The 72,089-nt window shown below is 35.3% G+C and overlaps 1 protein-coding gene and 1 long non-coding RNA gene across 5 annotated transcripts; one reads left to right on the top strand and one right to left on the bottom strand.

The window, feature by feature from the left end:
• Positions 1-21,884: 21,884 nt before the first annotated feature.
• Positions 21,885-67,205, top strand: LOC129938566 (serine/threonine-protein kinase Pak). 4 transcript variants are annotated; one of them, XM_056046202.1, is made up of 8 exons: positions 21,885-22,202; positions 36,743-36,977; positions 46,265-46,437; positions 51,951-52,116; positions 56,119-56,649; positions 57,049-57,773; positions 65,940-66,158; positions 66,240-67,205. In XM_056046202.1, the coding sequence occupies exons 2-8, from the start codon at positions 36,863-36,865 to the stop codon at positions 66,321-66,323; spliced, it is 2,013 nt and encodes a 670-aa protein (XP_055902177.1). In that variant the 5' UTR covers positions 21,885-22,202; positions 36,743-36,862; the 3' UTR covers positions 66,324-67,205. The 4 variants fall into 4 exon arrangements, with proteins under 4 accessions (XP_055902177.1, XP_055902180.1, XP_055902178.1 ...); XM_056046205.1 differs by having other exon boundaries at positions 21,886-22,202; positions 46,283-46,437; XM_056046203.1 differs by lacking the exon at positions 21,885-22,202 and adding an exon at positions 22,361-22,577.
• Positions 21,935-23,148, bottom strand: LOC129938567 (uncharacterized). Its single transcript, XR_008780475.1, has 2 exons — positions 22,726-23,148; positions 21,935-22,659 (listed from the first exon to the last, which is right to left on the bottom strand). It is a non-coding gene; the product is annotated as an uncharacterized LOC129938567 (long non-coding RNA).
• Positions 67,206-72,089: the final 4,884 nt, after the last annotated feature.

Here is a 72,089-nt window from a genome sequence, read left to right as displayed (position 1 = left end):
GTTGTGAGATCTGAAACGACTCCCAAGTGAATAGCCTTAGTTGCTAAGAAGATAAAAATTGCAAAGTAAAATTTAAGGATTTTTGCATAGCGTGCCTTCCAGGGCTTGATATCGATTGGAATTGTATAGTCAACGCCGGTATGACTAAACAATCGTACTCTCGCTGCAGGCAAATTTCCCATTAACTGCTGCATTTCGGATGCCTTTTTGCGATAGTATGAAGGGCAGTTGGTATTTAAAACTTCTTCGTATTTGTCCAATCCAATTGTATTCTTATGAGCATCTCGGACAACCAAACTCGTAAATTGATGGTTGTTTTGAAGCAATATTGGATGTTGAGATTCGTAGGGAAGCAGAGAGTTCTCCAAACGTCCCCCCACTCGTAAGATCCCTTTAACACTGATTAACACGTTTACAGCAAGTAAGGCCTTTGGTGTTTTGTTTTGTGCTGCTTTGACGATGAATAGGAGGGCAATTTCCAACAATTTTGGCTTAAGTCATAAAAAAGCATCGCAAAATCTATGTAGTTGGATCGATTTATTAGTTTTGTTCAATTGGATCCAATTTAGAATCTGAAGCATAGATCTTTTTGTAGTTGATTCTGTTTATATCGAAAAAGGTTTAGACGAAGCGGTGCACTGTCATGCGACTTCTTCAACATCGTTCTGGAAAGAATTGTGCAAAACTTTACCGTCAACACAATTTCCATGCAATTACTCGGATTATATTGATATAATTGGAAGATCACAGCGTGATGTCAGTGGCCAATTACGTACATGCTGTCATCAAAAAAAGACATTGAACGAAGGCGTCTTGGACAAAACGTCACCATGAACAGCTTAAACTTTGAGGTAGTTAAGGACTATGTCTACCTAGACAACGACACCAGCCTTGAAATCACAGGAAGAATAAGTAGTAAAGCCCTTTATCGAGCATCTAGAATCACCATCTATAAAACACTCAATATCCTGGTTCCCATATAGGTCGCTAAGGCCTGAACCCTGGCAAAGAAAGATGAAAGCGTCTTAGGATGCTTCGAGAGAAAAATTCTTCGGGTTATTTTTGGTCCCGCATGCACGATACAATTTCAAACTGTACGGGTGTACATCGTCATTGACCTCGTTAGGCTTAACATCATTTTTAAGAACTTGTTTTGAGAAGTTTGCAACCTTTGGATATGACTTTTTGCTTGAAAAATAACTTTGAATATAATTAGTTTATTTTCATGACTTAACTTTGATTTAGGATTAATAAAAGGATAGAGAATTTTAATGGTTTACTTTACGTTTACTTTTTTTATGATTCCAAAAGTTAGTTTACTGTCCAAGTGGACACCAAGATGTTTAACATTTGATTTCCAGTTTGCTTCTACGCCTTTAATCAAGAGGAAGTTATTTGGCAAAAAACAGGCTATTCTTTTTCGAGTAAAAAAGCCTGAGTTTTCAATGCATTTATCTTAATCTTCCAATCATTAAAATATTGTTGAAGTGCGTTCAAAGAAGATTCAATAACGGAACCAAGTAAATCAGAAGAAAATGCACAGGTATCATTTGCAAATATGGCTTTATTGCAATTTTGCAAAACAGGGAAATCAGCAGTAAGAACTGAATAGAGTATTGGACCAAGAACGGATCCTTGAAGCACGCCTGCAGTACATTTAAAGTTGAGCATTACAAGCTTGCTTAAGAGCACGTCTGCCTAACAGAATCAAATGCTTTCTCAACGTCGAATTAAACCATACCGGTACTTTTACTACAATTAAAATTGGATTCTTGTTAGTCGTGGATTGTACTATGGTACGGTTGAAATCCAAATTTTTCGGGAGGCAGAATATTATTATTGTTAATGCGTGCCACTAGTTTGTTTTTAATTATTTTTTCAAAACATTTATTTACAGAACTTAGTTAACTTATAGGACGATACCTTACAGGATTGCTTGAGTTTTTTTCAGGTTTCAAAACTGGAATAATTTTAGCGTTTTTCCAATCTACTGGAAAGTAGCTTGTCTTAATACAAAAATTAAACAAATTTAAAAAAAATTTTATACCCGACATTGGATGGTTCTTTAAAAAAAAGATCTTTTTATGTTGTCAAAGCCAGATGACTTTCGCGTTTTCAATCCAAGGATTACATCAATAAATTCTTTAATTGTAATATACTCTTCCTGAGGCGTTTGCCTTTTCAAAACCAGACAATGCTACTAGCAAATTATCAGTCTTAATGCAGGTATATTTAAGTTAGACTTCATATTAACCTTAACAACATTCCAATTTTTGTTTCCATTTCAATAACTTCTTTGATCAAATTTGTAAGAATTTTCGTTTCAGTACAGCAACAATAATCTCTCGCCCGTATTCATCTTCTTCTAAAACTGTTTCTCATTTTAATAAGTTCAACTAAGTTAATTATATTCTTGAAATTTGTGTTTAAATCTCAGTTCTAGAGCATCCAATGCAAATTCACTTCAAAAAGTAGATTTCTTTAGTTTTTTAAGAACTTACAAGTTTTTGTATTTAATAGAAAATCAATTTTGAAAGACAAAAAAAAAACACATTAAGAAACCTTTACACTAATTATTTGCGTCAAAAAATAAAATGGAATTCAAGACATGTTTCAGGAATTTTAAGGCAACTTAATATCAAATTGGTGATCTCTTATTCAAGATTACTGCTTTAGAACTTGAATATTTGCTCTTTCTCTCAGTAAAAGTCTTATAAAAATAATTTTAAGCATTACTTAAGTTTATCCAAATTCTAAAGTGTGTGAAAACAAAGCTTTTAGTTGGTTTTGACAGCAATCGGCTTTTTGGTAAATATCGTTAAATTACTATCAAATCTTTAGATGAAATCTTCACTTATACAACTTATCGCGATATTCTATGGTTTAATTTTGTTAAAGCTTCCACAATCTAGGCTTCAATTTTTTGAGATTAAAAATGACAAATTTCAAGTGGTTTTCCAAAAGTCTAATGTGTCAATATGCAATGCATTTGAAGTAGTTTCTCTTCCTATTTCAATTTTCGGAAAATATGTACTTTTTATGCTGATTTTTTGGTCTATTATGAAGGATCATAAAATGTTGTTTTCCAAGAACTAGTTAAGTGAACGAATCTAAAATTTAATTTTTGTTGTATACTATTTACATAGTAGTTTCATTATAGCAACTAAGCCATCAGTTTTGAAATTTAATTAAGTCCTATATAAAAACCCTCAAAGTTTGTTTTGTTTATTCACTTTTTTAAAAATTTATATTTTGTATTCATATTGTTGTAAATATTTTAAATTCGATTCATTTTATGATTGACACTTTTTTTAGAATTTTAGAATTAAAAACTCAAACACAACAACAACAACCTGCGAGGTTTGGTGCATTATTGTTTAAAAACATAATAATACATTAGAATCTAAGCCGTTTAATTCTTCAAACTATTTAAACTATGATTGGCAGCTTATGTGATACTTGAAAACAATTGTATTCCAATCTTTTTAACAGTTACTTGAAGAGCTTTACCTATGTCTGTACATTTTGAACATCAGCTTTGAAATAAAAGTCTTTTTTGTTCACAGAAATCTTGAACCTTTTCGTCAATTTTGCCGTCAATCAAATAAAAGAAGAGAATAAAAAGAGATACCGTTTGGCTTTAACAATAAATGAAAATGAATTGCCCATATGCAACAAATTTCATTCTTGATTCAGAATTTTGAATCTTTATCTTATTTATGAGCACCCGTAACTTTTCGAGTCGACAGTCCCATCAAAATCAATCTGGCTAAACCGATTGCTATCCCATAAATCTCTTGAATTCGGCCAACATCAATTGAACCATTAAATTTCAAAATTACTATGGTTTAAGATTCTTTTTTTTTTTTAAATTAACACCGCTCGCTACACACCCAAGGCAGTTTATTTTATTTTTGTTTTCTACAACAACAAAATCTTACGAGCACAATAAACAATTTTATTGCTGAGTCAAGCCCATAATTGGCAAAGCCGACTTAAGTTTGCCAGCTTTTTCCTATTCCAATCTTTATGGGATGTACACAAGGTACAAATAATAGGTACGGAGCAGACGCTCATATGGTCGAAGTTACTCTTTTCCATTTGATTCCACCTATTCTATGGAGCTTGTAGTTTGGTCTTGGTATCAATAAGCTGGCAAAAAAAGTACATATATACCACACTTACTGCAAAATATATTATATACATATGTACGTTTGGATCAAAAGAAAGCAAAAACAACAAATGGAGAGCTACTTTCACCCAAGGTCATTGTGTTTCTTACCGGACTCTCGGCTGTCGGTCGGTCGGCTGTATACGATTAAGCGCTGCGCTGATGCACCACCACAAACCATGGTAAATGTTTTCAAGCCGAAGATACATATATACTGGTAAGTTTAATGTTTGTATTTTTCTCCAACTTAAATTGATCAATAGCTCATTCAATAGAGTGCGCTGTCCGCAGTGTTAGTTGTAAGCAAATATTTTGCAATTATAGTTGCACCAAACAAATATTTGCTGAATAGCTGATTGTACTTCGGGGCTGAATTGGTGAAAATAGTTGCAAAAGCAAAATGACTCTTGGCGCACATAACAAATATCATGATTTGAATATAAATACCGTCTTTGTGTCTTGTGACGGTTTACTGCAAATAACTTTTTTATAGTATGATGATGATGCACATGATGAATAATATCAGGTACGTAACGTATACCTACCTAACATACATAACATAGCGGTTCAAGAAAAATATTTTAACGAATATTTTCGGTTCGACAATCTGACCTTGTTAATGAACATGAAGCAAGGTTTTCCAACGGTCACGATAACGCTTCCATCTCTCTCCCTCCATTTCTGGTGTGCCCAAGCATTTGGCTTGGCTTGGCTTGTCTTGGCTTAAATGAACTCGAACTTCGTCTTCGTAGAGTCATTGTCATGGCCCTTTTTGTACCTCTTGTTGGTGTCTATTCTATACAGCAACTGGCTTTGGTAAACATATAAAGTCGTCGCGCGCACACCAGTATAATGTTTTGCATTGTAATGTATACCTTGTTGCTTAGGGGAATTTCACAAGCCTAGTCCCGTCTGTCGTTGTTAAAAATTAATTTTCGACAAATATATCATTTTAAAACTTAAAGATATTGGCTTTAAACTAATTTCATCAATTTGTTTTATATATATTATGCGCGCACTAAAGGGGTTATGAATACCCTTATAATGGTTAAACACGAGTTAGAAAAGGAGAATAGGATTATGCACATTGTAATGAGTGGAAAATATTGAGCCTGGTAAAGCATTCCATATTGGTGTAGTGTGGCTAAAGAAAGAATCTCTGTACTTAACAGTACGTCCGAAATTGGGCTCAAGGGTAAACTGATGGACATTCCTAGCAGTACGTGTATTACTGTTGAATTGTTTAAGGGGAGGAATGCAACTGGCTATAAAAAAATAATGACAGGCATGAGACCTTGCGGCGGTGTTCAAGAGAAGCAAATGTCTCAGTAAGAGAAAGATCTACAATTATTTTTAGATCTCTTTTTTCAATTATTCTATCCAGAAGACTCAAGTACGTTATTGGAACACAAGCCCAAATATGAGAGTTATACTCAAGTTTTAGACGAATGAAAGCTTTGTAAATTATAGCCAAATCAGAAGGGGTAAAAAACTTCTAGCAACGTCGGAGAAAACTTAAACAATTATCAGCATTTTTGGAGATGTCAAATATGTGATCACTCCACAACAAGTGGATTGTGATGCACATACCTAGGACTGTTAGTTGTTCAATCTGCATTTGTGACAGTAGATGGCATTGAGTTTTCTAGTTTCTACGCGGTTTTTGATTCCACATTGAATAATTCTGTCAAGATCAGAATTTAATGAGCTTACCATACGCTGTCGTTGGTAGTCCACATCCGCGTTTCCATGGCCTTGGAAAGAAGGGACGTAAGTGCAATTGGATGATAGTTAGAGGGGGAGAAGGATTCGCCTTTTTTAGGGACAGGCTGGACAAATGCAGTTTTCCAACCATTCGAAAGAGACCAGCAGAATAGGACAGAAGCTTACGCAGTGGTTTTGCCAGTGTTGAAGAACACCTCTTCAGAACAATAGCGGGGATACTATCGGGGCCAGCGGATCAGTGAATGTCAAGATCTTTTAGTACTCAAGCAACTGTACGAGTGCGAAAGAAGATTCGTCCCATGGAATAGTTAACGCTTTCAAGTACAGGAGCAAGCAAATTGGCTTTATCAATCGAGCTTACAAAAGCAGTGTTATTGGAAACGAGCGTAGGAACTGACGATGACGTAGTGTTGCTCACATTTTTGACATTCAGTCAAATTTCGTCAACATTAACATTTTTGGTTGCCAAAACAGCCAGATGACTGAGCCAGTTATGATCTAAAGCAATTACTCTCTATATCCGGAAAAATACACCAAATCAATTAATTTTTCCGCAGAATAGTGCAGAAATTGTCTGGCCATTTAATACATTCCATTTTGGTTGTATAATATAATATTTTTAAATTTATACTTCAGTCTAAGTAACTGGTGCGCGACAATCATAAGACCAAAAATTGACAAAGTAAGTAAGAAATGTACTGTAATTCGTTTACTACTAAATAAATTTAACCTATACTTTAGCATCGGCAAAATATGCTGGTTACGTTATTAAATTGTAGCTTATACGAAACGTGTGGAAGTTTGACATAGTGCCATCTATTCAATGGCGGATCCAAGGGGGGGGTCGTAGGGGTCATGACCCCCCCCTGGGAGATAATTTGTTTGCTTCTTCGTAAGAATTCCCTTCAATTCAAAACTAATCGTATTGCATTTATGGATATGACCCCCATTATATTTTGAATTATTTATTTTTTTGTATATGAAAACAACATTTGTATTTTACTTCCTTAAACTTTGTTGCTAAAAGTACTACTTTTGACTGGAGATTGGACCAGGAACATAATATAATATGAATCAGATATTCAGCACTATTCCAAAAACACAGCCATATGGCCAAAAAGCTTATACAGTTAAGTTTTATAAGTAAAGATTTCATTTAAAGATTTATTAGTAATTTAACGACATTTACCAACTCAAATTTGGATTTTCGCTTAATTTAGAACTTGAAAAAACTTTAGTCATGCTTTAAATTATTTTCATAAAAATTGTTTCTGAGAAAAAGAGCAAATATTCAAGTTCTTAAGAAGAAACCTTGAATAAGAGTAAGAGCTCATCAATTTTATATTAAGTTTCCGTTAAATTCCTTAAACTAGCCTTCAATTTTATTATTACATTTTTTTGACACACATAAATAGTGATTATTGAAGTGATTTTTACTGCGACATATAGGAAATATATGAAATTTAAATGTAAAATGTTCATTTATTTAGTGCTTGTACCAAAAATATTTTTAAGGCAAAATTTAAAATGATTTTCGAAAAAAATATGAAAATCTAGATTTTTCGACAAATAAAATGGCATTTAAATTATTGAGAAGAACTTATTTTGGAGATATGTACATTTTTATATCTTAAAATATAGGCAATTTTAAACAGACTTTTTGGAAGAAATTATCAAGTTCTTGCCACCCAGTCGTACATTTCATTTATTTCAAAATTGTTTTTCTGTTGAATACAAAAGGTTTTAAAAAATTAAATATATCTGCTTTTGAAGTGAAACTGCTTTGGAAGCTCTAGAACTTAGATTCAAACATGAATTTCAATAATACAAATGTCCAAAAAATCAAGTGACACTTTTGTTAAACTAATGGCTAAGTAAAAAAAAATAATAAACGTTTCATATCCATTGATATAAAAGCTTTGAAACGTGTAATTTGTGAGTGCTACACAACTTTTCTTCCCAACTTATTTCTTTTTAAGTAAGGTAAGTAAACCTTACTTTGTTTTATTTATTTTTTTTAGATAAATTATGTTCTTAAATACAACTATTTCCTTGAATTCAAGAACCAAACCTTTTTGTCTCTACAATTTTTAAGTTTTGTTGACGCCTTGATAAGATTCAAATACGAGCAAGCAGATTGAAACCGATAGTAATAAGAGATTCCCGGAAATTGAGTTCGAAAAAACTACGTCAAAAAAGCCCGACATTTTTACATTCAGATCCTCTCTCATTTTCTGGATTTTTAAATTTTTACAGCGTTCTTCGCATTAATAGAAATGAAAACAAGAAAAGTGTGTTTTGTTTTTGGAATAAAGCAACGTTTCAAAACAATTTCCTACATTTCGGCGTGAAATGCACCAAAAACCCTCTATGCTATTGTATTTTAGCTTTTAAATATGGCATATTTAGACAACTGTTCGAATCTTGGAATGCTTTCACATGAGTGATCCAAATTAAATAGTAAGACCATACCTTGCTGGACAGCAGTGTTCTAAATAATTTGATAACTAAACTTGGCATTTTAGCAAATAATAAAATTTTGTTAGCATCCTTTACAAAACAGTAGAGAACATTTTTAAGCGGTGAGTTAAAACTCATCTAAGTGTGTGACCCCCCCCCCCCCCGATGAAAAGTCTGGATCCGCCCTTGCATCTATTGAATATTTACTCAGTTCAGTCAGCAGATGTCACCATCTGTTAGAATCGTTTGGAGCTAACAGATAATTGTGACTGTCAAATAATAGACAAATAATTTGCAATACAATAATAATTATAAAATGCGATCATAAATTGAGATGTAAGCTATCCTATATTTCAAGTTGGATCAAACTAAACACGGTGCTGGTGTACAAATTTGATTAAAATCGGTTAAGTAGTTTAGGAGTCCATCCTGGAAAAAAAGAATACTGGAGGATTTTTACATTCCAAAGCAAAAGACAAGCACTAGTGAAATTCTTCTTCAACAAATTCATGTAAAGAATCACGTTTTTGGATTCGAGCTCGATTTCTGTTTAATCCGGCAAATGAAGTAAACGGCTACGGCATCTTTCTTTGCTTCTACTGCTGGAGCTGAAGCTTGAGTTGGAGTGCTTGTGCTGGCTGCTAAAATGATGCTAGAAATAATAATGTAGCTAAGTGCATATGTATATGTATTTGGCTTGATCTGGCCAATACATGTCATGAGCCATACTAATACACAGCTGAGTGCGGAGTTAGCTCTGGGAAACTAGGTCAACGAACAAGGTTGGTTACAAAAGCGCGCGCGGTGGAGCACCCATGCCAGAGAAACTCACTTTTCCAGTTGGGATTTGTTTTTTTCTTTTTCATTCCCTCTCTTCTTTATTGGCATTTTCTTAGCACTTTTTAGCTTTTTTTTGTATCTTTTGGACGTATCTATAATATCAAGCTTTATTTATGAAGTACCTATGGTTTAAACTCTTGTATTATTTTTTATCAGTGACTTTGTAGGCAAACTATATATTAATTAAATATTTGTTTGATGTTTGATCAGAGATCTCAACTTATCAGGCTTACCTATATTTATGTCATATAGTGGTGATTTTTATGAATTTATCACAGCTTATTCTAATAAACCAATTTGTTAAGCGAAAAAGCATTCGGGATGAAAAAAGTTCTTACTAATTTACAGATAAACATTCAACCTACAGTTTATGAAATAAATTTTGTATTACATTCCTTAAAAGCACAACCTTATTGTATTACTATCAAAAATAATCATGTATGATTATTTGTGTTACTACCCTCCTTACATGCGTGGTTAAAAACCAGAACTTTTTACAACCACCGATGCACAGTGGTGTATTTGTCGAATCTTTGCGGGAAAAATCTTTTAATAAAAATTAAGTAGAAAAGGAAACAATGGTCTACAAAATTACGTTGTTTTTCTGTAGCATAAACAAAACAATACTTATTTAAAGGATTAAGATGTCCAAAATTCGAATCTTGCCATACAATTTTTCTATCACATCAAGTTTTTAAATAAACACCTTTAAAAATGAAAAAACAACCAAAAACGGGGGTTTTCAGCCTTAAATTGTTTGATAATTTTAAAAAATCAAATTTTCCTCTATTTGATACAGGCTATTTGATAGCGCCACGAGGAGAAATAACTCGTCCGGAAAATATTTCTTGCAATAAAACCATATTCGTTCGAGTTGTGTGGTATGTGGCAGCGTCTTTTTGAAACCAGATTCTTGAATAGCAGGTAACAAAAAGCCGGCCATATGACCATAACGCTCCGAATTGAAGGTGACAGTCGTTCCATCCCGGCACGGATTAATAGGGAACTAGGGGGGGGCAGCAGCCCCGGGCCCAGCGGAAACGAAAGTCACATCCCATTTAGAATGTAAACCGTAAAACCGCTATATTCAAACTGTACAATCGAATAAACCCCAAAAATAAAAACCAGAATAAATTGACCCTACAATATCCAAACTCGAAAGCTATATACCCCAATTAATTAATCCCATAAACTTTAAACCCACATAGCTCAACTCGCTAGTGTCTCCAGAAGTCAAACCCACATAGCCTAAGTCGCTATTAACCCAAAACTTTAAACTCAAAAAATAATAAATCCATGCAGCCTCAGCAAAGGGATTCCTGATTGTATGTATTTCTATACCTCGTATTTTTTTGCGAAGTGTGGAAATATGCTGGACTAATTAGTAATTGTCTCGAGTACTTTATTTATTTTTGATTAAGAGAGATGTGCGAATTAAGCGTTAAATTTCGATACTAGTGTGGTTAAATTTAGAATTGTTAATTTCCACGAGTCCTTTTTGAGTTTAATAAATAAAATAAATTGGGTTTCGCAACAGTCCGTTTGTGAACTAGGGCTTAGTGACTGACAACTTTCAACCATTACTGTGTACGAGTACTGTTGTCAGGGATGGAAGGGACCCACAGTTTTAAGCCGAATCCGAACGGCAAATACAACTAACTTAATGGTCCCATACGGACACTCTAAGGTTAACTATAACACTTAAAACTAATGCCTTTCGGCCTTAAGATCTATTTTACTTCAATTTAAATTTTATTTATTTTGTATTTATTAGAAAATTATGAGAAAAAACTAATATCAAGGCCCTTTTTTATTTTTACTTAAAAACTACTTACAATTTGGTCCTTAAATAAAACTTAAAAACTAACTTAAACTACATATTCTACCTATAAACTACTTAAAACTAGAACAACCACAGCAGCAAATCTAACTATTTAACATTTTTATTTTTCATATTTTGTTGTCCTTTTTTTTAACTTCCCAGAGTAAGTTATTGTAATAGGTCCGATTTGTCAAATTGAAAATGTTGACATTTCTCGACGTTTCAAGGTCCCTAGAGTCGAAATAAAAGATTTTTAGAAATACGTTCGCGACGTTTTTTTCGTTGTCCATAGCTAATAAATTTTGTTGTACAGATAATAAGGCAGAAAGATGCAGAAAGGGCTGTCAACAAAATTGCGTAGGTGGCTGTTTTACCATACCACCTTTTTAAAAAAAAGGTGAAAATTTTGGTTAACCCTAAATATCTTACGAACCAAAAAGGCTAGAGACTTGAATTAAATTTTATATTGTAACGTGATACCAAACAGGTATATTTTTTGAAAAAAATTTATATAACGATTTTTTTATAAATCAATAAAACTGAAAAAAAAATTTGTCACCTCTAAAATTTTACGACAGAAATATGATTTCATCTCTAAAACAATTTAGTGCAACGACGAATAATGCTTTTGACATCTGATAAAATTTTGAGAAAAATCTAATTGACAGTTTTTTTTTATAAAAAATAAAAATCTAAAAAAAACATTACTTAAAGTTCGTAAAAATTGAATATCGATTCAAATATCTTTTCAAAAACTTGAAATTTGGGCTTCAATCTTATTTTTTATTATAAGAAATATTGTTTTCAACATTTGGTAAAATTTTTAAAAAATTCGAATTGACAGTTTTTTTACAAAATATAAAACTCTAAAAAAAAAACAATACTAAAACTTGGTACAAATTTACTTACGACTCAAATAGCTTTTCAAAAATTAAAAATATTGACTTCAAACTTACTTTATTTTTACAGAAAATATTGTTTTCGATGTTTCGTAATTTTTATGTAAATCCAACAGTCCGTTTTTTCATGAAAAATACAATCTACAAAAAATAGTACGCAAATTTGGTAAGAATTGATACGAGTACATATAGACAAACTTTTAAGCAAGACAAATCTATTTTTTTGTTTTTTTTTGTTCGTATTTTTTTTTGTGCCACCGTGCCTATTCTCCTTAAAACTAAACCCTAAAACTATAAAACAAGTATGTAAGCCGGCCAAGGCTTAGACCCCATCCCGACTACCCACTATCAAGTGCCGATTAAAGCCACCAAAACTGGTTCTCCTGCTCAAGCGTGCACTCTCAAAACACTCGTCGTTCGGATAGAACGCCCCGAAAATTAAATTGTTGGTCGAAGACATAGATAGCTCTTGCAATGTGGCCTCGAACGAGTTTTATCACGAAATTGTCAATTCTGTTGATTCGGGCCCCGTTGTATAGATCCTCGTTGGAATAGTAATGCACATAAGAAGATTCGGCTGTTCGATATAAGCCGGTACAGCGTGTCGTAAACACTGCTGCTCGAACACCCGAAACTTCTCCATCTGGGAAGGGGCAACGTTGAACCACACAGGACAACCATAAACGATCATTGGCCGTATGAGGGAAATGTAGCAAATTACCTTCACTCTGGGGTCAAGCCGACTGCTAAAAAACAGCCGTTTCGTCAGAGCGAAGGCTCCTCTGGCCCTATCTGATCTAACCAGATACCGAGGTACTTCACTACACTTTTGCTCGCTAATGGCTGCCCGTGAAGATCAACGATGACCATCTTGCGCCAATTCTTGCACGTATCCCTCGTGGCCCCAGCCAACGGAGTCCGGAACAGAAATGTCTCCGACTTCTGGACATTTATTTTCAGTTTCCAGTCGTCGCAATATCGCTGAATCTTGTCGAAATCACGCTGCAAGAGAATTCTAATAACCTCAACCTTTCGGGCCGTTCTGTACGCAATTAGATCGTCGGCGTACGCAATTGCCTTTGTAAGACTACCTATCAGATCGCTGGTGTAAATGCTGAAGAGAATCGGCGAATTCACCGCTCCCTGTTGAAGACCATTTTTAATTGTGAATGTTGTGGTAGAAGTTACATTGCCACTTTTGACAACAAACTTTCTACCGTTAAGCATATCATAAAGTATATACAACAATGGCTTGCTTATGCCAAGCCTGCTCAGTTTAAGGTAAAGACGCTCTAACCATACGGTGTCAAAGGCTTTTTCCAAATCAACTAGAACAGCCCCTGTGCATTGTTGTTTTGATTCAATTCTTCAATTATGTAAAAGTCATCGTCAAAGATGGCTTCTTCTGGATCTATTTGCGCTGTCATAAGTACGTCTCTGTTCTCTTCAGTTCTTTGGAGTTTAACGGAAGGTCATTATCGTTTTTTTTCCTGAATATCTTGTTGATTTTGGGGAACATACTAGGGTCACTCGAATTAACTGACCGGATCTTGCGGTCCCAGTACAGTCCAACGCACTAATCATCATGCCACTGGTACTACTACTTTTTAAGTTTAAGAAGCGAAAAAAGGTGAAATAAATTTTTCCGCAGAAGTATTGAATCGTATTTTTTTCGACACAACGTACGTAAAGTTGAATTTTCCGAAACCCGCAAAATTCAACTTTACGCGAATTAAGCGTATCTAAAAATTAATGTTTGACTTAAAGGTGTTCGAATTGAAATATTTTGCTACTAGTTTGTTTAAAAAGGTACTAAAAAGCAATGTATTTGTTTTAATAAAACATCGACACTCGAAAAAATATATAGCGGTAAGGTCTTCAAGTCCAGTCGCGACTCAAAAATTAGATAGAAAATTATTAAACTTGAAAATGCCTTTATGGCGGTGTTCTGGAAAGAGATTTTAAATATATTTGACGCCGCAAAATCCTACTTGCAAAATCGGAAACTAGATTTGAACGTAGATAAAAACATGATGTTGTCTTTGATGGAATATTTAAAAAATACACAAGATAATTTTTTACAAATTGAAATAGAATCAAAAGCCTTGAGCAAAGAAGTTAATCAAGAATTTTCTGATTTCAATAAAAGAAAAATTACAAAACTATTGAACGACGGAGAAAAAGAAAAAGACAAGCTCAATGGATCTGATAAGTTTAGAATTGGCACTTTTTATGTAATAATAGACAAATTTCTCACAGAAATGCACAAGAGGATTGAAGGTTACACTTACATCACTGATATCTAGGATTTTTTTTGCAATATTTTAAGTATGAGTGAAAATGAAGTAAAAATAAAAGCAAAAAATTAAGTCGAAATTTATCATAAAGACTTAGAAATTGAATTGACTTACGATCTAGAGCAGCTTATTCAAATGATTAAATTGCAGCCACAAGTGTTTTCTTTTCAAGCTGAAAAAGGAAAAGTGAACTTATTTCACCATTTAAAATACTTAACTGGATCGTTGAAAAACAAACTTTTTTCCAAATGTTTATAAAGCCCTTAGAATATTCGTAACAATAGGTATAGCTTGGAAAATTATGATGGATGGGAGGATGTGCTTGATGTTACTTTAGTAAACAACCGTAATTTATTAGTGGAGAATTGGAGAGTTTCCCCTTTGAATTCGTTTTCGGATCACAAGTGGATTATTTTTCAAATTAATTTCGAGTCGAAAAACCCTCCGCCTTACAGAAATCCCAAAAGAACTGACTGGACGAAATTCAGTCAAAATGCTAATTCCAAACTAAGCAACTTACCGAATCTCACTGAATCGATAGGAGACCTTGAATCAACGGTGAAAACCTTTGAAACTTCTATAAGTAATGCTTTTAGAGTCTCTTACCCAGTTAAATATAGCCGTAAGACCCTTCCTTCTTGGTGGAATGAAGAACTGTCCAGTCTTAGGAAAATGACGAGGACAATTTTCAATATCTGCCACAAACATACGTTGTACCAACCGTGTAAAGACTCTCTTAAGATTTACAAGCAAGCCCTGTCATCAGCCAAAAGATAAGGCTGAGAATACTGTCAATCAATCGAAGACATAAAGGACTCCCCAAGGCTCAGCAAAGTTTTATCGAAGGAACATTGTAATCCTTCATTTCTAAAAAAGCCTGATGGAACCTGGACAGCCTCTCCTGCCGAATCTCTTGAACTACTGATGAAGACGCACTTTCCGCGTTGCGAGAGTGATAACCTCGAATCGCTTGAAACCACAGAGCTAAACGTAGCTCATGTGGAGCAAGTCAATTCCGTTATAACCAGAGAATATATTTTGTGGGCCATCAATACTTTTTCTCCAAATAAATCCCCACGCATGGATGGCATACTGCCAGTTATGCTTCAAAAGTTGCATGATGTGGCAGCTCCATGGCTGGAACAAATTTTCAAAGGATGTCTCCTTCTCTAACATGTGCCCATGTCGTGGAGACAGGTCAAAGTAGTTTTTATCCCGAAAGTGGGTAGGTGAGGTCACGAATCCGCGAAGGATTTCAGACCAATAAGCTTAACATCTTTTGTGCTTGAAACCTTGGAGCGCATTCTTGATTACCATATTAGAGAAATCCTAGTTGGATAACCTCTCCAAAGCTCTCACCATGCTTATCTTAAGGGCAAATCTACGGAGACTGCCTCCATGATGTAGTGCGTACTGTCGAACAAACAATCCATTATAAAGAATTTACTCTTGCCACCTTCCTAGACATAGAATGTGCTTTTAACAACGTCCTTACAGAATCCATAGAAGAATCGCTCATTAAGTTCGGTGTAGAAGACTTCATTCGAGAATGGATTATTTCCATGCTCAGTGGTAGGAAGATTCGAGCCTCTCTAGGCAATACAATCGCAACAAAACACGTGAGTAGGGGAACACCCCAGGGTGGTGTCCTTTCGCCTCTTCTATGGCTTCTGGTCATGGATACAATTCTCGTTAAATTAGAGAGATGTGGAGTGAAGGCGGTAGCCAACGCGGATGATTTGGTGCTATTGGTGTCAGGAAAGTACACCTCTGTGATTAGTGAAGTCACGAAGTCAGCTTTGAAGAAAGCTAGCAACTGGGCCACGAGTTGTGGACTAGGAGTTAACCAAAGTAAAACTGAACTGTTGCTCTTTACCACCAAAACTAAAGTACCGCCCTTCACGTTACCTCGACTCAACGGTGAAATCCCATCATTGTCTTCCAGTGCAAAATATTTGGGAGTTATACTCGACCCTAAACTAAACTGGAAACTAAATATTGAAGTATGGGTTAAGAAGGCCTGTGTTGCCTTTTACGCCTGCAGCAAAACTTTCGGGACTTCAATCGAAGATGATTTTATGGACGTACACAGCCGTAGTATGTCCAATCTTAACATATGGTTCAATTGTGTGGTGGCTTGCTCTAAGCAAAGCCTATAATATTGATAAGCTAAAGAAGGTTCAGAGAACAGCTTCCGTGGGCACCACAGGGGCCATGCGTACTTGCCCAACGAACGCCTTAAACGTTATTTTGGATCTTGTACCAATCGACCTTGTTATTAAATACATATTTTCCTGCAGCGCTATTAGGCTCAAGGAATCAAATAGCTGGTTGTCAAAACCTTATGGTCACAGCAACACTACGAAATTGATTCCCTCAGATATTATCTCGGTAGACACTGACTACTGCACTCCTACTTTGAGCCTTAGTAAGTGTTTTAAGTTTCTTTTCCCATCCAGAGAAGATTGGAAGGATGACATCGTGTCGATAGATTTCGACACAACCATCTTTACTGACGGCTCAAAGATGGAGTGTGGAGTTGGTTCGGGGATCTTTTCTGAGTCCCTAAATGTAGCCAAATCCTTTAGGCTTCCTGACTTTGCTAGCGTTTTTCAGGCTAAACTGCTGGCAATAAGGGAGGCATGTAAGATACTTAAACAAAACCCAAACCAAAACCGAAATGCGGCTATCTTTACAGACAGTCAGGCAACTGTCAAAGCCATTAACTTGGCCATATCCTCATCTAAATTGGTCCAGCAATGTCACGATGAGCTTGCGAGCCTGAATATTAACCTCGGTGTCACCCTGATCTGGGTTCCGGGCCATAGTTGTATCGTGGGAAATGAACGGGCTGACGAGCTAGCCAGGCAAGGACGGCCCTTCATAGCTCACTTGCGGAAATGGTTAACATTCCTCTTGGTGCTATGAAGGGTAAAATCTTTTCTATCTACCAAACTGAATCAAACCGAAGGTGGAGCAATTTACTCAACTGCATTATATCTAGGAAGATATGGCCCCCAAACGATCTTCTATGCAGGCCAAGGCAAGACATAGCCAGGATTGTTGCGGTTTGTACCGGACATTGGCCTATAGGAGTTCATGCAGAGAAGTTGTGTATCTTTTACAACACGTTTTGCCGTAGTTGTAGTGATCAAAGAGAAAGTGAAACGATAATCCATTTCCTCCGCAAATGTCCTGCTTTGGCAAACACTAGAATGAAACACTTTGGAAAAGCATTCTTTCACAAACTTGATGAGCTATCTGAGACAAAGATTAGAGACCTAATCTTTTTTCTTAATGCGACAAAATGGCTCTAACATAATCGCTATGAAGCTTCTCTATCAATCTATCCCTTTCAACCAAAGGCCAAACGAGTTTTTGGTATCAAAACGGCGCACTACAGCGCTAATTGGATCTCAGGCTAGGTTGCCTTGAGATCGCCATTTCTACCTACGAGTACCATAAATCCTCCATTTCAACTAAACCGGACGTTACCCGATTGATTTGAACATTTTTCGGTTCAATGATTATTCCCGTTAATTTCAACCAATTTCATGCTATTCGTAATTGAAATTAGAACGTACCATATCAGGCATGAACCTAAGGCTCTGGAAGTACCTGTCTAACCAACTCATCGACCTAGGTTTTTCTTCGTAGTATATAACTTAACCCGTAGTACCCGTGGCATGATGGTTAGTGCATTGGACTGTCATGCCAGAGGTCTTGGGTTCGATCCCTGCCTATGCCACCAAAAGTCTTTTCACGGGTACTGCCTCTTGCGAGGATTTGACAAATTCTCCAAGAGTAACTCTTGTCATGAAAAAGTGCTTCTCGAATGAGCCGTTCGGATTCGGCATATAAACTGTAGGTCCCCTCCATTCCTGAAAACATTACTCGCACACAGGAATGGTTGAGAGTTGTAAGTCACTAGGCCCTGCTTCTCAACGGACTGTTGCGCCACCCAATTTCTTTTTCATATAACTTTACCCCATATGTAAACGTATTGGCGCAAAAATTTAGACAATTTAGTAAAATTTAATAGCCCTTTTTAGCAATTTACTTAACAAATATTTTATCTAATTGAAATTTTCTAAAGTTAAAATCAAATCCTACTGTGAATAAAGATTTTTTTATTCTTAGGCGTAATGAAACACTATAGTGCCACTCAAGATGAACTTGGACAGAGCTTATTTTAAATTGATTTGTAATTTAATAGGTCATAGAATTGATTTAAGCTGGCTCGACTAATTTTCTTAATTGTACGATAAGCTGTAATATTGTTTATTAGTATGTATATAAATAAAAATATCACTATAGTGCCAACTGTTGCACGTGACGAACTATTTCACTTATAGGCTTTTCACACCAAATTATCGGTTTTATACGAAAACTCAAGATTTCCCATACATTTATGGTAAACCACAAGTTTTCGTAAACCACAAATTTTATATAAAACCTGTCGAAAACTAGAAGCAATTCAAAGTTGAACTAAACAAACAAACCATTCGAAACATTCAGCGTTCAAATTAATGTAAAAAAAACAGCTGATGGCTGCTGTCAAAACAAATATTTCATTTTGAAATACATTTGGCCGTGTTAATTAATATTATTTATACAATTTCCTTACAGTATAAAAATTATTGCTTTTTTATTTACGCCCCTTGATGGACAGCGATGCCAACATCAAGAAAATCCTCGGTCCTTTGGACAAGCCAGGCGAGTCCTCAAAGGAAGAAACCAAAGAGACAGTCATAGAGAAATTGCAGCCCATCATAACAGGTTCAGTTATCGCTTGGGATGAATGTGATTTTGGTACGAATTAGCAACTAGGTACCTTTTCTGCTGCGGCCAAAAGGATCTACACGAAATCGTTCAGAATCTTCTCAACTCCGCCTATAAGTTGGTCGGACGGATACAATATATGGACATTTGGCCAGCAGAGGCACTAGCTCAATATTTTGGATTGAATTTGTTGTGAAATAAGAAGAAGATGTTTTAAGTAAAATTAATTTTTATAGTAACAGAATGCCGAGCTCTTTAAAGCAGCTGGAGATAAGTTGGTTAGGAGCAGCCACCAACTTATCTATAAGATAAAGTCGGAAGAAAGCATGCCCTATGAATGGAACCTTAGTATTGTTTGCCCGAACCTGAAAAAAGGAGACCTTCTAAACTGCACCAACTATAGAGGAATCAGTCTCCTTAACATTGCCTATAAAACCAGGAAAGTCTAAAGTTGATCAAATATTCACATTACGGCAGATCCTGGAAAAAACCCAAGAACACCAAATCGACACCCACCATATTTTCATCGATTGCAAGGCCGCATGTGTCAGCATATACGGGGACAAGCTGTATAGAGCCATGTCTAGTTTTGGCATCCCTGCCAAACTCGTCCGTTTGTGCAGGATGACCATGGAGAATTCACGCTGCTTTATAAAGGTTGGAAACAACTTAACAGAACCTTTCGATGTCAAAAAAGGTTTTAGACGAGGTGATGCGCTGTCATGTGAGAGAGCTCACACGTCAACACTAGAGGCACTATCTTACAAAAGTCTGTCCAATTACTGGCATAAGCTGATGACATTAACATAATCGGAAGAACTTAGTGTGATGTCAATTTGGCAAAAATGGGTTGAATAGTTATTTGAAGGCAAAACAAAGTACATGCAGTCTTCAAGTTAAGAAAGGACATACAACACCGACGTCTTGGTCAAAACGTCATAATCGACAGACGTAACTTTGAGATAGTCAAAGACTTCGTCTACCTAGGCTGTAAACGCTGTAAACGCAGAAAACAACACCAGCGCTGAGATCAAACGCAGAATAACTCTTGCTAACCGCTGTTTCTTTGGACTAAGAAAGCAATTGAGTGGTAAAGTCCTCTCTCGAAAGACCAAAGTGGTGCTATATAAGACCCTTATCATCCCCGTCCTGCTATACGGTGCAGAAGCATGGACTATGACAAAAGCGGATAAAAGCACCTTGGCTTGCTTCGAGAGAAGTTCGAGTGATCTACGGTCCCGTATGCATGAAAGGGGAGTGGAGGAGAAGATGGAACACCGAGCTGTACGCGCTGTACAGCGACGTAGACTTAGCCAGAAGAGTAAAAGTCCAACGACTCACGTAGAGCGCATGGAAACCAATGCTCCGGCCGGGAAAGTCTTCAAATCCGCACCCACAGGACAGCGCAGTAGTGAAAGACCGCGGATCAGGTGGCGTGCACAAGTTTAAGGTGACCTCACCCAACTTATAGCGTGAAACTGGAGACATCTAGCTAGGGTCCGAGCTAGATGGAGAAGTTTGTTGGGTGAGGCCTTAGTTCACACAGGACTGTAGCGCTACCTTAAGTAAGTAAGTAAGTAACAGTTTTGTTTGTTGTTGATTCTATGATATATTTTCTAGACAATTAGTAAACAAAGAGGATAGCTGCAGCCAAGCTAGCTTGTAGTTCTTGTTGGTTCATGTCATGAGCCCATTCCACCTGTCTCCAGAACTTCAATTGAAACTCTTCTTCGAGACGAACTATTGTTACGTTAAAATCGATTTGAATTGTTAAGAATTCATTTTATTTTCACAAATAATTTGAGAAGAACAAAACTTCTTATTCACAAATTTTGTCATCAAAATTTGACAGCCATTGTTGAATAAATTCAAATGTCAAATGAAAACGTGTAAATGTTCGGTGCGAACGATTTTCGGTTGAAAACCCGGTTATGGGTTTGGTGTGAAAAAGGTATTAGACCGTATTCTTCTGTTTTCTTAACATATTCTCTTTAATATTGTCCATTTTATAAAGTTAAAATTAGTTCTGGTGTGAATTGTCAACAATTTTGTTTTAACATGGTTGATTTTGACATTTCTTCCCTGTTTTTTGTTCAGTGTTGCCATACTTGTTTTTTTTTCTTGTTAATTTCTTTTATTTTAGTGCTCAAATGGAAAAGTACTTTGCATATACCCAAACTCGCACCCACCCCAAATCCTATAGTGACCCCAAGCAGGGGGGATTGCAGGGGGGCAGCATGCCCCCCCTTACATACCTAGCTGTTAGTACGCCGTGCTATCAATTAAAAAAAACTTGTTTTAGGCTCAAAAAATGCAATACAAAAAAAGTAGGGTTAAGTCCGAAAAAGAAAATATTTTTTTTTATGGCTTAAAGTTGTTTCCTCGCCCTAATATTTAAAACATGTTCTATTGAGACCCCCACCTAACTGTAAAAAAAAAATCAGAAGGAAATTCGTGCTGCGGTAATGGAAAGTCGCCCCTTCAATTCTATCAACTTGCAAACATAAAAACCGCACTATTGCTGATCGTTTTTCTCACATTACTGTACCTATATAAATTGAATCTCAAAAATGCCTATTAATTTTGTTAAGGTAAATATCTGCCAACGCACCCCTTGGCAGATCCAAGTCTATAAAAGTACAAACATAACCTTAAGTCAAGAATTCTCCAATGAATCAACCTGATTTTTCCAGTACATTCATAGCTTGTCACACCGTCTCTTTTCCACTCAATTAATCATCAAGCCTTAAAACCAATTAAAGCAAAAGAGACAAATCTATCCGAATAAACATTTTCTTATGCATTGAATAAGAATAAGAAACTCTACACTACACAAACTAAACTGAAAGTGAAACAGAAATAGAAATAGAAACAGAAACAGCAATAGCAGCAGATTTTTGTAGAGAGTCAGACTAAATGGCAAAAATTAAAAATTTCCTTTCGACTGTTTTTCAATAAATTTTTATTCAAGATTGTTTCCTGAATAAAATCTTTGTTTTATGTTATTTTTGCTTATTGAAATTGAGATTTGCTATTAATTAAATTATTACCATTCGGCATTTATTTAACACACGATTATCGCCGGTGTTTTTTCGCGTTCCTCAAATTCGTCCGTCGTTGTTTCAACAAAAAGAAGGAAAGAAAAATAAAATGCTTCGGCGATAACTCAACTCTGACGAGAAGACTCGGGAGTCTTGTGGCACTTTGTAAGAGTTTCTTTCATCTTTCTTGTATTTATTTTTAGTTTAGTTTTACCTGTGCTCCATTTTATTGCATTGAAAATCATAAATTTCATTGAATCCTATAAGAATTCCATACGCCAAGACGCCAATAGGAAAATGAAAAAATCTCACTTCGGTGTGTTGTTGGAGGAAACGAAGCAAAAGCAAAACAGTACTGCTGGCCGATTTAAATGTGCCGTGCCTGAAAAGTGTTACTTCTTTAGATAATTGATTTTTCCTGCATCACCTTCACTTCGTCAGCTTCAATTGAGTGCGATGGGAATGAGTTCCAAAAAATTCTTTTAAACTTGGTGTGGGCTTCAGCTTCATTTATGCAGGTTTTAAAAGAAGTCGTCTTTCGTGAGTGTGAAAAGATTCTTTTATATTTTTTTTTTTCTTCCGATAATTCCAAATGCTCATAACTGGGCTTTGTGTGGGTTCACTTAAAAAGTTGGGAAAATGATCTTTTTTAAACGTATGTACGCATTTAAAAAGGTGTTTCTTGTACAGTGTGTGATAAAAATTCCATTTCCGGTCGTCTTACTTCAGGTTCAGTTTCAGTCGGATACGAAATAATATAAAAATAAAAATTTTTGCCCATCGTCGTTTTTGCTTCCATGTTAGTGATTTTGATTTTATTCTTTAATTTTATATTCTTGTTCTTGGTTCTTATTCCTCATCCTTACTCTTCGTCGTCGTCTTCGGCTCGGATATGATTCATAGTTTAGATAAAGAAAAAAAGTATGGTACAAAGAATAATTGCGATTCCAACGCGAACGCATTCGTACTCGTACGTAATCGGTCTTTTGATATGTCTAAATTGAATAAATTTGTTAATTTTCGTTTTTTTATAATCAGTTGTAATTTGTAAACAAATAGTAAATAGAAAATATTACTTTTAAAATTGTGTGCTTTATTCTGGAAACTATCATTTTTTTCAATTTAATTCCTGGTGGTATTTCTATTTTAAAGGTTAGACACCTATTCAACTTTTGTTGTCTAAAAAAGGCGACAAATTAACATTTTCAATTAAAATTTAACGTATACAAAAACAGGCTAAATGAAAAGAACTATTTCTTTAATAATAAATATTTTTCCAAAACCGTAAATTGTATTCTAAAGAAGAGTAAACGCAAAACTCATGATGGAGAATAGGGCAGCGATTAGTTCCTAATTTTATCATATTTAAATTCGTGAGAATTTGGGAATGACAATTCCATTTTTGACTGAGCTGGTTGAGGATTTTGGGTCTATATTCTAAACGGGGTATCCAAAGGTGATCCTAGTGGCAGTTTTACATTCATTTTTACTCAGGGTTGATCTGTAATTGACTACTGCTTAGCCAAAGGTTACTGATTTCGAGGTGATTACTGCTACCTATTCATCGCATCCTCCTATATGTGTCTCTTGCAAATTTAGGAACCCTGAATGCGATTTTCGACAGCAAATTGAAAACGGATTTGCTTCATTGGGTTGATAAAATCCGATATCTATTGAACAAATCTACTTCAACACCCAATCAATCCTTCAAGTCTGGTTTCAAACACAGTGGATGTCTTAACGGATTTAATTCAGAATATCAGCTGTCAGGAGTTCTCACAATAGATCAAATAACTATAAATCTTGTTGGTATGATGAAGAATATATGAATGGTACAAAAAAATCTTTCGCGTTACTTAAAATCTTTAGAAAAAACAATAATTCGGCCTCTAAGTCCCTATATCTTCAAGCAAATAATTCATACAGAAGATTGTGTAGCGTCAAAAACAACAATATCAACATGGCGTTGAATCTCATACATTGTAATGATTCTAGATCATTTTAGTCAAGTGTACGCATTCTAGATGGCCGAAATAATAAGTCAACGGTCTCTGCTATTGATGCGGATAAAATTGGCTACTTACTTCAAAACACTTTCCACACTACCTCTAACTTAAATTGAGGAGTTAAATTCCCGATTTTCAATGTTAGAGCTACTAGTGGCTTTGAAAAAAATGAAGAATAATAAGGCTCCGGGTTTAGATGGCATACCATCTCATTGTTATTTTCATCTCTTTCAAACAAAACTCATCTAAACTCACCTATCTCATGTGGATTAAAAGTAGTAGAAGGCCATCGTACTTTATTTTTATCTAAACTTGACGCCCTCGATATTAAAAACTTTATTTCAAACAAGACTGATACGTCGCTATTAAAAGTTGAGAAAATGATTCATCGAAACCACTCGAAATATGAATCTTTTAAGATAAGAGTTCCAGACTCAATCTTCCACCTTCTAAACTCAACATCACTTTGGCCAAAAGGGATCATAATACACGAATTCGAGAATAAACAAAATAATTATATGAAGTCGTCATCCTTTAACCCTTTTTCAAGAGACCCGGACAATGCATTATTGTCGAAGAGGCAGATTCAACAAGTTCTGATTTATTACCAAAACGTCAATGGCCTAAGGACAAAGATCAATACGATCTATAAAAATATTAACAATCTAAAACATGACATAATTACTCTTACAGAAACATGGCTAAATAATTCCTTCATAGATACCGAACTCTTTGACTCAACTTACCAAGTTTTTAGACGAGATAGGCACCAATCGAGCGACTCGGAGACAATTGGTGGTGGAATACTATTCGCGGTAAAAAACTACCTTATATGCACTTTGGTTGATACTTTTGATCTTTCTGACGTCGAAATGCTTTGTATTAAAATCAAATTGGAAACAGATTATCTCTTTATCATATTAGTATACATACCTCCAAGATCTACCAGTTTTGTCTATGAAAATTGCATGCATTTAACTGAGAAGATCCACGACCAAATGGAACCTAATGATGAACTGCTGATCGTAGGTGATTTCAATCTTTCGAACCTCAACTGGACAAAATCATCCGATTTCAACTATTTCACACCTATCAGTCCAACGAGCACCAATGAATTCACAATTATTAATGGTTTAGCTTCTTGTGGACTTGTTCAATTTAATGGGGACACGATAAATACTGACGTAGCTGTATCTCCAGCCGATGTTTAACTAGTAGAAGAAGACCGTCACCATCCAGCTTTAAATATATCACTGAATATAAATGTGTGCAATATCACTAATACATCAAATGAAAGACTTGAATTCAATTTTTAAAAATATAACTTTAATGAACTAACTAACTTATTGTGTAATCAACTGCTCCTAAATCGTAATATTGATGACAAGTGTCTAAATTTGTATAGTATTATTTTTAACTGTTTTTATGAAACTACGCCATTACGGAAATCTCGCTATAAATCTAAAACTCCACCATAATTTGACACTCAATTAAAAAACTTAAAAAATAAAAGAAATAATGCATGGCTAAAATTTAGTAAAACTAGAGCAGAAGAAGACTTGAGGATTTTCTCCGAACTTAAAAATATTTTCATTGACTACTCCAATATTCTATACTCTGACTATATTATAAAAATTGAAAATAAATTGAAACAGACCCCGAAAAACTTCTGGGATTTCGTGAAAAGTAAAAGAAAAACTGACGGTTACCCAAACTATGTGTCTTTTAATAACACAACAAGTCATGACTCCCAAATAATTTCAAATATGTTTGCTAATTTCTTCAAAAATGCTTTCGACGTGCCTTCTTTTCAAGTTCCCGATTCGTTCTTTCCAGCCCAAAATTATCCACACCTTAACTCATTTCACTTGACAATATGTGAGGATTCAATTGTTCGTTGTGTCTCAGAACTTGATGACTGTTTTCACCCTGGCCCCGATGAAGTACCATCATGTGTTTTAAAAAAATGTGTGTCTCATTTATCGTACCCTCTGTTTGTTTTGTTCAATGAATCTCTTAGAAGCTCAATTTTACCACTATTATGGAAAAGTGCATTTATAACTCCGATTTATAAAAAAGGGTCTAAAATTGCCAAACTTTCCGTTATTCCCAAACTATTTGAGTCCATTATCTGTAAGATGTTATCCTTTAATTGTAATTCAATTGTAAGTGAAAATCAACATGGTTTCGTCCAGAATAAATCAACAATTACAAACGTACTTCACTTCACTTCTTTCTGCCTTGACTCCTTCGAAGATCGTAAGCAAGTAGATTGCGTATTCACAGATTTCAGCAAAGCCTTTGACAAATTGTGTCACAAGACTTTAGTCCATAAACTTAAGGCCTTAGGGTTTAACGACAAATTTTTGACGTGGATCTCGTCTTATCTCAAGAACAGAAGTTATAGCGTTATATTCAGAAATAAACTCTCCGACCAATTTTACGTCAACTCTGGTGTTCCACAGGGTAGCCATTTGGGTCCTTTATTATTTATCTTATATATAAATGACATAACAACCGTTATAAAAAACTCCTCCGTTTTAATATACGCTGATGACATTAAAATTTGTAAATCTTTTAGTTCAATTAATGACTGCTCGAAGCTTCAAGAAGCTCTTCATAGTTTTAGGGAATGGTGCAATACAAACCGACTTTTATTGAATATTGACAAATGTAAAACTATGTGTCTTACACGAAAAAAAAAAAAAAACAATTATGAATTATAACTATTTATTAGATTCTTCCTCCCTTTGTAAGCTTTCCGTTTTCTCTGATTTAGGTGTTATTCTTGACAGTAAATTAACGTTCTGTGACCATTATAACCTTATAGTTAAAAAAGATAACAAGATTCTAGGTTTTATTAAACGTTTTCCTCGTGACTTTCGTGACCCCTACGTCTTAAAACTTCTTTATGTATCATTTGTCAGGCCAATACTTGAATACGGCTGTGTTATATGGGCACCATACTATTCAGTCCATATTGACAGACTTGAAAGTATCCAAAAAAGATTTATGCGTTTTTGTCTTCGTTTTCTTCCGTTTTCTTTCCCAAATATTCACACCACCTCCTTATTCTCAGAGACTTTTGCTAATAAACCTCCCTACACTTTCACAACATAGACAATATCTCCAATTTTGTTTTATTTTAAAATTAATTAATGGTTCTATTATATCCGCAACAGCTCTGAATCGTCTAAATTTTAGCTATATTCAAACTAGCATAAGAAGACAGATACCTTTATGTCCGATCTTTAGCAGAACTAACTATGGTATGAATAGCCTTTTAATCAATTGATTTCAGTCTTCAATAAATTTTATAATTTAATTTTATCTGTTAATGACAATGTTAAAAGTAAACAATTTAAAGAAAGCTTTTTTAATATGTTATAGTATTTATTTATTTCTATGTTAATTAAAATTTTAAATTAAAGATTATGTAAATAGCTATAAGTTTATATTAACGTTAGATAATTAACGGATTATTTTACTTTTAATAAACAAGATGTTTATAGATGACACAATTCCAAATAGCTTCCGATCTACATAAATTTCTGTGATCTTTAAAAAGGGAGATCCTAACCTGCCAGAAAACTACAGGGGAATCTCTGTTCTCAGCTCTCTGCGCAAATTTTTCACTCAATTACTGTACCTAAGGCTTGTTTCCTGTGTTACTTTAACTAGTGTTTCTAGACGTTTTATTGATACAAACCATGAACCATATTGTTGACACCATAAACAGAAGGTTACTACTTTTTAAACTTACAGATATAGGTTTGTCTACAAAGGTCATAAGAATATATGAACAAGTTATATCAAGAGATTGTCAAATCAGTTGAGTTCCTCGATGTGTTCCCTCTTCATCAATGACATTGAAGATCAAATTCCAGGTGGTGTTATTTTTGGAGATGTATTTATCAAGGTGCTTTTATTTTGTATGCAGATGACCTTGTCACTTTAACCGATAATCCATAGACTTTGCAACTCCAGATTAACAAATTAAAACAATACAAATATTATTATTATTATTATTAATTTTATTAAATGGTAAATAAATTACAAATTTAATAATTACTTAAACTAGAAATTAGCTGCCAGGGCTATCTACTAGGGAAGTTAAGTTTTTAATTGTAAAAGATAAGAGATATATACATACATAGGTAGTTATTATTGTTATTATTATTATTTTTTTATTTTTTGTTTTAAATAGAGTTTTCAATTTTTAAAGTCGTCATTATATTGTATACCAAATTTATGTTGTCAGAATTGATATTTTTCAAAAGATGGTGTAAGTTTTCCTTTGATAGTTTTGCGCAGGTTGAAGAGACTTTTGGACAGGAAAGAAGGTGGGTCATTGTAAGAGTAGAGTTATCCTCGCAGAGATGGCAGAGTGGAGGTGCTTCTTTATTGAACAGGTGTTTGTGTGTAATGTATGAGTGGCCCAGTCTGAGCCGGATGTATAGCTTTAGTTTTTTTAAAGATATGTTGCTGGGATAGATTGCTCTGTCCCCGTTTGGATTTAGATTTTTGTATGAGTGGTTGTAGTTTGTCCAAGATTCTTTTCTTTTGAACTTCCAGTTTTCTAGAAGTAAATTGGTAGTATCTTTTTTATTGTGTTGAAAAAAGGCTTTTAATGGTTCTTTTTTCGCTGATTTGGCTTCTGCGTCAGCTGCTTCGTTGCCATTGATCCCAACGTGGCCGGGAATCCAGATGATTTTTAAAGTTTCGGGATTTAGGATGAGATGGTGTCTTATGGTCTCTACTATTTCAATCGAGTTCGAAATGTTTTCTATAGCCTTTATAGTTGAAAGGCTATCCGAAAATATGATCGTTTTTCTTTTCTGGGAGTGTGTTATGGCTTGGTATATAGCAAACGCTTCGGCAGTAAAAGTGGATGTGTGAGAGGATAGTAGCCCTTTGGAGACAACGGAACCGTTGGCGCCAATAACAGCAAACGAGGTGTACGTGTCCCCTTTGGATGCGTCTGTAAATAGTAGTTTCCATCCAAGAGATTTGTAGTTTTCTGCGATGTCTTGAAAAAGTGTTTTGTATATATCAATACAAATAAAAATTTTAAAAATACTTGGGACCTTAAAATAAATACTTCAAAGTCAAAGATAATGGTTTTCAGATCTCAAATACGCAGTAAGATGACTAATCGCAACTGGCACCTTGACGGCTCAAACATAGAAGTAGTGACTGATTACATTACAAATACCTAGGATTTACTATACTAGAGAAGGTAATCTTCTATTTGGAACTTACTATAGACCTAATAAGTAAATCAATTTGGAACAAATCTATAGAGTTATTGAAGAAATTTTCCCAGTCATCCAGTTTTTTCTAGACGTGATCTTATTTTTTTTGACCTATGATTTTAATTCAAGTGTAAACCAAGTGATTTCTAGAATTCAGTTTAGAGATTTTAAGAATATCAATAAAACACATCTTGAAAATGATATAAACATGATAGCATGGAATGACATCTTCCTAATGCCTTCACCTAATGACCAAGTCGAGCTTCTAAACACAAATCCTAATATTTTATTTGATCCACACGTTCTATTGAAAGCACAAACTAGAATCCGCGAAAATAAACAATGGTTTACTAGTAGGATTAAAGATCTTATAAATCAGCGTGATCTGGCATACCGACGCTGGAAACGGTTCCGTGTTTACGAGCTCGGTGATTTGTATAAATCATTGCGAAATAAAGTAGTTCAAGAGGTAAGACGCACAAAAGGACAGTTCTACTCTAACCGTCTAGATCTAGATAGTCGTAAAATATGGAACAACCTCCACAAGCTAGGAATAGCCAAACAGAAATAATTTTCCAGCTGAATTGAATATTAATGAGCTTAACAGTAAATTTGTTTCTACACCTATAATAACACTAAGAATCCATGTATCTCTTAATACCATACCTTCACCTTCTACAGACACTTTGTTCAATTTCGATTGTGTGAACGCCTTAGACATAGTTGAAAGTTGTATAGCATAAAGTCCAAGGCCACTGGTGCTGATGATTTGAATCCTATTTTCATTAAAGCTATTCTTTCTTTGCTTCTACCCTATTTTACAGATGTAATAAATTCAATCCTTACCACTGGTATTTTCCCACATCAATGGAAAAAAGCAAAAATAATTCCCATCCCCTCCCCAAAAACTCGCTCTGCAATGAATTTAGACCAATTTCAATACTTCCATTCCTGTCAAAGGTCCGTGAAAGGATAATGCAAAAACAATTAAGCAACTTCGTCAGTCGCAACAACCTTTTAGTCGATGTTCAATCAGGTTTTCGTTCGCACCATAGCTGTATAAAGGCACTAACTAAAATAATTGAAGACATAAGGACTGAACTCGATATTGATAATGTAACTTTTTAAGTCCTATTAGACATGGTGAATCACTCGATACTTCTGAATAAACTGCGTCACAGATTCAACATATCTTCAGAAGCTATTAAACTACATACTTCCTTTTTGAATGATAGAAAGCAAGCCGTTTTCTTAAATGGAAATATCTCCGATTTTCTTCCGGTTCAACAAGGAGTTCCTCAAGGATCAATTTTATCCCCCCCTTTTATTCTCATTATATGTGAATGAAATCCTTTTCATTGTAAATGAAGTATCAAAACATTTTTATGCCGATGACATTCAAATTTACAAAAGCTGTACTTTGGGTTTGATTGACGACTGCGCTTTCACCCTGAACCAAGAACTAGAAAAGATGCAATGGTTTGGTTCTCAACGCAAGCAATTGCAAATGCCTGGTTATATGAAGGAATGAATTGGACTTAACATACTTTCCTTCCATATTTCTAAACCAGAACCCATTGGAATTCGTAAATTCCAGTAAAAATCTAGGAGTAATCTTCAATAAAACATTGACCTGGAATGACCACATTAACCAATTAGTAGGTAAAACTTATGGAACGCTTAGAACGCTGTGGACCGCCCAAAACATCACTCCATTTAAAACCAGACTTATGCTTGCAAGGACCCTTGTAATATCTGTTCTCACTCATGGATACGAAATTTTTTACAACTGCGATTCCATCAGCAAACATAAATTAAACATAGCATTCACTAGTATCATTCGATACATCTTTGGCTTAAGAAGGTACGACCATTTTTCACATTTGCAAGAGATTCTGCTTAGTATGCCTTTTAATGACTTCATGAAGCTTCGAACATTGATACTGTTTTTTAAAATCTTGAAGACACGCCAACCAGCTTATCAGTTTGAAAAAATCAGAATGTCAACATCGAATAGATCGACATCGGTAATTTTGCCACGCTTTTCGTGTTTGACCTCAGAAAGGCAATTTTTCATCGCTGCATGTCGCCTCTGGAACTCACTTCCAACTCATTTGCGGGATATAAGTGATATTTTCCAAAAAAGTATTAAAATATTCTTTTCAAACCAAAGCAACTTAATTAACTATCTTCTCTTTTTAACTTTAACTAACTTAACTATCTTTTCTCTTCCTTTTCCTTTTTCTATTTCTATCATTTCTATTTTAACGTCAATTAATATTTTATCGATAAAATATTGTTATTTCTTTTTTTTTTATTTAATTTAATTTTATATTATTTTCTTATCGTATTTTTTAAAATTTTGAATTGTAAAGTTAAGTTATAAGCTTTCACAAATTTATAAGATATCTATCATCTTACTGTGTAAGCTTTATAAATAAATAAACTGAAGCATAATCCTGGAGCTAATTAAAAAGATAAAGTGAAGGTAGCAAAAGCAGCTATCAATTGTATGTGGTCAAACTTCTTCAAAACTCTATAGATGCATCGACTAAATTTAAAGTATTTGAGACAACTATCAAAAGTTCTCTCTTATGAAGTTAATGAATACAAGGAATTTGAAGTAATTTAATTATTTCAACGGTACTTTTTCAAACGTATTTTTAGACTCCCTTCTAATACACCAAACTACGCTATTTACATTGAATCTGGCCCGCCTCCAGTTTACTTAAAAAACCACAAAGCTAATGCAGACTATATTGTTAGTCATGCGTAGACCTAACAATAATATTCAGACAAAGATTATTTTGATAGCTTTACGAGGTCGATACTCTCCTTTTAAAGACTGTTTTGATTTGGCATCAGAACATAACTATCCGTTGTCACTAAGAATTGATAATTTAGAAGCACTTAGAAAAAAACTTTATGACCTTATTTCTATTAAAGATGAAACAATGTATCGAAAATCAATAGAGAATATGTTACAAGAACTGCTTACTCTAAACTCAACTTATTTCTCGGTTATGACAATTATTTTCGAAACGAGTTTACTGCCAATGAGATAAGTCTAATCTTTAAAATGCGCGTTGAAATGCTTGAGCTCAATTATAGACCTCACAGAAATGATTTGAATCCGAATTGCTCACTATGTAACCTTAATCAGGCTGCAAATATTTCGCATTTCTTCGCTTTTTGTTCAATAATACAGGAAATCCGAAGAATATAATTTTAATACAAATTTTGTTTACAAGTGAAGAATGTTTTGCAATTTTAAATGGAGAAAGTAGAATGAAAACTCTCATTCGATTTGTTTCAGAGGCTCTAGCATATATAAACATGTATTTTAACTTTTAATACATGCGGTTTAATGATAAACTTTGTTCTAGCTAAACTAAAAGCCCAATTTGTGTATTGAAACACTTTAACTTATATTTTATATATACCTTTGTTATTATATTATTATTATTTATTATAATTGTAATAATTATTTATGTAATTTTACTCTAGGAATACCTAATTAGGCTTCTGTTAAATTATGTTTAAGCTTATTGAGTTCTTTATTCCATAAACATAATTTAAATTAACTAAATACAAAATTAACTAATAAATAAATAAGGGCATTATAACCGGGATCCGGTCCTGGTCTCATACAACAAGTCTGTCCATTTATCCGAATCACGAGCCGATGCCATCCAGTTGCTCACCCCAAAGCTTCGGGCGTTCTGGTCTAAGGCATCTCTCCGGCGTAAACATGGTGTGTCACGATGTGGCCTACCGGCCTGCCTAGAACGCATTTTCCGGGCTGGTTCCTCTTCGGAGTTTAATTTTTATCACAATATCAGCTTTGTGATAGATTACAGATTACATAGTTCTTGAATGTAGCTTCTCCGGAGTCGTCGATTTTGTAAATAAGAGCATAAGAAAACACTAATAGACTTTATCAGTTTGTAAGGTTGATTCTTAAAAAATTGTAGTCAACATGTACTGGAATTAATTTAATTTAATTCTCTTCTTAACCAGAAGCTTCAAATTTGTAGTTTTCTATAAAAGATCTGAGCCAATATATCAATAACATTGCGTTTCTTTAAAACTACAGTGTATGAAAGTAAAACTCATAAAATACCTCAGAGCTTTGTTTATCACTTATAATCTACTAGCTACGACTGCATCTGCACTAGATAGTTTTTTTGGATAGTAGTATGAAAAAACCTGAGCTGTACTTTTTTGTACGTATGTTTGAATTGTGCTGAGTTTTGAAGTGATGCATGTCGCTCAGCGTCTAAAAGTCTTCGTGCATCTTCAATTTCAGCGGCTCTTTGTGTTGCGTGACGCTCAGCATCTAAAGATTTTTACTTACGGGTTTTACTCTGAACTTCAGTCTGAGAGTCTCTTTCAGCCCTATGGCGATCAGCATCTTAAAGACGTCGTGATTGACCCTGCTCTTCAGTATCAGAAACTCTATGAGCCCTACAGCATCTAAAGCCAAACGGGTTTGGGTTTGTTCTTCGGACTCTTGGCTTCTAGCTATTTTCGCAGCTCCAGCACTGCTAGATAGATGCGATAGATTAGATTTTTCAAGCCATTTTTGCGTCATATCAAGCTAAACGTAAACGAAACCAAGATTAATTAGTAACGTAAACAAAGCGGAGGTTATTTAAAAGCTTCTATTCAAATTAATTAACGCTAAACCTGCTACTAGACATCCACTTCCCAGATAGCTCCAAATCCATTAGTACAACAAACCGTCCTGCGTCGTGTATTAACTTAACTTTTCCTCAAGGTCTTGTTACAAAAGAAAAATTGACATGGGCTCTGAATAGCTTCGAACCTTATAAATCTTCAGGTCCAGATCAAGTCATACCAGCTGAGCTATAACTTACCATTGAAATAACTTTGCCCATTATTGAGATGATCTTTAAAAGTTGTTGGAGAGAAGTAAAGATAGTTTTCATTCCCTTAGCGGGCAAATGTTCGCATGTCCACCCTAAAGATCTAAGACCAAAACTCTAGAACGATTGATTGATATCCATGTAGAGACTATCGATATCTCAGCATGGTTACTTCAAAGAGAAATCGGTATAAACAGCCTTGCACACTCTGGTAAGAACTATCGAATACTCACTAGAGCAAAAGAAATATACCATGTTGGCCTTCCTGGATGTTGAGGGCGCTTTCAACAACGTTGACATATCCGCTATCACTTTTGCTATAACGACCCTAAACGTTGAATGCTCACTCTGTGAGTTGATTAATCTAATGCTAAAAAGCAGGATCATGAAATCTAAGATGGAGGATTTTCGTACGAAAGGGTCTATCGGTAGAGGCACTCCGCAAGTTGGTGTTCTGAAGCCAAATATATTGGTCTGATATTGGACAACAAATTAAGTTTGAAATCTAATATTCAGGAAAGAGTTTAAAGAGCTAGAGCAGCTCTTTTCCTTTGAAAGAAAGCCATAGGAAGCAAATGGTGTTTTCAACCTCGCATAACATACTGGCTATACACATCTGTCATCCGACCAATACTTATGTACGGAGTTGCAGTATGGTGGACTGCACTATAGAAAGTCACATACTACGAAAAACTCAGCAGGGTCTAACGCACTGCATGTCTCTGTATAAGCGGGGCATTAAGAACCACACCCTCAGCAGCATTAGACACTGCTCCATCTGACACCCCTCGACATCTTCAGTAAACAAGTGGCAACGAGTACAGCTATAAGACTCAACGCCTAGTCTCAATGGACCAACAACAATGTATGGCACTCCATCATTTTAAACCTCTTTGGTTCTATACTAAAGTACATAGACTACACTATTCCAAAACCCTAATTTGGAAAAAAAATGTCAGGCAACCATTCCATCCAGAGATCCATTTTTATACAGATGGATCCAAGACAAATGAGGGAGTTGGTAGTAGTGTGTACTCAGAAAAGCTTAATCTTACCATCTCATTCCGCCTTCCTAATCATTGTAGCCTCTTTCAAGCGAAAATCTTAGCGATCAAAGCCGTTATCTCCTGGCTAAGAGAAAACGTGATATCCGCATCTTCTCTGACAGTCAGGCTGCTATCAAATCTCTTGACGGTATCTCACCCAAATCTCTAACGGCCCTCGATTGTCGATCGTCTCTTATGGAGATGGCTCAGCAATTTAACATTCACCTCTGTTGGGTACCGGGTCACAGAGATATCACAGGAGTAGAGCCGATAAACTCGCTAAAAATAGAACTGTCATACTTATTTTACCTGAAAGGGAGAAGATAGGTAAACCGATAGCTACATGTAAACCTCTGCTAAAAGAAACGGCTATTTTTTAACACGAGTATAGCAACTCAAAATATTTTAATTTACACATTTTTTGGCCCAAACTTCCTACTCCCAAAGTTGCCATACAACCCCATACCATGGACGGCCGATCCGCCACAATGCTTTACAGTCGCTTTTAAATGTTCGTCTTTGAGCTTTCATTGAACTTACGCTAAACGTCAACTTTTCCATCTGAGCCAAACAGGTTAAATATACTCTCATGAATCTTTACAAAGGTTTTCTTTTTAGCGAATGCAACTCTCTTTAACTTGTTGATTTAATTATTAACGATTTCTTCTTGGCTGAAAGTCCATTCTTTTAGTTGTGGTTCTTTCTTAAGATGATCCGAATGATCTCTGGACAGGCTTTACTCTGTAGATATAAACAAAGAGATTCATGTTCAAAGTTCTTCTAGAGTTAGTTATTTTATTGACATTTTAACCAAATTTCTGATAAACTCAAAGCTGGAAACCCTTTTAAATGGTTTCCAGCTTCGATATGATATGTTCGTAAGTAATGAATTATTTTCAAGGTATCATTTTTATCTTTGCGTACCAAAATCATTCACAGAATTAGGCTTTGTTCTAGTTTTGAGATGATCCGTATTTGAAAACCATTTGCTCTAAACTACACTATCAAAATATGTACTTTATTTACGAACAAATTACCAGGACTAGTTTATATGCTTATTATTATTCTTTTTACTTCTAAGCTAGAATTAAATTTTAAATTCCTTATGAAAGCTTAAGATTGATTCAACTGTTCAAATATAAATATTTGATTATTTACGAGTATTTTCTTGCATTATTATTATATTATATTTGTATCTATTGACTTCGAGCTTTCTATAAAGATGTTCTCAGTAATTTTTTTTTAGATTCTGTTTACTCATATGGTTCTTAACAAATAATATCAACGAGTTTTCCTGAAGAATTAGTGAGTCACATTAGTCTTATCAGTTGCAATTTGGTTAAGTTTAATGACGGGTATCTATAATGTCTTCAATTGAAGTGCTTTAAATTGATGACTAATTGAAAAAAATAAATGATGATAAATTAATGTGCTATAAAATAAATTTATAGTTCTAAGAGAAACATGTAATATTAAATTTACACCTTTTTTATTTTGTTTGCATTTCAGCCTTTATGAGTTACGTACATCTATAAAAGCAGATTTACATAAGTTTACAAAAATTTAAAAAAAGGAGCTTTGCAAACACCATACATAAACTTAATATACAGCCTTACAAAAATAACAACAATGTCCAGCGAAGAAGACAAACCTCCTGCACCACCAGTGCGATTAACAAGCAATAGAGGTGGTGACAGAGGCGGAGGTGATGGTCCACCAGTAGATATGCGGCCCTTGCCTAAAGGTAAATATCTTTATTAACATTTTTAATATAATTTAAAAAAAAAATAACATATTTACAATAATTAATATTTATGTATATGAAATTTTAAAATAAACGTATTTATTCTGGTTCAATAAAGAGAAGGAAATGTTCATCAAAACTGCGAGAGAAAAGCTATCGATATTGATAGCATTATTTAATGAAAATTATATCACCTTAAATAAAATAAATCTGAAAAAAGTTTGTAAAGATTGAAATGTAACAGAAAAACAGACACCTTGCTCTACCTTACACCTCTTGACATATTTAGCAAACAAATAGCTGCAAGCTCTGCTATTCGCCTCAATGCTTCGTCGCAGTGGACTAACAACAGCATTGGCCACTCCGTAATTCTAAGGTACTTAGAATCAATTCCAAAGCACACAGACTACACCATCCCTCAACTACAATTCGACAGAAACTTCCAGATTTCTATACCTACCAGATCTTTTTGGGAGGATAGGACATTCTTGGAGGATGAGTCAATCCATTTTTACACAGATGGGTCAAAAACCAAAGAAGGGGTTGGTGGAGGTATGTACTCTGAACGACTGAAATTAAGTCTTCATAGGAGAATTCTTCTTTAACGATCTAAATCATATCGGTATAATCAGCCTCTCACGTTTCATAAGGGACTCAAGCTGGTTCCATTGAGCTTAGGAGGAAGCCTCAAGATTCATGTGGTATCACAATGGGCCATTAAACTGGCCTAAGTGTGTCCGTTTCCATCTTGGACAGCCACTAACCTAACCTAACCTAACAGAATATTTTGTTTCAATTTTTATTTAAATTCCTTATCCGCGCACATTAGCACTTAATATTTTAAAAGTGACATCATTTTGAATTTAACATCACCCGATCTTCAGATTCGTTTATTTTTGGTACTAAGTCTTTGGTTCCTTTATGGTAACTAGGTAGAGATGGCAGTCCTTGCTACGCTACTCAATTAGTACCTTTTCAGTGTCATAAACTCTTTGGACCTACGTAATGGAAAATAAAAATATAAGAAGATAATGTAGTGACGTATTTATATTGACAAAATTAGCGATCCTAGGGCCACTTGGTCGCATTCAGAAAGGAAATATGGTCCTTGATTTTCATATCGGAAGTGCATCAAGATTTTTAAATTCTAGAACTGGCCAGGGCAGGACATTTACAGAGAAAGTGAATCACAGTTTCCCTTTCATGTTGGTATCCTCAGCTATGGCAGCGAGTATTGTGTGGATTACCCAATACCCAGAATGCTCTCATATTGGCCAATGTCCGGTACATAATGCAGTGACCCTGGCTATGCATAATAGTTTGATAGAACAGTTTTTTTTTGTATAGGTAGACATATCTAGCTTGATATGGTACAGTCCGATAGACTGTTCCACCCGAGGTTGGATTCTATTAAATAAATTGAGAAAACTTTGCCTTTCATAGCTCCAAGAGGAATATTATACGTTTCCGCAAGAGAGCTATGAAGGGCCGATCCTTTCCGGGACAACTCATTGCCCTTCATTTCCCTCAATGCCACTGATGCTTATTTCGAACGAAACGTTGATTCGAGTGATTAGATATATTCGTTCAAATGAATTTTGTTTATTTTGAGATTGCAATGAAAAATAGTGATTGCAAAAAATTAACCCAAATTAACCTTATTTTGGAGATCAGCTGTTCTAAATGATTTGACATTTTGATTTGATTTAGTGTGACCACACTTATTTTTTATTTTTCGAAGAATCTTATTTTTAATTCAGAATTTGTCACAGTTTCTGAATTAATTAATTAAGTGAAGTTAAAAAAGTGATAAACAAAAACATTCAAGACATGAAATTAAACATTTTTTCAACTAACGTAACCAATTTGGTTTAAATTTCTATGTTGTGTTTATATCATTTAAAATATTATGTATATTCATCACACATGGTCACACTTTTAATTGAAATGGAAACAATGAAGCTACGCATTAGCAATAAAATAAGTACCTGAACTACACTGTGATAATTTATGTTTGTCTTTTTAATTTATTAGTCTCTTTTGTTTTTACTGTTAATTTATTAAATAGTTTAAATATTTTTCTTTCATTTTACTTTTTCAAACAAAATAAAAATAAGAATTAAAAAACAAAACCAACAAAACAATGTAAAATACAACAACAAATACATAACATATCATAATAAAAACCCCTGAAGAAGTCGTGAGTAGCGACGAAACGTTGGGTAAAAGATGAAATAAAGTTTTTTATTTGCATTTAAAAGCAATTGACCAAAACAGCCTGCATTACCAAACATTAATCTACACGAAAACAATCAATGTTTTTTTTGTAGATTTGTAAAGAACTTTCGCCTCAATAAACGGGCATTTAAATATGGAGGCCCATGGCAAGATGCCTTTTTCTAGGTATTAAGTCTCTTGAATCAAGAAGAAAAATTCATGGTATAATACTTGTCAGGGATATTTTATGTTATCACGTACGTTGTCCATCTTTGCTTTTAATTGTTCTAATTTATGTTCCGTCAAGAGCTTTGCGTGGTAGAAAATTTCTGTTTTCACAGAACAAGCTACGGTATTAATGAGCCGATTTGTAGATCGATAAGGCAATTCAATGAAGTTTGTCAATTTATTGAATTAAGTAATTCTAGTGATTCTTTAAGGCCAATTTACTTTTATTGTTTACTTTTTAATATAATTTTGGTAATATTTTAATTTTTAAGATCAAATCTGTTGGCTTAAAGCTTGTAGATAAATAAATAAATAAAACCGGTCAGCATCTACACGGTTAACAGAAAAACCCCTTCCTCCGGATTCTCCTCCATCAACCTTATCAGGACTTATTTTTGATCCCTATTGCTCCAATTAGAATGTGAATGTGCCCTTTATAAAATAACAAAAGAAAATCGTCAATACCAATTTCGTTTAATTATCGTAACCAGTAAATATCTAAACGACACAAAAATTACATTTTATTCGAATCATTCGATTAGCGATGTTGCGAATATTCGCATCCGCATCCGCAATTGCGGATTATTCGCAATAATTCTAAAATCAGTATTCGCATCCGTATCCGCATAAACTGATGCGGATGTTTTTAACGCTTTTTTCAAATTCGAAAAATAGCTACAACACGGCATACTATACCATGATCAATAAATACGACTCTTTGACCCTTAGTAAAAATGTTAAATTAAAAAATCTCGGTCCCAAGCAGGCGACGACAAAAGCAACAACAAGTCATATGCAATGGGCACCAATAAAAAGCAGCATCTGGATCTATTTAAATTTGAATAAAAATGATCCTGACAAGTCCGAATCCAAAATATGTCGTAAAACATACTCACGAAAAGGACGCACGACTTCTTCGTTGAAAAACCACTTGAAGTCAAAGCACCCAGAAGAGTTTGTTTTATTTTAGAGCGCCAACAATGAAAATCTTTAAAAAAAAAGAAGATGCAGGTATGATATTTTTTTATAAATATAAAACAAAGGCTTGCTTCAGAAGCGATATGGAAATGATGCTAGATTCATCAACTGAAGACGAAGCTGAAGGAGAATCAACGCTAGTCAAGAAGCACTTCTTCGAAGGGAGTTAGCATGTTACCGAAATAAAAAAAGATTAGAATTGGATAATAATCCACTTGATTGGTGGAAAGTTCATCAAACAAACTTTAAAAGGCTCTCCAAAGTTGCACTGAGGTATTTATCACTTCCACCAGCCAGTGGTCCCAGCGAACAACTATTTAGCAGAGCTTTATTAATGTACGATCCACTAAGAAACAGATTACAGTCTGAGAAGGCTGCAATCTTGCTTTTTATTAAATATAACTCACCCATTTTTAAATTTAATTGTTAAACGCAAAGATAATCAAAACAATTTTCCTTTATTTACGAACTTAAAATTGTTTCTATGTAATAAATTCTAAAATCCGCATCCGAATCCGCGGATGTGAGTCTCAAAAAATCCGCATCCGCAACAACCCTGCATTCGATAGTAAAAGTTTACTTAGTTTTTTTTTTAATGAACTTTCAATTGAATCAGCAAACTTTCGAATCGATCGAATCTCAAAATAAAATCTCGAATTCCAATAACTTTCGATCGAAAACGAATCTCAAAATAAGGGTGACTATGACCTGGAGGCTGATGTTAAGGCTGGATAGTTCATCCCGATATTGTTGGACCAGTATAGAGAATGTTGTGGACAGTTACCTGGCTGTCAGTGCAGATAGTCGTGTTTCTATTTTGGTTGTAGTTTGATTTGAGTAGTTTGCATGCTTCTATGATTGCTAGAGATGCTTAGAGATCTTAAAGAATTCAAAGAAGATTCCCGACCCAACTTCAAACTCCATCTTTGAGCCGTCAGTAAAGATAGTATTATCGAAATCTTTCGTAACTATGCCAATCCTTTCTGGCAGGAAAGATGACTTAGAAATCTGTACTGAGGTTCAAGGCAGTGGTCTAGTATTCGGTGCCCGTCGCAAAAATAACCGCTGGAATCAGGTCGTTTATGTTGCCATAACTACGGGGTCTGCAAAGCAAACAGTTTGATTCTTTAAGCCTTAGCGCGCTGCACGATACTTAATATTTAATGTGTAAGTCTATCGCTTGAAGGCGCAGAATAACATTTAAAGCATCTTTTGAGGAGGAAGGGCCCTTGTAGTGCCGATACTAGATATTTATTAAAACGTAATTAGTTTATCGATATTGTATTTCTTGTTAAGCGGAGGACAGCAAACAATGGATGCAAAAGACAAAATAGGAAGTACAAAGGAACGTCTACAAAATCTTCTTGAATTGAAGGCCACACTTGTTACCGATAGATTTTCTACAGGCGTAAAAAGTAATACAAGCCTTCTTAACTAGTTCTTCGATGCTTACTTTCCAGTTTAGTTTGGGATCTAGAGAATGATTCCTAGATATTTCGCGCTGTAGGATAAACACGAGATTTGACCGTTTACTCTGGGTATTTTAATTTTGGTCGTTCATATTAATTAAAAAAGTTTTCTAATGTCGTCATTGAAATTCGGACCTTTACCAAGTGAAGATGCTTACCAAGCATCATGCCACTCCAGTTAGCTGATTCAGGTTCTATCAATGCAAGCTTTATGTTTATCCTTAAACCTTTGCACATGATTGACCTTCGATGGTTATTGTTGGTTACTCTTCTTATTCTGCTTGCTACATTTTATGTGGGGAGAAGATCATGTTGTTGTTTAAATTGTGTGTCGCTCGCAACGTCAGACATTTTTGTGTTTGTTTTACTTTAAAAAAACGTATTAATTTTTAGCTTTTTTAATACAGTGATAGGCAAATATAATAGAAACGAAAAAAAGTAGCTAAAATTCTTAATCATCATCTCGGTGTATTTGTGATCGAATTTAGAGTTTCTTAATCGGCTGTTTGGAAAAACAAAAGGACAAATTTAGAGTAGAAAAAATCTTTTCGGACGATCAAGGAACTTTAAGTTCGATCCCAACTATACGAAGATTATAGTAAATGATTTTTTGAAAGCACTAAAAGTTTTTGTTGGTTTTTTTTACCAATTTTTTGAATGAAATGAAAAATATGTGCTGTGGTCTGAAGAGGATTTACGCAATGAACCGAAGCACTCATAAAAGTTGTAGAATAAACATAATCTTCATAAAACTATACTTAATAAAAAGACCATACAAATCACATATTTGATTTTAAAATAATGGAATATATCTGGGGTGAACTTAAAAGAAACAAGGACATCTTAAGGTTAAGAGAAAAGACATGTGTCAATTCTGTATTGAAAGATGCGATAATGCTATCCGAAATAAATGTGCAACGATCATTTTTATTTAAGATTAGCAACAATTTTAACCATTAAATAATTATATTACAAAAATACAGTACCATTCTTAATTCCTATCTATTATTTTCCAGGGCAAATTTGTGGACTATTTCAGAGATTTTTTTTATAATTATTTCCTTTTGTTTAAGTTTAAAAATTGTATATGATATTTTTCCTTAAAGTATGGAGAATTGTAAGTTACTTTTTAAATTTGTTTATTCTTTCCTTTATACGCTTTTTATTGGAATAGAATTTGCAAGCCAGATCGTTTCTATTATTTATTCCATCACTGTATAAAGTGATGGTAAAAACTTAAAAATTTGTATTTATTTGGACTAAAACAAATGCAAATTTATATTGTCTTATAAGCAAACCATGTTACTCAGCGAATTTTCTTCCTGTGTACTTCCATACTGTTTTGAACAGGCCAGCTGTTTTGGCACTGAGTGAAACCCAAGTAGGTGAGGAGTGCGATCCTGCTGAATTTTTTATTCATGGGTATAGCTTGGTGCCTTTATTCTTTTCCCACCATGGTCTCGCCATATACATTAGGAATGATGTTGCTTATCAGCTCGTACCTCAATATGGTCTTTGAACTAATTCTTTTTTTAATTTCATTTGGTCTAAATTTTCCATAAATAAGCAAATCATTCACTATTGCTTCCTTAATCGAAGCCAAAATTTAGACAGAGTATCAACTTCTCGTAAAATTGATGCTTTGTCTTATTCTATCCAAAGAATTTGTTCTTCCTATCCTCGCACTGAAATCGTTACGGGCGATTTTAATGTACACAATTCAACACCAGAAGGAGTGGAGATCTTCGCTGAGTTAAACCACCCAACTCAGCTGGTCAACGAGCCCACTCGAATATCGGACGTGGTAGGTGGAGCAGAAAACACTCTTGACTTGTTTTTTACCTCTGACCCTGGTAAGTACACTATTAGTGTTCTATCTCCTTTATGCACATCTGACCATTGTGTCATATCAGCAAATTTCCCGTGTAAAAACTCTCCAGTTAAAGAAAGAACTCCTAAGAGAACCGTTTGGCAATACGAGAAAGTCAACTGGGACGGTCTCAATAATTATTTTAGGATCTTTAACTGATACTATACTATACTTCCTCGATAGTGACGTTGACGCCAGCGCTTATATGATCACAAATTTGATTCTCCTGGGAATGGGAACTTTTATCCCGAATATGGTTAAAAGCATTAGACCTAAGGAAAACGCATGGTTCGATGCCAATCAAACTGAGGAAAACCGGAATATGTTCAAGCAAGCCAGGAAGGCCTTCAACGCCCATATTCGACGGACCAAATTTTTACATGACCAAAAATTACGGCAAAAAATACTGCAATGTCCCAAAGGCAGTACAAATTTTTGGTCATTTGTAAAAAATATGAGGAATTCTTCCTCTTTATCAGTTCCTACGGCTCTTTAGAGAAAGCAAATCTCTTTGCTAGGCAGTTCGCCGCCAATTCAACGCTGCCAGTGAGTGTTATGACTCCGCCTGTACTTGAGCGAATTAATGATTCTATGGGGCAAATCTTTTTTCGCACTCGTACTGTAGCGAGAGTCCTAAAAGATCTTAACATACATAAATCTGCTGGTCCGGATGGTATCCCCGATATTGTTCTGGTGCTCTTTAACGCTGGCAAAACCACTGCGTAAGCTTTTTCATCTGTCATACTCCTCAGGTCTCGTTCCGAGCGGATGGAAAGCCGTATTTGTCTAGCCTATTCCCAAAAAAGGCGAATCTTCCTCACCGTCTAATTACCGACCGATTGCACGTACGTCTCTTCTTTCCAAGGTCATGGAAACCTGATTAATTTTCAGCTCAAGAAATATCTCGAAGATCAAAAGCTTCTTAATGACCGACAATACTGCTTTCGTAGCAATAGGTCCACTTAGATCTCATGGTTCATTTCACCGAAAAGTGGAGCAAATCTTTACATGGATTTGGAGAAAGTAAGATTATTGCACTTGATATTTTAAAAGCATTTGATAGGGTTTGGCATTAGGCTTTCTTATCGAATATGCGTGCTTTCGGTTTTCACGAATCCCTGCTTCATTGGATTAGTAATTACCTTTCGAATCGTTCAATACAAGTTGTATTGGATGGATTCAAGTCTGAAAACCACAAAATAAATGCTGGTGTGCCCAGTGCTCCGTTTTATCTCCAACACTCTTTCTCATTTTTACTAACGATCTCTTGTCTGCAACTTCTAATCCAATACATTGTTTCGCTGACGATAATACTCTTAGCTTTCCATATTCGTTTTCAGACTCACGTCCCTCTTCTTCGGATGTGGAACTGCAACGACAAAATATGATAAGCTCATTAAATTCCGACATAAACAGCATTGTACAATAGGGAATAAAAAACAGCGTGGAATTTAATGCTTCGAAAACCCAATGCTGTCTTGTATCGTTATACAAGAGATATACCCCCCTTGCCATTATCCCTGGATGGCACTTGCATCGAGGAGACTGAACAATGAACATGTCAATATTCTCAGTATGTGTACCACCAACAACCTCTTGTGGACCGATCACATACGCGATGTCTCCAAAAATGACGCAAGATGTTTTGGTTTTCTAAGAAGTTTTCCAAGAAGTTTTTCTCCCCCTCTGATCTGGCTGTTGTTTACAAGACTTATATACGTTCAAAGCTTGAGTATAACTCCCATATCTGGGCTGGTGCTCCTGCACCTTTCTTGCCTCTTAGACAGTATTGAACGTAGAACATTTAGAATGATTGGTGATAATACCATCATAGGATCATTTACGTCGCTCGAACATTGTCGTAAAGTTTCCTGCCTCACCCTCTTACCGTTATTTTAACGGTTTATGCTCTAGAGAAATAGTCAGCTGCATTCCTCCCCTTAAACAGTTCAACCGTAATACTCGCGCTTCTAGGAACGATCATCACTATACCCTCGAGCCCAACTTCGGTCGTACCGTCAAGTACATTTTCCATCCGATGTTTCTATGAGAATAAAAATGTCATAGTATAAAACATATACATATTTATCTTTGATGTATAAACTATTTATTTATTTTGATTGATTTAATATTTATTATGTAAACATTACTGTAAATTCCATATCTACATTGAATAACTTAATTAAGAACAATATAATGTTTAAGCACTTAGAAAACATAGATTCAGCTCAAAGTTATTGTGACACTTTATCTATTGGATGAACCTTTGGAAGAAGACGATTTTGTTTGTTTTGCTTGGAGAAGTAAAAATGAATTTCAAAAACGTTCACAAATAATATTTCTATCCACATAATAAATCGATTAGTAAAAACAGATTTCCGAACAATATCGTAATACTACAGCTACTACCTAAATACAAAGCACACAACTTTAAATTAACCGAAGATGCCTACTAATCATTTTACCATTTTAACAAAAAATTGTATAATATCAGGTACAATCTTCAAAACTATACACAAATTTAGTTTCATTTTCTTTTCCAGAACCTGATGATCCTGATCGCAAGAAGAAAACACTCAAAAGCAAGATCAAAGGATCCAAACCATCACACACAGACTCAAAACCGAATATATCATATCCGACAAATTTTGAGCACACTGTACATGTAGGATTCGATGCAGTTACCGGCGAATTTACGGTAAGTGAAGACATTTATAATTTATTTATGCCCATCATCGGTGTATGTTGTACAAATTTCTTAAATTTCGTACCAAAATTTAATACAACAAACTATGTAATTATTTTTTGAGTTTAAAGTAGCATTCTTTGCTCAAAAGTTCTTTGGCTTTTTTCTTTAAACTCTTACTCTCAAACTTTTATTAGATTCTAAATACTTACATACTAAAATAAAAAAGGAAATACACAAACATGCAACATTTTACATCATAACAATTACACTCAAAATATCAAAATGGAAATGATCAAGCTCAAAAATTGAACCACATTCATAAAAACAGAAAATAAGAATAAATACTATTCAAACCAAAACTGTTTTATAAGAGAGGTTTCCAGTGGAATTCCAAAAGTGTTAAATCTTTGGAAACCGGTTGAATATTATTTGAGAAAATGGCACTACATAACACTACTCCTTATCTTATTTTGTTACCCTTTTTTCTATAGGCACAACATAATGATCTCGATCTTAAGAAATATTTCAGTCTTAAAATTTAAGTCATTGTGCAATTTTACATTAATTATCGGATATGTAAAGTAAAACGCGGATAATCCATCCAGTAGCGGTTTTTTATTTTTCTTGAAGATATGAATCGTGGGTTTCAAAAGATTAGGATAGGTTAGGTTAAAAAAGCTGTCCGTTATGGAGTAGGACACACTTGGTCCAGTTTAATGGACAATATGAATCTTAAGGCTTTCTTCCAAACTCAAAGAAACCAGTTTGATTCCCTTACCAAATGAAAGACGGATTATGTTAATATGATTGAGATCGTTTAGATCCAAGACAGTACCCAGATACGACACCGATTATCGAGCTTATATGCGATCTGCTTGGATATAGCAAGCCCCATTGAGCGCTTCAAATCTTGTGTAGTACAGAAGTTTCTTGTGACCAGACACTTGGTGATGTTTGCCTTCTTTATAGCATCTTGCATTAGCAGTTGTTTACACGAAGCGTTGTTATAGAGTTTTTAGAGACAGTCTAAGATTTGATAGCGGCCTGACTATATCAGGAAATACGGATATAAGATGTTGATATCACATTTTCTTTAAGCAAGGATAAGACTTCTTTTATCGCCACCTGGAACACGCTACAATGACTGCCTCGTCTTCCCTGCCTTCCCAGAAAGATCTGAAAGGTATAGAAATCTGGAAGTTTCTGTCGAATTGCAGTTAGGGATTTGATGGTATAGGTGTGTTTTGGAATTGATTTTAAATACTTAAGAATTACAGAATGGCCAATGTATTGTTAACCCACTGCGATGAAGCTTGGAGGCGAATAGCAGATCTTGCAGCTATTTGTTTGCTGAGTATATAAAGATGTGTTAGGTAGAGAAGGGTATCCAATGATCAGTCCAAACTATTAGTTTAGTTTGTCCAAGGCGTTTTGCAAGAGTTCTTATAGAGTGTTAAGATGCTTTCTTGAAATCGCTATAACAACGTCATCTACAAAGACAATTACTCTGAAACCCTCCACATCCAGAGCAGTTATGAATTCATTTACCACCAGGCCGCTGAGGAGAGGGGATAGAACACCATCTTGCGGTGTCCCTCTCTTAACGAATTTTCTAGCGAAAGAGTTGTCCAGTTTTGAGTTAATTATTCCACAAGTCAGTATTAAATGAATTAACTCCCTAAGCGAATGCTCTTCGTTTAGAGATGTTAGTGCAGATGTGTCCACGATTTCAAGGAAAGCCACCATAGGGAACTCTATGGTGTAAGGAGTATTTGATGGTGCTAATGTACTAATGTGTGTAACGCCATTTCCAGCGATTTGTCTTTAAAGTAAGCGTGTTGAGACATGGACAGAAGTCTTGAATCAATACTTGCTCTTTAATGGATATCAATCAATTTTTCTTGCGAGCGACTTGCGAGCATTTTCTTGCTTTGGGTTTAAGAACAACTTTCACTTCTCTAAATGTCGGGGGAATATGGACCAGATAAAAATTGCTTTAAGGAGGGGAAACAACTGAGTCTATTATTTTGTTAAAAATTGATTAACGAATGCACTTATCAAACCCCAAACAAAATAAGTCAATACGTTGCCATAATTCCAATTAAAAATGAAGACTTATGAAAGTTTTACATGTGTTGTTTTCTGCGTTTACAGCGGAGCCTAGGTAGACGAAGTCCTTGACTACCTCAAAGTTACATCTGTCGATGGTGACGTTTTGACCAAGACGTCAGTGTTGTAGGTCGTGAATTCTTCATGGTCATCCTGCACAAACGGACGAGTTTGACAGGGATGCCAAAACTAGACATGGCTCTATACAGCTCGTCCCTGTTGATGCTGTCATATGCGGCCTTGAAATCGATGAAAAGATGATGGGTGTCGATTTGGTGTTCTTGGCTTTTTTCCAGGATCTGCCGTAATGTGAATATTTGATCGAATGTGGACTTTCCTTGTCTAAAATCACACTGATATAGACCATCAGGTTGTTGACGATGGGCTTTAGACGTTCACATATTACGGCAGAATAGATTTTATAGGCGATGTTAAGTAGACTGATTTCTCTATAGTTGGGGCAGTTTAGAGGGTCTCCTTTTTTCAGGATCGGGCGAACAATACTGAGGTTCCATTCATTGAGCATGCTTTCATCCGACCATATCTTACAGATAAGTTGGTGCATGCCCCTAACCAACTTGTCTCCAGCTGTTTTAAAGAGCTCGGCATTCAAGCCATCAGCTCCAGCGGCTTTATTAGACTTCAGCTTAGATATTTCAATCTTTGCTTCGTCTAAGTCGGGAGGACGGGATTATTGGATTTCGTCGTCTATGTTGATTGGATCACCCGGCCTGACAGCTGAATTCGGTTCGTCGTCGCCGTTATACAGTCCTTCATATCCTCAGCATTGACTGCGGTTCCACTATGATGTTTCCACTTTCGTCTTTGCAGCCTTTGGTTCTAGGTTTATGTACCTGTGAATTTCGTTTCACCTGTTCATAAAACTTTCGAACTTCATTCCTGCTTTTAAACCTGTCAACATATTCGACCGGACGCTTCTCATTCCCTCTCTTTTTCCTTCTGAGAAGTCGGTGTTCCTCTCGCCTCTTCTGCTCACAGACCTCATGAGCAGCTCCAGGGGTTCCTTGATGGTGGTGGATTGCATCTTGACAATGTTTCCACTAGTTTTCGATACATTGTGTTAGCGGTAGAGAACTTCGAGAGAGGTTAATTGTGACTTGTAGCCGTTCGACGTTGTACCTTCTCCCAGAGTCTCCCTGTTTTGCCTTGGGTCTGAAAACCCGAAGTACTACCTTGGCTACAACGAGGTTGTGGTCCGATTCGATCTTAGCTCCTCGGAAAGTTCAGACATCCATGATGTTGAAAGCATGTCTGGCGTCAATCGCAATATGGTCAATCTGGTTTACGATAGATTGATCTGGAGAACTCTAACTTCCTTTGTGGATGTTGAGATGTGGAAAACGCGTACTGGCTACCATGACGTTTCGCCCGCAGCAAAATCGATAAGTCTGAATCCTTTATCGGAAGTGTTGTCGTGCAGGCTGTTTTACCCGATTATTTCATCAAAGATGTCCTAGCTAGGACACTGCTCATATGCTTTTTCCAAGAGCTCATAGAATATATCCTTGGTGTTGACATTCTTCTCTTATGTGGGGGCGTTCACGCATATAAGGCTAATGTTGCCGAATGTAGCCTTAATGCGGATGGTCATGAAGCGCTCGTTGATGCACCTATAACTCAAGACTTGTTGCTTAAGTCTGGCTCCAATGAAAAAGCCGCATCCTAATAATCGTTGTTAATTTAGTCTCGGTAGCAGTCACCATAATAAATATCGCAGTTTTTGTCCCTTTTTGGTTGACCCATCCTATCGCATTTCCTGGATGGCGATGATGTCTGCTTTATAGTAGTCTAGGGCCTCCTCTAACTCTTCGGCTACACATAGTGTATTAAGGGACCTAACATTCCCCGCGCAAATTCCGTGTCCTCAAAATCATTTGCGTGAGTTGTCAACAGTAAATCCGTCCGTATCTGAGGATTGTTGGTGTTTCGCAACTGGGTTTTCTTTATGTGGTCAGGAAGTCACCCTGACTCACGACCTTCACCCTAAAGAAACAGGTCCTCCAAGGGCAAGAGCCAGCATAACCGCTCCTTACAGGCCTAAGCTTCGAATATGTCGTAGAATCCCTATGTGGTGTTCAAGTAGTAGCTTATCCTAACTGGAACTGTAGACGCCACCGTTGATTCCATCTTGGAATCAACAACTTTCTACTGCGGTTGGAACCTAATCTCCAGTTGAGGTTCTAGGCACCCAATGTTCACCGCGGGAAGGTGAGAGTAGGAGTTGATAGACAGATTTGGGTTTTGAGAAGAACCTGTGAACGCTTGTGTCCTTCTGAATGCACATGTCTACCATTTTAACACCAACTTATAGCTGTAAAAAAAATATTATTGACAACAACTTGCGATCACTTCTTATTACACTTTCCAAACACACTGTTAAGTTAGGGTGACAAAGTTACGACGAAACAAAAGTGGGAATTGGTTGGAAACTGCTTTTTAGACATTTAGTTACAGAAATTTGAAATACTTTGGTCTGGCATAAACCAAAATGTTAAAATGGCTTGGCAGTGGAGAGTAGTAAAATCTTATCAACTTTGAAAATACATACAGAGAAATGTTTTTCTTATTTAAGTTCACACAAAAAATAACCGATACTTTAAATCAATTAAATCTTTGATTTTTCTTTTTTAAACACTAAAAATTCAAAACAAACAAAATACAAATACCTTACAGATACAATATTGTTATATTGCTTGCATCGAATGTTTGTCCATTAGCAACATACTAACCGTATTTCGTTTCACTAAATTTTACTTATTATTATTATTAAATTATAGTCCTGTTAATACTTTTCCAACCCTCTTTGCTGTTATTCTTATTATTATACGTTTTGCTTACTTGAACAAAAACTAACTAAAGTAAAATTCTTTAAATTTTGGTTTATTGTTATTGTTTTTCTTAACCGAGCGGGGTGTTGTCATGTATGTATATTTTTTTTCTTTTCTTTTGTTTCAAGCTGCCAATGAGAGTAAGTATTGCTTATAATTTTGTGTTTGGGTTTTTCGTTAGTATTGTTTTAATTTATGTTCTTTTTTTGTATTAATTATTGCCAAATTGTTAGAAAAAAGTAAACACACGCATTTTGTACATGCTTTATGTTTTATTAAATTATTTTATTTTTTTATAAACAACCAAGTAGCTTGGCTAGAAGTATGGAAATCTCAAATTATAAAGCTTTTTTGTAAGAAATTCTTGGAAGACAACACCGACATTCAAGGCGCAATTAAAGAATAAAAAAATAGCTTTGTTTAACAAATAATTTATAATAATTTGATTAAAAAGAATTGATTTTATTTTACTAAAAAAACAGACACGAGAATGTAGTTTTTGTTTTATCTAAACAAATAAAATGAAATTTTTACTTACAATAATTTTTCTTTACTATTTTTTAGGGTATGCCAGAAGCATGGGCTCGTTTACTGATGCATTCAAACATCAGTAAGCAGGAGCAAAAGAAAAATCCTCAAGCTGTATTGGATGTTTTGAAATGGTTTGACAATACTAGCAAACAAAGGCAAAGTTCCAAATATATGATTGACCCAACAACAACTCATTCAGGTAATATTGGAATTTCTTTTTCTTAACAATAATATACAAAATTATCGGTTTCTTTTTTTACTACATTACAATATGTTTTTCCGGAATTCATAGGATGAAAATCCCTTGGATTTTTTTGTGTAAAAAGAATTTAGTTTCTGAATGACCTGGACCCAATCCGTTAGATTTGAGCTTACACATAAAAGTATAAAATTATCTACATTTACAAATTTCACAAAAATTGTATTCCCGATAGCTCTCCTCAATAATTGGAAGGCAGGGGAAATCTTTTTCAATCAATAGTTGAATTATAAATCCAATTGATTTCTTTCATAGACGACAACAGAATGTTTCCGTTTTCTTTTCACGTCTTCCTCTCGTGTTCTAAGGGTCCATTTGTTTCATGTTTCATTATACCATATTAAGTAAACACTGAAAAAGTTGAATCTCAAAATTAACTGTTAAACGATTTGAGTTTTGGATTAGCTGTTTCTGTTTAGTTAAAAAATTATATGTAATTATTAATACTTTTATTCACAAGTCTAGCTATAGAGACTTATGGCTTTTTTCCTTGAGAAGTTAAGTTACAATTTTTGCTTTATTCAGAAATTTTATGATGTTATTTATGTTTGTTAGGATGCGATTTTTAAGGATTTCATATATGGAATTGTTTTTTTTTTTAACCCTCTGTGGCCACACCTCGCTCCTAAAACTTATTTGTCACACATGTGCAAATTGGGATCCCGTACTTTTGGCATTTTATAAATCCTATTCATTTTATTAAAAACCAGTGTTTTTTATGGAAAATTTTCTCAGGAATCCAATGGTGCAAGGCAGATTCATCATCTTATAAAAAAATGTTATTTATGAATTTTTTTTGTTGAAAAATCGCGTTTTACTAATATAAACATAAACAAAAAATATGAAATTTGGTATATTTGCAGTTTATTAGTTGTAGAAAGAAATGAGAAAAAGGTTTTTTGATTAGGACAATTTTACTATTGTTCCCGGTGCTTGAAATATGCAAACGCGACGATGACAAACTGATCATTTGGCACCAGTCCGCGTAGCTTACGGCCCTACGCACAAATGACACTTCGCTCAAGTTTCCTCCCTCACAATTCTGACATTTGTGATGATTTTCTCATCGATTTACAAAATGTTGTTAATTCTTTTTCGCAGCTCTGATCGCAAACTTCGTGACTCTATACGCTTACCCAACAGGTTTTCCACTTAGGCAAATCCTAAATCTTTTGTCTAGTCAATCTCTCGATAAGAGCATTTGAAATATACAAAATATAGGCATTAATGCCAGTTTGGTCGATCATGTTTGTAAAAAATTTGAAATGCCAGCGTCTTGTACCACGACCTGTCGAGTAAGCGTGGCATTGTTAGTCAAACATGGCAGTTCCACCTTTATTTTTATTTTAATCCAAAACATTTATTGGATCTATTTCCGCTTTATGGTTTACAGAAGACAGTAGCGTCAAATAAAGAGTAAAAACAAATCGCGAAGAACCGACGGAACTTTACGACACTAAAGTCACAGTGGTGCAAATTTTTGCCCTTGAAGTGACTTACGCCGCACTACTTACCCGTTGGTAGCCCTATAGTAGGACATAATTACCATGCCCACTAGATGGCGCTAAAGCGCTTGTGCTAAAAGTGCGGGAACTTTGAATTTTTTGGCCTGCTCGATTTGCACCCGTGTGACCACATAGGGTTAATTATAGGCTGCAACAATGGACAAAGTTAGCAAAATATGTTTTAGATGAAGGCAAAAGGTTGCGGTTTCTTTTTTGATAAGAAGATGCTGGTGGGAAGCAGTAGTGTGTCCGAGTCGAAGTCTAACAAATTTAGTGATTTGTGTTTCGAACAGTTAGTAGGGAACGGAGGCGTTGATTTTAAGAGGCTTATGTACTTGTAGTGTGGGTGATACAGGTTGTAGTCGTGGCAATTTTAGTGAAGATGTTGAAGGTGCATACAGGTGCGTTTTTGGCTGAATTAGCTGCACTGTCGGCTTATTCATTTCCGCTTATTCCAACATAGCCAGGGGTTCACATTATTTTAATGTTTTTCAATCTTATGTTTTCATATCTTATTACTGACATAATTTGGGTGTTGTTGTTTGCGTTGTGCATTTCATTGATTACTGAGATGTTGCCGGAGCATAAGTTTTTTTTAGGCTGCAAGCTTTAGTAGCCTGTAGTATAGCATCAATGCTTCTGCTATAAAAACCGAAGAAAATTCAGCGAGAATGCCAATGCTTATAGTTGATCAGTTTTCATCGATCACCATAAGATGTTGTGTCCGAATTTTAAAGCCGTCGCTCGGTGAAGATGCAATACTAGAATATAGCTGGCGATTAGTTTGGTCTCGAATCGGCAATTCAAGTTTGATAAACCATGGTGGATAGCGTGAGGTGATGAGCTGTTCTCTTTTGGTTAGCTAAATCTTGATCTAGAATTTAGGAATTCGTTTTGTTAATTTTTTATTTATTGTTTTTTTTTTTTCTTATGTCAGTTCTTCGATGTTGAGAATCCCATCTTCAGCTAGGATATTTTTTGTTGGAGTTTTTAGAAAGCCGTTAATTCTTCTTGTAGTTGCGGGGTAGATAAGTTTAATAATGGTTAATACATAATTTGGGCATTAACCATATAAGCAAAACCCATAATCAATTGTACTTGGAACTAAAGTTTTGGTTATGCATGAAAGGGTGTTGACATATACATTGCTTTTATTTGATGCTAAATATCTTACTTTTAGTTTGTGCAGCTAGGCATTTTTTAAGTTCTTATCAATGTTGTTCCCATGAATATTTACAGTTAAATATTAATCCTAAAAGGCTTAAATTGTTAACACTCTTTATGTTCATGGTGTTGTTAATGTTGAGGTTGAGTTGTTGACAATTTGTTTAACATTTATAGCAATTTACATTTTTCAACTGAAAGTTTTGCACCAGATTGTTCATACAATATACATACATATTATCTGCATAACTGCAATGATCTTAAAGATGATACTTCATCAAAATTGCGTTTGTATCATCGAAAACAATAACAAAGAGTATTAATGAAAGAGGTGATCTCTGAGGAATACCGTAGTAGGTACCTGGAAGAGTAGACGTTATTAGTTTTTTTCCCAACTTTGTTGTGTTTGAGCGAAATTTAAGGCGTTGGCGTTTTTTCATCTAAGAAATGGTTAGAAAAGTGTTTTTGTTGATTCTGGATGTTATTTCCATTAAACTGTTGGCTTTGCTTATTTTTAGAAAACGTCAAAATTTTACTTTTTAATGTTCTAATATTTCGCGGTTCCACCATTCTACTACCTGTTTGTGTTTCGTATTTGGGAAAGTCTGAGGAATGGACAGACTGGCGGCGGATATAATACGTTTAAGCTATAAGTCAGTTTCGTTGTTGTTGTTTTGGGCTACGTTAAAGTTAGACAGTAGTTCAGAATTTTCCTTATAAAGTGGCTAGTTGGCTTGGTCAGTTTTAAATCTTGCGCTTGTTGTGATTGGTATTGTTCGTTCTATTTTAACAGTCGTAGTTCGTCCTATATTAACAGTCGTAAGGATAGGGAAGTTGTCGCTGTTGTGTAAGTCGTCTAATGTTTCCCAATTTGTGTTTACAAGATGTTTTGATGAGCAACAAGTTATCTCAATGTATGTTGAAAAATGATGGTGTGGGATCCATTTTTTAATATACAACAACTACTGTCAGTGGAGAACTGTTCAATTAGTTTGCTCTTTTTGTTTGTTTTTGGAGATCCCCAAAGTGTGTTTCAGGAGTTGAATTCCCCACAGAGAATAAATGGGGTTTTATTAAACCAGTTATGTTGAAATCTTGTGTGTAAGGACACGATTGACTTTTCAATAAGATTAAGGTAATTCAACGCCCCAAAATTCCTCAAACAAATCTCAGTGAATTTGTAAATTGAAATGCTAATGGTTGCTTTTTAAGTTTGCATTTTTAAAACGTTTTATATTTGTCCTTATTCCAACTACAAATGTTCTATTTCTAGGTTCATCATTGAGTCGTGTCAGTAGCAGCAGTCCAAGCAGTACACCTACTGACTCAGAAATTCATGGCTCGAATAGTGGCGGCCTAATTGGTGTGGCGAACCTCAATATAGGTGGTGTAAGTGGAGGCACCCATACGGTTCCTCTAAGTCAATCACATTCGTACAATGCATTTGCAACATCGTCTCATAGTTCCACCAATGAAGATGATATTGCGTTGCCAGCACCGCCACCACCTATCGCTAGCCGACCAGAACGAACAAAATCTATTTATACGAGGCCTATCGAAGATGGAGCGCTTCCAACTACACCAGTACACCATAACATGAGCGCTCAACCCCAGTCGATAGCAACTGTTACGAATGCAGTCCAACAACAACAACAGCAGCAGCAACAACCGCTCCCGGTGGTACCCATACATCATCACCAGCCACCAACAAACGTAACGACGACGGCCACACCGATGACACAACACAATGCAGCCACAATCAAGAGTCCTGCAAGCACTCTTGATAAAAATAAGAATAACGCAAGTAATAACCTTTATGATACTACAAATACTACCACTACCACTACCATAATAGCTTCTCCTACTACTAACAATGCTTCTTCAGATCTATCTACTACTAACAATGTTGTCAATAGTAGTGCATCAACAATAACAATGCAATTTATTGATAATTCCACAACGACTAATCATGATTCTTCTACTTCCTCATTCTCTTCGTTCCCTTCGATCAACGAATCGATTAATCCGGCGGTGTTTTCATCTTTTTCTGTGATCGATTCCCCCATTTCCATGGTGACTGCTGCTTCCACACTACCACCACCACCGCCATCGTCATCACCATCACCACAACCTGAACCGGCGATTGCTGTGACCGCAACAACTACAACCACAACCACTATAACCCCGGCCACGCCCACTTCAGATGCGTTCTCATCTGCAAATGATTCTGCCACTATGAATCATACCCAACCCGCAGCTACTACCACGACCACTACTAATGCCAATGTGTCCGCTCCTCAGCATCAACAACGTTCCACGACAGCTAAGAAAAAGAAAATGTCCGATGAGGAGATTCTGGAAAAATTGCGTACAATTGTCAGCGTAGGTGATCCCAATCGCAAATATACCAAAATGGAAAAAATAGGTCAAGGCGCTTCAGGAACCGTTTACACGGCAATTGAATCTTCAACCGGCATGGAAGTGGCCATCAAACAGATGAACTTAAGCCAACAACCAAAGAAGGAGCTAATCATCAATGAGATTCTGGTGATGCGAGAAAACAAGCATCCGAACGTTGTGAACTATCTTGATAGTTACCTCGTTTCGGAGGAGCTTTGGGTGGTGATGGAGTACCTACCGGGCGGCTCGCTGACCGACGTTGTCACTGAAACGTGCATGGACGAAGGTCAGATTGCAGCTGTTTGTCGTGAGGTACTGCAGGCTCTTGAGTTTTTACACAGCAACCAGGTGATACATAGGGATATTAAGAGTGATAATATACTGCTAGGACTCGATGGCAGTGTCAAACTTACCGATTTTGGTTTTTGTGCACAAATATCTCCAGAACAATCAAAACGCACAACAATGGTAGGCACGCCTTATTGGATGGCACCAGAAGTCGTGACGAGAAAACAATATGGACCAAAAGTAAGTTTTTTTTTATTATAAAAACGTCATTTATAGACTATATAAATTTATTATATTTTGAAATTAATTGATTGAAGGGGCTATTTTGCACCATAGTTTGATCTTTTATAAATATACGGCACAAGTGCTGTTGTGCTCTTAACGAGTACTTGTGTGACTAAAACTAAAATTTAACTGACTTAGAACTGATAGAGATGATATTGACCCATTAATAATTCCAACTATAAAACAAAATTGCAAATACTTTCTATGACTGTTGAGTGTTGAACAGTTAACACAGCGATCCTTGGAGAGTAAGGGAAAGAACAATATTCAAGTTATAGGTCTTAAAAATAAAACAAAGTGGAGCGTAAGAACGTAAGGGTCACGGAAATCGCGACCGAATCTATTTATGAATAGGATAGGATAGGATCTTATAAGCTTTCTTAACTGCAGCTTAAATGCTCATTAGAAGTTAACTTGAAATTTGACAATTTGAATCATCTTACACAGACGGAATGAAAATGATAGTCAATTTGACTATCAAAAAATTGATAGTCAACAATCACCTTAGCCGATTCCACCCCAGTTTCTTTTCTCATTCAAGCAAAGAGTTGATCTAATTGATCTTATCAAACGACATTCGATGCCATTATGGGAATTGGTCCTTTCAACTTCTTCAATTGTAGATTGTTCTCCATGACATAAGAGCGTCGTTCACGTTTTTTTAGTTGTACTTAGTTTGCTGACATGGCATAGATCTTAGGTTATCGCGCACTTGAAATCTGCTAGTGGCAGCCACGCCTATAACCATTAAGCGTTCGTCTGCACAATAGCGAAGAATTCACGGCTGTCATGTCGATCATGTGGAAATATTCTGTGGTAAAATTTGTTTGATCTAATTTTTATTCTAGTATCCAAAAAAAGCATCAAACATATCAACTCCACCCATATGCCGATTATATGTCATGACTGCCTTTAGACATGATACAGTTTGGTAGCTCTTTTCTTTTTTGTTGAAGCGTTGGACTTCAAAAGACGGTTTGCTCCTGATACATGTGGAAACAAGGTTTACAATTCTGTTGTCAAACCATGTTACCACCATAATACTCGTATCCAGGTTTTCAACTGTAGCCAGTTTTTCCACAGTTGCAGCTCTTCCTTTTTTTGTCAATTCGTTTTCGGTAGAAACTTTAACCCGGAATCCGATTGGCTTGTATAGTTCCTAACGGTAAAATCGCTTTCTTTGCCAGATAATTCAATAGCGTTAAGGAAGTGTACCAGTTGTTAAAGAATAATTTGTAGTTGAATCCGTCGGGAATAGTTCTCGGCAGTCGAAAAACAACGTCTCTGGATGTACTAATTTTTGGCAAATCGGTGTACAATTGTACATGTCCTTGGGCTCAAATATAAAGTTCAAAGTCGTAACTGCACCCAGAGCTACCACTGAGAACAAAATTGTTATATACCCATTTGTGTGTTTTTTGGTTGGTATAATTTGTTCGTCTTCTGCCATATATTCTTATCTAAGGACAGTAAGGAGTATTTGCCTTGTTTGGTCCAAGAATGGTCTTATTTTATTAAGGGTATCATGTCCTCATTGTCCTTTGCGTACTTACGTCGAGTTGGTTTGAAATGTGTGAACCTTTTTATTATTATTACAGAGTTAATTTTTAGGTAACCTAGGCTTTCATTCCAATAAAACCTAGTTGATGGTAACTTTACGATAGACATGTAAAGGCATATTCCAAAAAACTGATCAAGTTCCATTGCTGTTATGTGAGCAATTTTTTCGGGACGTTTTTCACAGGAGTATCTGATTGTTTCATTTTCTATATATTTAAACATTTCGTCTGTAAACAACTACTTGTAGAATTTTATTGGCGTATCCAAGCTCCTTATTTCCTCAGGTGATGTCGTATCACCTGTGAATGCGGTTTCATCTTTTTCCAAAAACCCATCCCACCATCGGAGTGTTTCAGCTCTCGCACTTCTATTTAAGGGAGGTACCATCTGGGAAAGAGGAATGTTATCTTCTTATTCCCAATTCATCGGACTCTGGAATATGTAGAGGCGGAAGATTTTTACATCTGTTCACCTCGTGCTCATCATCTGAAAGATCTTCGTCACTGCTGTTGTAGCGAAAATTTTGTATAGTAGTATGGATAAAACCGATGTGGGTCCTTAATTCTGTAATGTTCGTATAAATAACTACGAAATCGAAATTTGAACACTTTTTAACTCTTAAACTTACTTGCACTCAAAAAACTGCATTTATAAAAAATAAAAAAAAAAATCGCTTTTATAGTAATCCGTTATCTGCAACGTATTCCAATGAAATTATTACGATCGTTCGATTCCTATTGTAAATACAATTTCTTATATATGAATGCCATTTTTGTGCACGACCTAGGGCAATACAGGAAGTTGTAAAATAAGTTTGCAGTTTGTTTTTTATGGGACCCGTAAAAATGTATGAATGCAGACACAACAAAATATTCAACTTTTTTGCTGTTGCATGGTGTGCCATATTTGATCCAGACCGTTTTTTTAACTTATAATTACTTTTTACTTCATAAAATCGAAAAAATTCACATTGTCAATAAAATTTATATTATTTGCTTTACTTACTTACTTAAGGTGGGCCTCAACCAACATGCGTCTCCAGCCAGCTCGGTCCCTAGCTAGCTGTCTCCAGTTTCGCACGCCAAGTTGGTTGAGGTCCTCTCCCACCTGGGTGCGCCACTTGAGTCGCGGTCTTCCTCTACTGCGCCGTCCCTCGGGATTGGATTCGAAGACCTTCCAGGCTGGAGCGTTGATGTCCATCCGCTATACATGACCTAGCCATCTAAGCCGTTGGACTTTAATTCTGCTAACTAGCTCAGTGTCGCTGTACAGCCCGTACAGTTCGTCGTTATATCTTCTCCTCCATTCGCCATCTATGCGTACGGGACCAAAAATTACCCGAAGAATTTTTCTCTCGAAGCATCCTAAGACGCTCTCATCTTTCTTTGACAGGGATAGTGAGTTTCTTATAGCTGCTGATTTTAGATGCTCGAGAGAGGACTTTACTTCTCAATTTCCTTCTAAGTCCAAAAAAGCAGCGATTTGCAAGAGTTATTCTTCGTTTGAATTCAGCGCTGGTGTCATTGTCTGTATTAATAGGGGTGCCTAGGTAGACAAAGTCCTTAACTACCTCAAAGTTATGGCTGTCCATGGTGACGTTTTGTCCAAGACGTCGTTGTTCGGTGTCCTTTTTTGATGACAGCATATACTTAGTCTTGCCCTCATTGACCACTAAACCCATCTTCTTCGCTTCCGTCGCAATGCTCAAAAACGCTCCACTGACATCACGCTTTGATCTTCCAATTATGTCAATATCATCTGCGTATCCGAGTAATTGGATGGACCGTTGGAAGATTGTGCCTCTAGTGTTGACGGTTGAGTTTTGCACAATTCTTTCAGAACAATGTTGAAAAAGTCGCATGACAGTGCATCGCCTTGTCTAAAACCTTTTTTGACATCAAATGCATCGTTAAGATCTTTCCCGACCTTGATTGAGCAGCGTGCATTCTCCATCGTCATTCTGCACAAACGGATAAGTTTGACGGGGATGCCAAAACTAGACATTGCTCGGTGGAGCTCTTACCTATAGATGCTGTCATACGCGGCTTTAAAATCGATAAGGAGATGGTGGGTATCGATTTGAAGCTTCCATCTAAGAAGCCGGTGTTCTTCTCTCCTCTTCTGCTCGTAGAACTCGCGAGCAGCTCTAGTCCTTTTGTGCAGCGCCGTTTTGTATGCCTCTTGTTTCGCTGCGTGCGCTTGCCGGCATTCGTGTGAAACCTAGCACTTCAGAGATGATTTGCTTTACTGGTAATTTTTTTTATCAAGCACTACTTTTTATTTTTATATTTTTTATACAATTTTGAATTTCTCAAACACTCATTTCTCGTATTTTTATACAATTTTGAATTTCTCAAACACTCATTTCTCGTATTGCACCCTTTGTGACGAGTTTGACGGAAAAATTTGTTGCCGAAACTCCTTCATAGATGGCGTTTATCAATACAATTTAGAGCGTTTATGTTACTGATTTCACAACAACAGAATTTGTTGAAAACTGGAAAATATCGACACAAAATTTTGGTTAATGTAATCAGGACAGACGAGTTGTTTTATGATCGAAACCAAGTCATTTGTAAATAAAATAAATAGAGTTGGACCTAAATGGCTGCCCTGAGGGACTTCAGACTTTACAACAAATTAATCCCAATACCCATTATAAAATCTATTTTTTTTTTAAATTCGATAAGGTCCAATTTAAGAAGTTGATGTTAAAACCCTCATTGTTTAATTTGAAAATTAATGTATTGTGACACAACTTGTCAAAAGCTTTACTAAAATTAATAAATGCACGATCTACTTGTCCACGTTTTTCAAAAATATCTAAACAAAAGCTACAGCTATAGGTCTGTAGTTGATTACTTCATTTTTAGGACATTTCTTGTGCACAGGTATAATGAATGCACTTTTCCAGATATTATGAAAAACCGAACTTTTGAAAGACTCTATAAAGAGAACACATAACAGATATGGTTAAAAAGCAACACATTTTTTTATAATGGAGGATGTTACACCATCGAGACCTGGACTAAAACACTCGTCCAATTTCATGATACTCTGCGCAGCTCGTTTATCTTACATTAATTGAATTTAAGTGAGAAACATTTACTTCAGAAGAAAAAGAAGATTAAGAACTGTTGTCATCTGTTGCGGCTAAGCAATAATAGTTCCAAATTTTTAGCTTATGACTTTTCTTTATTAAAGAATTTACAAAATAGGGCTTTAAATTTTTGAAAAAAAGAGGCTGGGATGCGACCCACACTGATATCTTCCCATCCCGTCTGTCGATTTGTCTTGCTTAAAAGTTTGTCTATATGTACTCGCATCAATTTTTACCAAATTTTCGTACTATTTTCTGTAGATTTTATTTTTTATAAAAAAACGGACTGTTAGATTCTTATATAAAAATTATTAATATTGAAAACAATATTTTCTGTGAAATAAAATAAGTTTGAAGCCAATATTTTACATTTTTGAAAAGCTATTAGAGCCGAAAGTAAATTTTTACCAAGTTTTAGTATTGCTTTTTTTTAGAGTTTTATTTTTTGTAAAAAAAACTTTCAATTCGATTTTTTTAAAATTTTACCAAATGTTGTTAATTTTTTGTTCAGTTTTTAATTTTTTTTTAAAATCTGTCAATTCGATTTTTTTCAAACTTTAACTGAATATTGACAACAAGATTTTTTGAAAGATAAAAGTAAATAAAAGCCAATAGCTCAAAGTCTTGAAAAGATATTTGAGTCGAAAATCAATTTTTACCAACTTTTATACTTTTTTTTAGGTTTTCATTTTTTGTAAAAAAAACTGTCAATTCGATTTTCAAAATGTTGAAAACAATATTTCTTATAAGATAAAATAAGCTTGAAGCCTAAATTTCAAGTTTTTGAAAAGATATTTAAATCGATATTCAATTTTTACGAACTTTGAGTAATGTTTTTTTTAGATTTTTATTTTTTATAAAAAAAACTGTCAAAACATTATTCTTCGTTGCACAAAATTGTTTTAGAGATGTAATCATGTTTCAGTCGTAAAATTTTGGGGGTGACACATTTTTTTTTTTTCAGTTTTATTGATTTATAAAAAAAAAACGTTATATTGATTTTTTTCAAAAAATATACCTGTTTGGTATCACGTTACAATATATTACAAAAAATTTAATTTAAGTCTCTAAGAGTTTTTCGTAAGATATTTAGGGTTAACCAAAATTTTCACCTTTTTTTCAAACTGCTATGGTAAAAAAAACCACCCATGCAATTTTCTTGAGAGCCCTTTCTGCATCTTTCTGCCTTATTATCTGTATAACAAAATTTATATGAAGTTGATATTTCTTCTGGTTCTTGAGCTATGGAGGACGAAAAAAACGTCGCGAACGTACGGACGTACAAACGTACGTACACACGCACGCACAGACATCTTTCTAAAAATCTTTTATTTCGATTCTAGGGACCTTGAAACGTCGAGAAATATCAAAATTTTCAATTTGATAAATCGGACCCATTACAAATATGTTAATTATGATAAATGAAATTCAAGTTTTAATTAAAACTTACTTTTAAGTCATTTTGCTTAGATTTTAAAGAGAAATATTTGAAGGTTGAGTTTTAATTAATGTGAAATAAATTGAACAACTCCCTCCTGGTAAGACGGACGTCTCGTTCGGATTATTAATTCCTAGCTGACCCACTTCGAGAACTGCTAACTTGGTGGCCAGGCGCGTGTAGACTCCATCTTTTGTCTTAATAACAGCCGACCGTACATGGCCATCTACGCTTGGTAAAGTTTTTACTACTTTCCCTTTCGGCCAGTAATTTCTGGGACTATTTTCATCTACAATAATTACAGCTAAAGTTTTTGTCTCAACGAACCACTTGGACCTAATAGTCAACGTAGGTAGGTATACCGGACGTTTCCAAACGTGATTTCCGAAGTTTCGATTTGGTGTTTAAGCCTCTTCAGTTTCGATATCGACGATAGGTCAAAGGCCTAGAATTGATAATGTGTTCGACTTCGGCCATCATACTTAGAAGTAGCTCATCTTTGGGGTTTCGATTAGTTGTTATTTGCCCCAAGGCTTCTTAAACCAGGCGCTCCCAGCTCCCTCCCTTTTGAGGGTAAGCTGGTGGGATGAATTTCAAGTACATGCCCTGATTCATAACTTTCTCCAATAGATCGCTACTATGCGATATGCTAGCAACTGCATTCTTAACTTTTTAGTAAAATTAGTGCCGTTGTCACTCCAAAACTCAACAGGTTCGCGTTTAATCGCGAAGATACAGGAGTCGTTAGACAGGCTGTGACCTCTACATGGATGGCTCTGATAGTTAAAAAGGTAAATAGACCCTCCAACGTTTCTCCAGACGCCTCCCCCCAGCGACAAACATGGGCCTGAAGTAATCGACGCCAACATAAGAAAATGGATTCGTAAATGACTTGAGTCTTGCAGGAGGTAGGTCGGCCATCAATGGAGGTTCAGGTTTTGCTTTACAAATTTGGCACAACTGACAGGCGAGTTCGACTTTTTTCACCGTGGCTCTTAGTGATGGTATGAAGAATATTTGACGAATTTCGTTGACAACTTTTAGTGGTAGTCTTGAATTATGAGAAAGGTAATACGGTGATTATTAGGCTGAATGATAGGTCTTTTGCAAGCATCAAGCTTCTATACGAACTTTAATTATAATTACATTGTTTGGGTCCATGTATGGGCTGGTCTTATATAAGAGGCTTGTTTTTTCCAGCGTTATGTTATTTGCGTTACCATATTTGTGTTTCTTGAGTACAGACCACTCTTTTGAAAACGATTGAGATTGACAGGAAGGAAGTAAAGGAAGTTTTCCGCAGCAACGATTTCTGTTGGGGTTAAAGAGACATCCTCCAATAGTTTCTTGCCTCGTCTGGCGAGGTTAATAATAAAACAAAAACGGAGCACATAATGCCATTGATTTCTTAAGTCGCTTCCATTTAGAAAATCTCTCACACTCAATGATGTGTGAGGGATCGGCGATTTGCTGAATAAGTACCCTAACCACTTTATTTGTGTAGAACTTATCAATTGCTCTTGGCTAATTATCTTTTGGTAGGCATAGGAATTTTGTACCAACGACTATCGGACGGAAGATCACGTTTGGTATTCTAATTTGTGGCCTCATCGGCAAAATTTTCACCATTTTGTGATCCATTGTCATTCTTTGGCATTAGATTCTTCTAGGATCTCACCAACTTTTAATTAAAATTGACCTAGTCATCGTTTGTATCTATGAAAGCTTCTTTAAGCTTCTCTTTGCACACATGAGTAGTTGACGATAAATTTGACAAAGACAATTTACGAATTTCCAGAAACTATCTGGATTAGATTTTTATAAAGAATTAGAATACTCTGTAATTAGTGGTTTTACAATCAAAAAAGATTCATAATCTTCATCAGCTCTTGTCCTATTATATTTTACATAGGCTTTGTGGCTTTTATTTTTTACGTTTGATAGTCTTTTATATTAATTTATTGGGGTCTGGAACATTAAGATTGATTAAGAGACTTCAAAATAATTTTAATTTCGTTAACAGGTTGATTTGTGGTCGCTTGGTATTATGGCAATCGAAATGGTCGAGGGTGAACCGCCTTACTTAAATGAGAACCCACTAAAAGCATTGTACCTTATTGCCACAAATGGTAAACCAGAAATCAAAGAAAAAGATAAACTTTCGCCAGTATTTCAAGATTTTCTCGATCAATGTCTAGAAGTTGAAGTAGATCGACGTTCCAGTGCGTTGGATTTATTAAAGGTAACTAATTAAATATACAAATTATAATATATTTTAATTTTATATGAGTTTAACTTATTTGTTTTTTGTTTTTTCTTTCAGCATCCTTTCCTTAAACTAGCTCGTCCACTAGCAAGCTTGACGCCTTTGATTATGGCTGCAAAAGAAGCAGCTAAAGGAAACTAGAAATAAAGTTTCTTTCAAAGAATAACCACAAAAGAACAACATCAATAGCATAACGTAAAGTTTATTATTTTTAATATTTTTTTATCATTATTTAAACAACACAAAAAAAATACTTTTCTATTAGCCAAAAACAAAATGTTATATTAAAGAAAATCAAACAACAATTAAGACAACGCTGCAAATGTTTGCTTAAATAATGAGAGTAAAGTACATACCTACATCCAAGAGGTTTTTTGCTTTAGGTACCTTTTTTTAAGTTCAACTTAATTAAAAGGAATTCTCCTAACCATAATTTACTATATTATTTATTTTTTCTCTTAAAACAGTTAATAAATTAGTTTTGCTGTTATTTTATTCGATTGACGCATTTAAAATGCTTTTAAACCTTAACATAATAATTTTCTTGTATCGTTTCTGATCCTTCTTTTTTTTAAAACGTAGACAACTTTGAGACTCATATATAATATAACAACTAAAGAAATATTTAAGTTAGGTCATATCTATTTAAAATAAAACAAAACAAAAATTAAGAGGAAACCCAATATTAACAGAAAATTAATATTATACGCAGAGGGGGTTCTCTTTACATTATTAAATAATTTCTTTGTATTGATTTATATTTGTACAAGCATAAAAAGTTTCATTACTTCAAAACATTGATTTTGAAATTTTAATTTTTGTTTGTTAATTTTATTATAATTAATTCGATTTTTAAAAATATTATAGCTTAAAAATACACACATTTACTATTCATTTAAAAAGAACAACATTTCATTTATGTAGTGCGTATTCTATTTGTAAACCATTAACCTCTAAGAAAGGTATATTTTTATATATATTATTTTCAAGAAGAAACAAAAATATATTCATTTTATCTATCGACATCAGTTTTTGTTTTTTTTTTTTTAAATTTTTGTTTGGTTTTTTTTCCACCTCCCACAGTTTTGTTTCAACAAAATTTCAATGGGCTCCACATTGTATTTTTCTTAACGTTCACTTACATACTCATGGTCATGACTCACAAGAATTAAATAAGAAGTTTGAAGAGTTCGGATGTTGAATGCATTTACTATGTTAATAATGAAATGTAATTTTTACTGATCAGCTGACTGCAAAATGCAAACAAATACCTTTACGCCTTCTTGATGGCGTTAAAATTTTGTACTATTCCAATGACATCAGTTAAAAAAGGAGGTGCAAAGCTCCTGGTTATTTAATACCTCTAATTTTATGACGCAAATTAACTGATAACTATTAACTCTAATAGATCAGATCTCTCCTGTTGAATATTTACTGGAAGCTATAACCGGCCCCTAAACACAGACCTCAGTTTAATTTCATTCATCCCATTCACTGCTCTGAGTGCTCTCTTGCAAAAATCATCGCCTTCTTCTTTTGTACTTGCCTGAAAACAGCTTAATTTTGCAGTTTTCTTCTCTGGATAGTATCAATTTTTTGTACAGGGTGGGGCGTAGTTACTTCCTTGTATTGGCAATTTTGATTTAATAATTTTTTCTGTGTATAGAAGTACATTTAAAGTTTTATTTTATTTGGTTTTAAGAACGACAACTAGGAGGTGGCCACCTTTCTCATCAAAGCGTTGAAACAGTCGGAATTTGAAATTGTTTTCTATCTTTTTCAGCATATCTGTGCTTATGTCGAAGATGACGAAGGCTCTTTGGACGATCAGTGTATACCAACAGTTTAAGGTAGCCTAACAGGAAAAAATCACATAGGGCAAAATCTGGCGATTGTGCTGGCCACTGAAGATCGCCTCTAAGAGAGATGATCCGTTCGTGGAAGTGTTCATGCATAATATTCATTGAACTTCTTGCCGTGTGAGTTGTGGCGCCATCCTGGTGAGACCACACTTCCCCAACATACATTTCTTCAAGTTTTGGGCAGAAAAAAGCCCACAATCATGCTGACATAACGTTCAGAATTGGCCGTAAATGCTCTTTCTTTCTCTTCAAAGAACCGTGGACCAATAATGCCGATTCTGAGTATTGCACACCAAACAGTCACACGTTCTGTATGCAGAGGCTGCTCGTAATATTCTCTCTTGTTAGTGGGGCTCCAATATCGCATGTTTTGTTTGGTTACACATCGTGAAATATGGAAATTTGCCTCGTCACTAAAGAAAACAAGGGCGTCCTAAAACAGGTTTTCGAGGAAGGCACCACATGCATTTTTTCGCGCAACATAATATAATCGCGTGTATTAAAGAATTCGTCTCATTGTGCGACTAGAAATCACTAAAGCAGCCGATGTTTTTTTGATGTTTTCTGGCGTTCTGACGGTTCTGAAAGGTTCATTATGTTTCTTCTGCACACTACCGGTATTCTTGAACGTGTCAACCCACAAAAATAATCGATTTCCAATCAACCACACGACCTGTAGGTCAGATATTGAAATTGTTTCTGAAAGCACTCTGAATTGCGATAATCGAACGGCTTAAAGAAAAGTAGGCCTCCACGGCGAACGCGCGCTCTTGCTTTGTCCACTGCATTGTTGACATTAATCTAGTCATAACTTTGTACTTTTTTGAGTTTTCCAATATTTTTTTGGATCAGCAATATGGTTTCTTACATCTTTCTTGCTTCTGTTAAGTCTTCTTGCTATTTCACGTCTTTAGAGTCGTAATTCTGACTGAGACCAAAAATAAATTAAAACAGTTGTTTCCAACACTCTTTTGGATATATAAATTTTTTTAAAAGATCACGCTTGCTATAAAAATCGAAAGTCGATTCCAAAATGTGGGGCCTCATCCTAGTGGTTGGCAGTGTACGTTGGAAAAGATCATTCACAATGAGTGTGTCATTATTAATGAAGAAAGGAATGAAAAGTAATATGTTTTCATTAGGCAGGTTCAGGAAACATAAGAGACTTGAAAGTAAGGCAAGTTTCTAATATCTGACTGGCCAGCTGCCAAAAAAGTGCCTTCCAATTAAGGCAACTTTATTGGAAAGTTTTCTGGAAAGTAAGTCAAACAAATCTCCCTAACTATCAAGCTACGGCTTAAAGCTGGAAAACTCCTTTCTGGTAAAATAAAAGAAACGTTAGGGTTTTGAACGAACTTCATTGGCTTCTGTTTATAAACCTTGGTTCTTGTTGTTTTCTGTTTTCATTATGATCTGTTTTGTCATATAGAGTCGGTTTTTTGAGACATGTGGATTTGAAGATAATTTAATGTTATGGTAAAGAATGTAGTTTTAAAAATGATTTTGGGCAAGTGGGCGCGCGACTTGGGCTGATTATGAGGTTCGCGGCGGATCGTTTTCAATTCGATCTTTCAAATTCGACTCGCTTGTATTTCCTTATTAACGAATTCGCGGCGACGCGAAAATAGTTTGTCCCATATTCCAGTGCTTTGACACTTTTGGTTTGACTTTTCCTTCCTATATTCCAGTGACTTGACAGTTTTCCACACAAAATGGGCAGGTTCAGGCAACATAAGGGACTTCATTTGCAGTAAACTTCATTATTTGAACGTACATTTTGAAGCAACTAGTTAGTTTTTCAAGTGTCATGAATTTCAAATTCAGAACTTAACTTCGCAAACCTTTACTATAAGTTCATAGTACAAAAAGAAACAAACAAATTATTGTCCACACAACACTCCTCAGGGAAGCTCACGATTCGTATTTTGTACTTATTTCTTTTCCAAATTGTCAAGAAAACCTTTTACATAAAGCATTATATAAAGCTGTGCAGAAAATAAATAAATCATAAAATAATAAAGTTCAGTTTTCAATTGAATGAAAAAACTTGACTTAGGGAGATTTTTCTTGACTAACTTTCCAGTCAAATTTCCAGTCAACTTTCCATTAAAGTTGCTTTAATTGGAACGTCATTTTTTGGCAGCTGGCCAATCAGATACTAGAAACTTGCCTAACTTTTAAGTCCCTTATGGCGCCGGAACCTCCCCAATTTGTTTAGTTTTGATTGAATTTGTGAAATTTGCGGTGATTTATTCGAAATTTTATATTTTATTGTGGATATATTGAATAATAAGAACATTAAAATGAAGCTAACTCACATTTGTATATAATTACAGACAGGAAAGAAACCACGAAATCAAGCAGTGATTACTCTTTCACCTGTAAATTCGACAAAAAAAGCTATCGGATTTCAACTCGCCAACAAACATTTCAAATTATCCTTTGAATTCGTTATTTGGTCGAATTCAAAACGAAGAAGGTGAAAGCGAAAGCAATAATTGAAAAATGCCAAACTTTAGCAAAACGATTCGCCGCGAATCCCATATTTAGGCCCCTGGTTTTAAATCGCACGACCGTGTGAAGTCCACGTCATGCCTCAAACCCACCACCCGAGATATTGCGCTGACCAAAAGTTTCCTTCAATTAATTGATATGTCGTGCGAAACAGAAACAAACCACTATTTTGGTAATACATTTGCACGATTTGCAAGCAAACCAAACTGATCATAAATCAAGTGATAGCTTATAAAAAGGCCAACTCCGAAAAAAGTATTGGTAAAATAGAAACCACACCAATTGAATTTGTAAGAGAATCTATAATACAAATTAAGTTGGGTATAAAAGAAATTATGTTAGCGCACAAATGAAAACATACATAACACGCGTTATCATACGACAACCGACAGGGGTATATTTAAATTTCTCCGACCTGTATGAAATCTACGAATTGCTTATTGATCTGGATTAGGTGGAATTCCTCTAAATGTATCTTGAAATGTAAATCAATAGCAGCATCCCACTATCTCTAACGTCAATCGAATTTCCAACCGTATGAGAAAAGGCATTTTTTTAAGGGAAAAGAGTCTGATATTAGAAATTGAAGACTAATCTCCAAAATATTATGTATTCCCAAGCTGTTTGAACAAGTTGGTTGTGATAGTTTATATTTCAACTGCAAAAATATAATATGTAATCCAAAACATGGTTTTATGCGAAATCAATCGACAAATACTATAATTATATAATTGCTCAAAAACCCTAGAACTTGGTCCAGAGCTCGATTGTATTTACACTGGTTATTCTAAATTTTTTCATCGTATTTGGTTTCCTCCTCAATTCATGAAATGGATTTCTTCATATTTTTATAATAAGTCTTATCAAGTTAAATTCAGCAGTTCTTTCTGCAATTCTTTTATCGCCATACATATAAAGATTTCCCCAGGAAAGTCACAAAGGACCACTACTTTTTATCTTAGCTATCATTGATGTACACTCTTTGTTAGGTTAAAGTGGCTGTCCGTGATGAATTTGAAATGAGAGGCAATAGGGGAGTTAATAAGGAAGTCATTTAGGATATGTTAGTAGCACGGAGGATTCAATGACCACCCCATAAGGGAGGCCAGAACTAGGATGGGATAAGGGGGTATGGGAGTTGAAATAGAATGTTCACTACGAAGGCGATGGCATGCTCGGTCCGGAGTGAATGTCGTGTCATCTGGTGATAGTGCGTGAATGTCGTCGGCGCTCATTCTCTCGATTTTCGAGCTTTTATGCAATCTGCACCTTAAACACTTGAGATCTACTGTGGACCAGATGTTTTTCGCGAACTGACACTTGGTGATGGTATTCCATCTGGTGTTTGCCTTCTTCATACCGTCTTGCATTAGCAATAGTTAACATATAGAAATTGGTATGCAAGCATTAGCCAAACGTGGTAGAATCCCGTCATGCACCTTTGCCTCAATATTCAAAAAAGCCCCATTGACAACGCTAGGCTCTATAGTTTCAGTATCGGGCAAACAATACTGAGGTTCAATTCATCGCT

Source organism: Eupeodes corollae, chromosome 1 (genome assembly GCF_945859685.1).
Source record: "Eupeodes corollae chromosome 1, idEupCoro1.1, whole genome shotgun sequence".
NCBI classification, from domain to species: domain Eukaryota; kingdom Metazoa; phylum Arthropoda; class Insecta; order Diptera; family Syrphidae; genus Eupeodes; species Eupeodes corollae.
Note: the sequence above shows the minus strand (reverse complement) of the source record. Positions and strands in the feature narration are given on the sequence as shown.

What these genes read in the sequence shown, in the direction of transcription:
- LOC129938566 (XM_056046202.1), top strand. Translation starts at nt 36,863, where the DNA reads ATGTCCAGCGAAGAAGACAAACCTCCTGCACCACCAGTGCGATTAACA. An exon ending in TATGCGGCCCTTGCCTAAAG is followed by an intron (nt 36,978 to 46,264) that starts GTAAATATCTTT and finishes ACACAAATTTAG; the next exon opens with TTTCATTTTCTTTTCCAGAA. An exon ending in TAAAAATAAGAATAACGCAA is followed by an intron (nt 56,650 to 57,048) that starts GTAATAACCTTT and finishes CGCCCACTTCAG; the next exon opens with ATGCGTTCTCATCTGCAAAT.